A 72,089-nucleotide genomic window follows, 5' to 3' on the forward strand; every position below is an offset into this window, starting at 1 on the left:
GTACCTACAACAAAATTAGAAAACAGAGCATTTGACCTCTTTCTATTTTCGGGTCCATGAGAGTTAGTCTTAGAAACCCATATCCATTTGGATTTTGGTTTCCTTTGATAATAAATATTCTTTCTATAAAAGGATTTATCATGTCTAGAATAATCATGTCTAGGATAATCATGTCTGGAATAATAAGCATTATAGTTTCTATGATTAGATGCATTTCTATTAGAACTAGAAAGTTTAGTTCTATGAACAAAAGGTTGAGAATAATGTCTTTGATTTTTCACCACATAGTTTGGTCTATTTTGAGTATCAAAGAAGCTATATCCCAATCCGGTTTTATTAACCGAGCATCTTTGAGAACCAAGAAGTTTTTCTAGATTCTCTTGACCATTTGTGAATTTGGTCACTATAGAAAGAAGATCATTTGATTTTTCTTTAAGACTAGATATTTCTTTTTGTAAGAGATTGGTTCTAACTCCAACTTCTTTTATCTCAAATGCTTGGCAAGAGTTTTCTTTCTTGAGATCTTCTATCTCTTGAAGTAACACTTTATTTTGAGAGTCAAGAGTTAAATTTTCAGTTTTTAACTCTTTATTTTTAGAACTTAGACTCTTAAATTTAGCATATAAATCATTGAATGCTTCAAATAATTCATCATAGTCAAATTGACTTACCGAATCTTCTTGTGCTACAAAACACATGTTGGCGACTTTTTCATTTGTTTCTTCATCGGAAGAGGAGTCACTATCATCCCAACATGCTTGAAATGCCTTTTTCTTCTTGAATTGATCCTTGGGCTTGATTTTGAGAAGAGGACAATCTTTCTTGATATGTCCTGCCTTTTTGCAGTTAAAGCATTTGACTTCATTGGGATTAGAAGAATATGCTTTCTTTACCTTTCTTTGAAATCTTCCCTTTTTTTATGAATCTTCTGAATTGCCTTATGATGATGGCAATACCTTCATCTTCATCTTCTTCTGAATTTTCTGAGTCAGAAGTAGCCTTAAAAGCAAGAGACTTCTTTTTGGACTCTTCTTCTTGTCTGTCTTGAAGTTGAACTTCATATGCCATAAGGTTACCAACTAAATCCTCAAGAGTGAGAGTATTGAGATCATTTGCTTCTTCAATAGCAGTGGTTTTTCTCTCTCATTCAAGAGTTAAACACCTTAGAATCTTTCTGACTAAATCCACTTGTGAATATTCTTTTCCAAGGGATTTCAAAGTGTTAGTTATATCGGTCATTCTAGTTACCATGTCCGATATAGATTCATTTTGCTTCATTTTGAACAATTCAAATTTATTAACTAAAGAAGCAATTTTAGATTCCTTTACCTTTGACGTACCTTCGTGAGTCACGAGAAGAGTATGCCATATTTTATTTGCTGTAGAGCATTGAGAGATGCGATTGAATTCTACCTTGTCAATGGCACAGTACAATGCATTCATGGCTTTGGCATTCAGTGAAACAGTCTTCTTTTCATCATCGGTTCATTGGCTGAAATCAGTTGATGGAGTTTGGTACTTTTCTGAAACAACTTTCCAGATTTTGAGATCCATGGATTGCAAGAATATTGTCATTCTTACTTTCCAGTATCCATAGTTTGTTCCATCGAAGAGAGGAGGACGAACAAAGGAGCTTCCTTCTTTGTGCTGAGATGTTGTAGTTGCCATGCTAGATGATGGTCAAATCAAAGTAATAGCAAACCTGTGCTCTGATACCAAATGAAAGTGCACTAAGATCGCGGCAACACGCACTAGAGGGGGGGGGTGAATAGTACTTTTAAAAATTATCTGCGAAATATTGAAGATTTTTGCATATCGAAAAGCAAACACACAAAGAACACAAGATTTTATCCTGGTTCGGTCTATCCCGACCTACATCCAGTCCCCAAGCAAAACCCGCTTGAGATTTTCACTATCAACCTTGTTAACTACAAGATCACACAGACCAAAACCGGTCCCACTTTCAGTAACAACCCTACTGAAAGCAAACAACTCCTTTAAACAAAGGAGTCCTTTCTTTTTACAGAAAAGAAATAACAACTTACAATACAACCTATGAGCCTTTCTTTTGAATGCAAATGAGATGCAATTGGCTTTTGAGGTTGTTGAAATACTCTACTCACGAATTCACTATCTCTCAAAGTGATTTGAGTGAAAAACTGAAGTGAAAATATCAAGTGAGTGAGAAAACAAATACTTGAATGAATAGGAGTGAAAAGCAATAAGTAAATGATTCAAATCGATTGAATTCTTGTTGTTTTGAGTGTAAAATGCACTCATATTTATAGTTGAAAGATTCCATATGTTGAGAGTATGAAAGGGTGTCAAAACTGTCCATTTTGAACGATCAAAACATTTGAAAAACAAAAAGACACGCCTTTTTGAAGTTTCAGAAAAACGACAAAATTAGTCGACTAAAACATCAGTTAGTCAACTAATAGTTAGTTATTAGTAGACTAACAGTTATCGTCGGTCGACTGATCTGTTAATCGAGCCGTTTGAAAATCTGAACTTTTGAAACTTAGTCGACTAGAGAAAAATTAGTCGACTGATAATATCATCAGTAGACTAAAAAACTTTTCAGTCGACTGCTGCTAAAATCTTTTGAAAAACAAACATTTTGTTCGGTCGACTGATAAAAGCATTAGTCGACTGCTGCTAAATTTTCAGAAAACACATGTTCTGTTCAGTCGACTGATAAAACCATTAGTCGACTGCTGCTAATTTTCCAGAAAACAAACATTCTGTCCAGTCGACTGATAAAACCTTCGATCGACTAATTTGACAAAAATGACTTTTTAGAAAATATGGCGCGAAAGGATTAGTCGACTGGTAAGTCGATTGGTCGACTAATAAACATGAAAATTTAATAAAAGTGTTTTCTAAAAAGATTTTCAAGAGTGTTTCTTTTAGAAAAGTTTTTCTAAAGACTTTTAAGGTGAAATGCAACCTAAATATGCACTCTAAGTAAGGCTCTTACAAGAATCTAAGACTTTTAATGAATTAAACATTTGCACACTAGTCTTCAAAAATTCTTCATCGAATTCTTCAATTTCTTCATAGCCTTAGCTGAAATGCAGTTGATTCTACTTGCTCATCATCAAAACCTTGTACTTGAAGTATCATGTATGGCTTCATTGTCGTAACACAAACTGAGTCTCATTGGCATGATGCTATGCAAACTGAATTCTCAGACCTACTCAAAAATAATATGTGGACTCTTGTCCCACCTGATCCATCCCAGAATCTCATTAGATGCCAGTGGATAAATCACATTAAAAGAAAGGTTGATGGATCTTTTGAGTGATATAAAGCCCCTCTGGTTGCCAAAGGCTATCATTAGGAAGAAGGCATTGATTATTTTGAAACCTTAATCTTGTCATTAAGTCTCACTATTCATGCAATACTCTATGTGCCTCTTGATCAGTGTTGGATTGTTCACCAACTTGATATTCATAATACGTTTCTTTATGGCTCTATAAATGAGGAAATCTACATGGAACAACCTCTAGGTTTTCAAGATTTATGGTTTTTTCATCATGTATGTAAGCTAAATCAGGCTATTTATGGTGTCAAACAGGATCCACGGGCGTGGTACCAACATCTGAGTAATGTGCTTCAGAGCAATGGTTTTGTTGAATCTCAGACTGATGCATCACTCTTTATTTTATGCAAACCTCATTTAATTACTTATACTCTGGTATATGTTGATGACATCCTTGTCACATATAACTCTATGGTGTTTGTTCGATCCTTAATTACACAGTTAAGTTAGAGTTTTGCTTTAAAGGATCTTGGGCCTCTATATTATTTTTTGAGCATTGAAGTAGTACAAATTGTCAATGGAATATTTCTATCTCAGCACAAATATATTCTAGACATCCTATATCAGACATCCATGTTTGCATCATTTTTTTTCTCTTAATTTATCCTATTTTTCTCAAGACTTTGATTGTAGAGCCACTATTTTTTTGTTTGGATTTTTTAAGCCTCCTATCATGTCATACATTTTAGGATCTTCAGATCCCCCACTAGTACTAGAAACCATCAATTTGGGTATATCAGTGGTGGACCAAGAAGACCGAGAACCCGCTCGCACGTACCAAGAGCCATAGCTCAAAAATATAATGAAAGGTTCTGTAAGAAGGAACCCCAACCCATTAGAACCCATTGAAGTGACCTTATATATCTGTGGAGCAATGATAATTCTTAGGAAACTTGGTTTTAAAAAATTTGATCTATTGTTGTTTGATTTGTGTGGACTCTTATTTATATATAGATCCCAGATTAATGGTTAAGAAGAAGGATGCTAATACAAATCCTCTTAAAAACCTAAGCTTATTTGATTTGGATCAGGGTTCCGAGAACCCTAACCAAAACATGCAACCTGAGTCTATAGCCCAAGATCCACCTAGGAACCCTGAAAAGAAACCCAGAGCCACTAGAGAGTTGTGAGCCCTGTTGGCAAGAAACTCAGTCCAAGGAGCAGAGGTGACCTTTTCATCTAGAGTGAATGCTTTTGTTCAACATAACGGGGATGAGACAAATTCAAAAAATAAAGTGAAAGATGGCTATTTTGAGATGTCAGATAAAGGAAGGGGAATAGTCTAAAATTTCCTACGAGAGACTGCCTTGGAGTAATTGGAAAACTCAATGTTACCCTAAAGATAATGATGCAAGAGATCCAATAGAAATTTATTTAGCGATTTTGGTTCAAAATAGATGCTTTGTCAACAATCAATCAACTCTATGATCATAGGCAGAATCAAGATAAGGACACTCATGACTTCATAGATAGGTGAAGATCAATGTATGATCGTATGAGAGACCCAATCTGAGTCACATGCCATCACCTTCATTATAAACAACTTTAATCAATCTCTCAAAGGCCTCTTAGCTACTCAGAGGTATGAGACCTTCATGGATTTGATTGATGTTTACACTCGAATGAAAGAAAACCTTAAAACAATCATGTGTGATGAGATTCTGGTTAATACTAGATCTGAAAAAGATAGGTCTAATAAGGAAGAATCACCCAGGAGCCAAGTTAGTGTGACTACTCCTCTAAGAGCAAAGAAAAAGTCTAAATCCCACAAGCAAAATGAGGGGCAAGCACAAAATTATAAATGGACTAATGACAATGAGTTTACTGAGATCCAATAGACTCAATCTCAACTCCTGGATAATTTGTTGCAAAATGAGGATTTTAAATTGCCTAAAGTGTCAGATCCTCCTTATATGAAAGGAAAGGAACCAACAAAACTTTACAAATATCATCAGGCTTTTGGCCATGATATTAAATAGTGCATTCCCTTCAAGCACATTAATCTTAAAAAATAAAGAAGCTCAAAAGGAACCAAGTTGCATTCAGAATGAGGAACTCTATATAATTAGCAAAGTTGAACTAGTATTGAAATTTTTTGTCATAATTCTCAATGTTTGCACTGATTTTTCTGATCCGAAAGGAGCCTCATAGTTGTCTGAACCACCACAGTCTACTTTCACTCAAGTCTACCTAGCCTAGTGCTCATAACTTGTTCAATAAACTAGCCATATTTTAGGTCAGAGATCCATTGCCCCATTGGGTCCATCCTACTGGGCTCAGACTTTTTGGGAGCTCTACCATAGGATTGCAAACAGGTCGGGATCAAGAAAGCATTTTTGCAAATTTTGGTTGTTTCAAACCTGAACTGACCCGAATCCCCAATATAGGATCCGAAACCTAACCTATTTGTATATGTTCTCTGTCGGATTCACCCTACGCTCATTGAAATCATAGGAGTGCTACCTAAGCCCATGGTAAGCTTTATATCTCTATTATTTTTATTATTTTATTTTATTTATTTGAAGCATGTTTATCTCTAATTTTTGCTAGTTTTTTTAGCATTGGTGGTGCCTCACACCATAAATCTCACATTTTTTTAAGAGTTCAGTTTAAGGTATGCCATATCATATGTTAAGAACAATAAGATGAAAAGTTAAACTCCTAAATATGCAAATCACTGTTCACTGAAGGAGAAAATTCTTGTTTTCTTAAAGAACATAATGCTTGTCTCTTAGGAGTCTTTATTCAAATCCATTTCCAAATATCCATTTAAAACCCATTTTCAAAATCTTTCAAAAAATAGAGATCCACAAAATGCCAATCACGGTGGGACCCGTTCATACTGGCAGCAGCTTTTGTCAGTCGTGGATCTTAGCATACGAGATTAGTACTTTCCTTTTTATTATTTTCTTGCATTTTGGATCTTGGGTCTATTAGGGATCCAAAATCTATTTCTCCTTGGTAGCGTAGTATGGACTTAGCAAATTCGTATCTTCACAACTGTTGACCCATTCTGTACATGTTAGGTGCCATTAGAAAGCTCTTGGCATCAAGTTTTTTTCTTCTTAGGGTTTTCCAAGATTTTCAGCACAAGTGTCTAAAAATCCTGACTTCCTTTTAGAGGTAGGAGCCCAGGTGCATGCCTAACTCATGATATAGTCATCTTTCTTGGGAAATATCTTAGTGCCTATTTTTTAGATCTCAAAATCTTAGTTTCGTTGAGAAATTGGTTTCTTTGTCATTCTTTTATTGCTTTCATAGGTAAAAACCTTAGCTAGATTGTATTGCTTTGATTGCTAGATTTTTCTAGGAAAAATAATATAGAAACCCTTCTTGAAGAATATCATCTCACATAGATTCTTAGAAAAATATCAACTTCCAACAAGTTAGGAAAATCAGTTTGCATGAGACATTCTATATTGGGGAGAAAACAATTCATACAAAACAAATCTATTAGGAGGTCTGGAGACTGTCAGATCTTCTAGGTTCTCATAATTGATGTCTTTCTAAGTTAGAATAGTTTTCTAACGAAAGAGATTTTTCTCTATGGATAATAATAACCCAAACTTATTTTGTAATATCACATATCACTACAAGAAAATAGGCGAGTAGCGACAAAATTATTTCGTCGCTAGTTAGCGACGGATTAACGAGAGAAACACATCTGTCGCTATAATCAATGAAATTTATGAAAATAGCGACGGAATATATCCCTTCGCAAAATCCGTCGCTAATTAGTGATGGATTTTGAGAGGGAATATTTTGTCGTAATGGACACACCATTTAGCGACGGAATATATTCTGTCGTCATTTCGTGTTTTGATTTACGGTGGCTTAGCGACAGAATTAATCCATCGCTAAATGTTGCATAACCCCTAATCCCAACCCTCTTTTTCTTTTCTTCTTTCGCTGCTCACGCTTCCGCCCGCCGCCCTCTCCCTCCCACCGCCCTCTCTCCGACCCCCATCGTCCACTGTCGCCAGTTGTCGATCCCCGTCAGCCTTCCGCCGCCGCCCGGAGACGCGCAGGTAAAATATAAAACTCTGGCAGAGGGTCGACCCCCTACGTTTTCCGGCAGGGGGTCGACCCCCTACGTTTCTGACAGGGGGTCGACTCCCTGCTGTTCTGGCAAGGGGTCGACCCCCTGTCGGAAACCCAGGGGGTCAACCCCCAACGTTCCGGCAGGGGGTCGACCCCCTGCAGGAACGCAAGGGGTCGACCCCCTGCAGGAACGCAAGGGGTCGACCCCCTGCTGTTCTGGCAAGGGGTCGACCCCTCGCTATTCTAGCAGGGGGTCGACCCCATGCGTTCCTGCAGGGGGTCGACCCCCCGCTGTTCTGGTAGGGGGTCGACCCCCCGCTGTTCTGGCAGGGTTTGACCCCCTGTTGTTCCGGCAAGGGGTCGACCTCACTCTGTTTCGGCAGGGGGTCGACCCCCTGCGGTTTCTTGCAGGGGGTCGACGACCCCCTGCGTTTCCGGTAGGGGGTCGAATCCTTGCATTTTCCGGCAGGGGGTCAACCCCATGCGTTTCGGTAGGTCATTGGGTGCTGGGTTTCTAAAGGCCTATGCAAGATGTTTTCATTTGCCTCGTTTTTTTTTTGGCAGGTGATGACTTAATTTTAAAACAGTATTTTTTGCAGATTTCTCAACGAAACCCGCTTGTGCTCAGCCACCCGTGGTAAGTAAGTGACAAAAACAATGCAAATCGAGTAAATACCCGTGGTGAGTAAGTGATGCAAGCGCATCACATGTTATTTAATTTATTAGATGTAACACTTTATTGTTCACACACTCACTTAGTTGTTGATATCTAGGGCTGTTGGAGTTCAAAGATCATGCTGAACATGATTTTAATATATAAGAATAGAAGTGTTCTTATTTTTGGAGTACGGATTCCATGCTAGGCATGGTAGTAGTTAGTGAAATATTGAAGTGTGTTTGTTGCAGGTACATGTTTGACATTTGTTTGATATGAATGATTTCAATGTATTGCAATGTTTGTTGTAATTGTATCCTTGCTTGCATATAGTTACTTTCAATTTGATTATGGCTTCCATGTGAAATTGTATAATGAAAGCATGCTTCAAATGAATGTATCGTGTCATTAATAGTTTGCACATTAAAATATTAAGTTATCAATGCATGCATCATAATTCCTGTTATTGTATGACATCATATATTGTATGATAAATTTGAGGATTGTTTATTGGTATCAAGGAATATGTGATTTAGAAAATGATTCGACCAAAGTAATGCAATGCTACAACGGGTACATCGTAAATGGTTATCGATTCCATACAAAAGATTACGGTATAAACAAATCAATGATGAATAGTGGCATGTGTGTCAAGGGTAGCAGCTACGGTGAAAATGAACATGATTACTATGGTGTTATAGAAAAAATAATAGAGTTGGCTTACTTAGCCATAAATAATAGGGTAACTTTATTCAAGTGTCATTGGTTTGATCCAACTGCAACAAGACTCGACAAAGCCTCAGACATTGTGAAGGTGAATCATAAATCAATGTTTGGAACATATGAACCATTCATATTAGCCTCGCAAGCTCAACATGTTTATTATACTTTATATCCGAGTATAAAAAAGTCAGATAAAAATGAATGGTGGGTAGTTTGCAAGGTGAAGTCCAAACTATACCCTGAGTATGATCAGTTACAGGAAGACGAGTTAGCTGAAGACAGTGATTACTATCAATCAAATGATATCTATGACTTCTCTTATGGTCACGATGTTGCACATGATATGCATGTCATATCTCAATTGGCCGATGAAACATTTATAAAAGAATGTGATCCAAATGATATACCAAGTGGATGGGTAAACAATAAAGAAGAAGAAGAAGAAAAAGAAGAAGAAAATGAAAGTCTAATAAGTGACGAGGAAGAATTCTCAAGCTAGTGAGCAAAATCTTGTAATACAAACCTCTATTTGAATGCATTGCATTACTTGATGTGAATGATTTAAATTATTTTTATGTATTGTAGTACTTGATGCGAATGAATGAGTTGTATTACAATACTTCATGTGAATGATTTGAATTATTTGAATGTATTGTAATACTTGATACAAATGATTTGAATGCATTGCAATACTTGATGTGAATGATTTGAATTATTTTTATGTATTGTAATACTTGATGCGAATGAATGCATTGTATTGAAATACTTGATGTGAATGATTTGAATTATTTGAATATATTGTAATACTTGATGCGAATGATTTGAATGCATTGCAACACCTGATGTGAATGATTTGAATGCATTGCAATACTTGATGTGAATGACTTGAATGCATTGTAATACTTGATGTGAATGACTTGAATGTATTGTAATACTTGATGTGAATGATTTGAATTATTTGAATATATTGTAATACTCGATGCGAATGATTTAAATGCATTGCAATACTTGATGTGAATGATTTGAATGCATTGCAATACTTGATATGAATGACTTGAATGTATTGTAATACTTGATGTGAATGACTTGAATGTATTATAATACTTGATGTGAATGACTTGAATGTATTGTAATACTTGATGTGAATGATTTGAATTATTTGAATATATTGTAATACTTGATGCGAATGATTTGAATGCATTGCAATACTTGATGTGAATGATTTGAATGCATTGCAATACTTGATGTGAATGACTTGAATGCATTGTAATACTTGATATGAATGACTTGAATGCATTGTAATACTTGATGTGAATGACTTGAATGTATTGTAATACTTGATGCTAATGAATGAGTTGTATTGTACTTGATGTGAATGATTTGAATTATTTGAATGTATTGTAATACTTGTTGTGAATAATTTGAATGTATTGCAATACTTGATGCGAATGATTTGAATGTATTATAATACTTGATGCGAATCATTTGAATGTATTATATGACATTTGTTATTTGTTAGAATATGGTTCATGGAGGTTACAATGATCGTTCATCTAGTAGTAGCCAGGCCCAATCTTCATCTTCACGGGCTCCTGTGATAGGTATATCATTTAACTAATTAGATGTTTGATTAGTTAAAATGCGCATTCTGAGAATTTCTAACGTATTTTTTTACAGATGATGTTTCGCCTGTACACGACCCACCTACACCAGTTGATCACACAAGTCAGGAGCCAACACAGGATGCATGATCTTCTCAGTCTGGCACAAGAAGACTCATTGGAATAGTGTATATCGATAATCGACCGTAAGTATTTTATTTTCAATTATTGCATATTTTATAAATATTTTATATTGATATTTACTGTGTACCAATTCATATACAGCACGAGGTTTGAGCCACAAAGAAGTAGTACGCGAGATTAGGAATTCACTTCTTCAACATCTATCAAGACCAGTCGCTCAATGGAAAGAGTATCTAAAAGATGCGATAGATAGATTGTGGTCCTCATTCACGGTATACAATTGTTTCTCATAGTTAATGTGTTTCATATTTAAATTTTTTTTAGTCATGTCTACTAACTTTCTGAAAATATTTGTAGGCTTCGAATAGCTTCACAACTACGGTGGAGAAAAATGATGCAAGGAAGGTGTGGCAGAAGGTTGCCAATCGATTTGCAGACATGCTGCATAATATGAAGACTGCAACAAAAAAAGCATCTGGCGGAATAGATGATCCACTACAGTAGAAGGGCCATATCCCTATTACTATCAGGAGAGATTATTGGGATGAAATGTGCGACAAGTGAGCAGGGGATGCATTTCAAAATCGCTCTACGAAGGCTGCACAAAATCGAGTGAAAATGCCCGAAGCCCATCTACACACAGGTGGATTTAAGACATTTGGGAGCCACCTGAAGAAAATTGTAACTCATCAATATATAATATTAATTTTATAAGTATTGTTGCAAACTTGTTAACTAAATATTTTATCATTTAACTTCGCAGGAAGCAGAAAAAGGAGACATTGTACCATATAAGGATGCGTTTGTTGAAACACATAAACGGAAGACCACAGGAGACTTCGTATCAGAGAAGGTGAGAATGACAACAGTATGTATTTATTCTATTAATAATCATTGCAATATGCAAGTTATCATAATGTTATCATTAATTATTAATGCATACTTTAAACATTATTTTGTAGGAGGCATATGAGCAACAGATGGTAGAGCGATATGGCGATGACGCTACTCAACATCCATCATTTGATCCTGCAGCATAGGTGACTGCAGCAGGTGAACCCAAAAAGGGTCGTGTGTTCGGGTTTGGGAGTAATATGAACACTTCACCTCTTATTGCTTCTTCCAGTTATGGCTCACAAACTTCTTCCGTCGACATAAGCTCCAAGCAACAGCCTATTCTTTTCGGTGATAATGTACGCCAGATCGTTAAGGATACAATGCGTGACTACTTCCATGAAACCGTCGTCGACGTTCTCCGAGCTAAGTTCAACAGTTTTTTGCTGAACAAAGAAACTTCGATTGCAGGTCCCTCTTAGGTATGAAAGTTTCATGCAATATATTGCATGTCGTTAGATTTCATGTAACTTTGATTGCCTTAACATATTCAGTTTTTTTTACTGCCTTAGAACACATATGAGCATGCTATAATCACATATTCAGTTTTTTGACTGCCGTAGAACACATATGAGTATGCTAGAATCACATATACAACTTTTTGTCTACCTTAGAGCACATATGAGCATGGTAGAATCACATATAGAGTTTTTCTGACTGCCTTAGAACATATATGAGCATGCTATAATCACATATTCAGTTTTTTGACTGCCTTAGAACACATATGAGCATGATTGAATCACATATATAGCTTTTTGCCTGCCTTAGAGCACATATGAGCATAGTAGAATCACATGTGGAGTTTTTTGCCTGCCTTAGAGCACATATGAGCATGCTATAATCACATATAAAGTTTTTTTGACTGCCTTAGAACACATATGAGCTTGCTATAATCACATATTCAGTGTTTTGACTGCCTTAAAACACATACGAGCATGCTAGAATCACATATAGAGTTTTTTTTACTACCTTAGAACACATATCATTCATGATAGAATCACATATAAAGTTTTTTGCTTTGCCTTAGAGTACACATGAGTATGATAGAATCACATATAGAGTTTTTCTGACTGCCTTAGAATACATATGAGCATGCTATAATCACATATTCAGTTTTTTGATTGCCTTAGAACACATATGAGCATGATCGAATCACATATATAGCTTTTTTGCCTGCCTTAGAGCATATATGAGTATGGTAGAATCACATATAAAGTTTTTCTGGCTGCCTTAGAACACATATGAACATGATATAATCACATATAGAGTTTTTTTACTACCTTAGAACACATATCATTCATGATAGAATCACATATAGAGTTTTTTGCCTGCCTTAGAGCACATATGAGCATGATAGAATCACATATAAAGTTTTTTTACTGCCTTAGAACACATATGAGCACATGATAGAATCACATATAGTGTATAATTTATTTCAATATATTTTGTTTATCAATACTGACTACTCTTTTCTTGTGTAGGTTGCTAGCGATAATCAGTGTAGCAGAGCTGAAGGGACAGATCAAGGCAATGAACAAGAAGACACAAAATCTTGGCGATGATTAGATTAATGTGTTGAATTTGTTCTATTTTTTTTTTCGAAAATATAATTGTTGAATTATAAATAATTAAACTTGTTAATTTTAAAGTGGAATGATTAATTGTTTTAGTTTCCTTTTATATGCAATTTTATGTGTACTTTGTTTTTTATTTACAGAAAATATAAATTATACAAGAAATATAAATTGTAGCGTTCTCGATATTTAATTTTCAAATAAATTTTTTTATTTTTTTTCTTGTTTGCGACGAATTAGCAACAGATATATCCGTCGCTATACATATAATTTAGCAACGGTTGTAAATCCGTTGCTAAGCCGAGGTCGCCGTTTAGTACCGACGGATTTGTGACGGAATCCGTCGTTCGTTATTCCGTCACAATTAGCGACGGAACTGACGACGAATTTATTCTGTCGCCAGTTAGCGTAAAAAAAATTGCGACGTAAGCTATCCGTCGCTACTTCGTCGCTAATCTGTCGCTAAGCTGGTTAGCGACGGATTAGCGATGGAATGAGGTCGTCGTTAATCCACTGCTTTGTTGTAGTGTATTTTCATACTTAGTCATTTTCTGCTTTTCGAAAATTTGGCCAAGTATAGAGGAAAAATCATTTGAACCTTGATTTTTAACCGATACTTTTGAGTCTGGGCTTGGCTCAAGTCTCATCATCTTGGTCTAAATGAGCCATTTAAAATGTAAGAAAGGGTTTTATTTTTTACCTTTAAATTCAACCAAAATTCAAGCAAAATTTTGGTTATTTTTAAGCAAAATTTAGAATTTATATTCATGTAATATACTATTGGATGCATCTCAGAATGTTGAGCGCAACAATATGTTACCTTTTCAAATTCGAGTTTCGGTTGGCCCAAAAATCATATTTTTTTGAGAAAGAAGTAGTTTGTCAGTTTGGATCCGGAGTTGGATCGGACTGAATCCAAATTAATATGGATCTGGATTCTATCCAAGACCCACATTAATCTGAATTTGGTCCAGTCCAAAATCTATTTGGATTTTTGGAAATGGATTTGGGTCTTGAATCCGGATCCAGATCCAAATCCATGCACACTGATTTTATAGCTTTAAGTTCATTTAGGAGCTTTAAATTTGTGTTAATTAAGGTTAAAAAGCCTCTCTAGTTAATTGGGTTATTTTTGGAAACTTTTAAAAAAGTATTAATTATTTAATACTAAATAATTAATTAAATAATTATTTAATTTTATTTAATTCTGAATTTTATTTTTAGGGTTATTTAGGACTTTTTAAAGGAGTCCTTGTACATGCTTAAAGAGACTTATGTAAGTTTTGGAAAAAGACTTGTGAAAAATTTGGAAACTTTGAAAAAGTCAAAATATGAGTTGGAATTTTTTTTAGAAAGAGAGAGAGAGAGAGAATCCTCCAAGGAGGAAACTCTCCTTCTCTAGCCCATCTATAAAGAGATGGAGAAGGGGGAGGGAATCACCTCCCTCTTGGCCTATTTAAACATCAAAAAAAAAAGGGAAAGGAAAAAAGAGAGGAGAAAATCATTTTTTTCTCCATCCATCCACGCTTTTTATCTTTCACCACTGTTTTTGGGTTATCTACATCTAAGGCACGATTTTTTTCTCTTAAATCAAGTGAGAAATCAAATACAGATTAGATTTCCATGCAATATTTTGATGAAAATCCATGAAAAAGTGTTTATATGGATGTTTTCTCAAAAACACATGGAGAATGATCCATGGATCTTCCTCCATGGTTGTATTCTTGATTCTTTTCACCTTTTCATTGAAATACAATTATGTACATGCTAAAACAAAATTTTTATTGGTGGTAAGAGTGTTTATTTAGAGGTTGCTTTTGATGGGTATCGATTTGATAGATGTATTCTTGATTCTCTTTATCTTTTCAAAGTAAAATTCTATACATCTATTTTTATGCTAAAACAAAATTTATTTCATGATAAAATGTAGTTATGTTAAGAGTTTCCATTATTCTATTGTCATTTTTCATGGATGAACCATGATATGTATTGTTAGAAGCATGTAAAGGAGCGATAAAATATTGAGTATACATGTAATCTTCGTTGAAAGCTTGCATAATGAGGTATGAATCAGAACATCTTCTTTTAATGAAGTAGCATGCTCATGCTTGCATGTTGGTTCTGGTACATGCGTAATATATATGCTTGAAGGCATGTACGCAAATAAATGCATACATAGATCCTGAAATCTAGATGTGTTTGTAAGAAGAAAAAGAAAAAAAAATATTTTAAAAGTTTTGTGGAGGCTTTCTGTTATGTCTGGCGAGATCTGGCCGAATTGTTTTGTTTTGTCAAGCCTATTTTTGATAGGCATGATTTGCTACTGCAGGGCCCAACTGAGTGGCTCGGCCTGGGCAACAAATTTTTACAAAAAAGAGAGGGGTTGTATGGTGGGTCTGGTCAGTACACTAGCCGAGTGGCTCAGCTGGCTAAGCGTGACCAGACCTGGCCACGCATTGTCAAGGCAGTCAGCCCAGCTGAACCAAAACAGCTTGCCCGGTCTGCCAGGTTTTCGGAGCCCAACCGAAGGGTCTCAGCTGGGCAGGACTTTGTTTTTTTTTTTTAAATGTATATGCTGTGTTTAGTGGGTTGAAACTGCAACCTCAATGTTGAAGTTACATGTGTAACAAAATATTCAGATTTTCATAAATGGTTATATGCTCAGTTCATGCATAAGGGCCAACTTAAATACTTGATCTTTCAGTGATGCTCCTGATTATGAAAATCTGAAAACAAGTTCAGTTGTGTATGAAAGTTTCTAGATTTCTCTAAGTGTGGTTGTTTAAAACCCTTACTGTAATGCCCTGGATTTCCAAAACAAAGCTAAGTTAAAATTTTCATGAATTTCTTTTTTTTTTCTTTGCAGCGAAACTTAGAAAAGCTTTTAGCAGCGGAATAAGACGATAATGAGTCGTCGGTTTTAGAAAACTCCGAGCACGTTGCAGGTATGTGGCCAAGCAACTCATTGACCACCAAAGTGTTCTATTTTATCGAAAGCACATGTTTATTACAACACTACTGCTTAGAAAAGCAGTGAAGGTTCAATAAAAAAGAAGCAGTACAACTCTGTCTAGAGAAACCCTGGAACTCGATGCCGCCTTGCTCCGCATATCGCCACGCAGGTTCAACACCTGAAATCCCCATTAAACGGGGTCAGAACCACTGATGGTCTGGTAAGTAGGCAAACACCTATCTATTCAACTCAAGTAAATGCATAGACCACTCAGGGTCGCAGTTCGTAATACGACGCTCAAGCCTCCATGACTTAGCGTATATCGCAAAAGCCTCATCAGGGCTATGAGTTGAACATCCACGCAAGTCGTCATGACTTCGCATAAGCCTCTTCAGGGCTGTGAGTTAGAATAACCTCTTAAGTCTCTACGACTTAGCCTTGACTTCCTCAGAGTCACGAATGGATGTCTAGCTCAAGCCTTTATGCTTGGCACATCCGTATCCTACGAATCTAAGGACAGCTCTCCGAGCTTCACTTAGTCGTACGGATATCAATGGGGTTCTTTCCCAATCGGTCCAGTAGTATACCGACCATGACACCTTCACAAAGGTTATGCAGGACTAACTCAACAACGTCATCCACTCATACATTCAAAGTAGCGCTGTACCTAAGCTAATGCTTTGTTTCGATAATTGCACCTCCCTCTGGGCTTATGGGACTCATATCTGGGCGACAACGCGACGATCTGGGGGTTGATTATTCTATGTATTTTAGATACCCCAGAGGCCTGTTGACCCCATCCCCCTAGTAGGACGGTACAGCATACCGGAAGAGATCCTTACTAGGTATCCGAATGTATTCTGCTACTGCAGTAGTTGGGTTCAATCCTTAGATATTTAAGGATAACCACGACCTCCATACCTCTGAGTGACGAAGGCCATCAATGAACTCTATCAGGTTCGGGTGAAATATATGTCACTCAAGGCTGCGCCATCACCGTCTTCCTCGGTGAGAAATTCTGAAAGGGGTCTGCCGGTCTTACAATTACTTGACGAACATTGCATGCCTATAGGGCAGCCTTTGAGAAGTATGTACCCAACCCCAATCAACCACACAGTTTTCACCATGGAACAAAGGTTTTATTCATATGCATGCTTAACTCTGCTCTCGGCACTTCGGCCTTGACGAGCACTTCACCTCTTTCGGTGGAAACAACACACTCCGGCTCAGCGGCCCTTACGAGTCTGGTTGTCTGATAATTCTCAATGAGCATGCACATGACTCGATCTCTACGGATCGGCTACTCGGCGTATTTTTACGCAACGAGCTCAGGACCTCATCAAGGTGCCACCACTACTTTGGCGCAATGGCTCTTACAAGTATGGTGCCCTTGCAGGTGCTAGGGAGACGAGTCATTCTGACATCGTTCCAACAAAGGACATCATTGTGCCACTTAACTGGTTCTGGCAGCTCTTCTGCCAACCATTCTGTCAACACCTTCTCTGCTCTACCGGCAGTGGTGCGATGAACCTTTCTACATCGTAGAAGGCGTTCCATAACTGGGTAGCACTTCTGCTACGTTCTTTCTGAGCCATTCTTAGCTCCTTCAGGAATTTCAGCAGCACTTCCTCTCTTTTACGGAGAAAGCGTGCGTTTCTTTTATCCATTTCAGCGGCGTCTCCCCTCTTTGGTGGGAAATCGCTACGCTTAACTCGGGAAATGGATGCGCACCATTATGCGTACTTTGCATCCATCAAGGTTGCAGGAACCTTGGGCCATAGCCAGGTCATACGTAATTGATTTAGTCTTTACGTAAAGAGCATTTTGCCAAAAGGCGAAGCCTTTCCAATAGGGGCTTCATTTGTCAAGCAGAATCTTGCACGAGGAGCGGTAAGGGAATCACATGGGCGATTTTGGAGTTGATCTCCATTTGAACGCTCACTTACGCGCCATATATGTAATATAAGCAGAAGCCTGTGCTTTATACAGCGGCGGCGTAAAGGAAATGCATATACTATTGTTCAGGGTATGTAACTGAATGAAATATTCTACATATATAACAAAGCAGAAGCCTTGGCATCGTTCGACGCGACGATGTAAGTAAATACATTGCAGAAAGCAGGAGCCTTTGCATCGTTCGACGCGACGGCGTAAGTAAATGCATAATCGGAAGTGCTTTAATCGGAAGTACAGAAAGCAGGGAGCCTTGGCATCATACGACGCGATGGCAAAGGTAAATTACATAGCCTGTGCGATATAAGACGCGTCGGCAGAATCAGCAGATATACACCTAGATCTGTATCCAACGATAGTTACGAGGCGAGCGAGTGAACACCGAAGTGTCCTAGAGGGCTCAACCAAGAACTAGGGTGAGATACTATTTTGAAGAACGCATATACTGCGTATTCGAACATATATATCCGACGATAGTTACAAGGCGAGCGCGTGAACACCGAAGTGTCCTAGAGGGCTCAACCAAGAACTAAAGCAAGATACTACTTCAGAAAGTATATGCTATATACAAACAATCAAATACTTGAGAGAGATGGTTTAATGAAGCGAACTTACTTCAATTTGAGGAAGAAACGACTCCGATTGCTTCAAACGCTTCGAACGAGGCTCGACTTCAAAAAAGGATCAACTTCGAACTTCGGACGAAAAAGGACTTGGACTTTAACTTTGAACCAAACCAGGTTCAAGTCAAGTCAACTGGGTTCAGACTTAGGTCAAGTAGGTTCAGACCTAGGTCAGGTGGGTTAGGACCAGGTCAGGCAGGCTCAGACCAGGTCAGGTGGGCTCAGGTGGGCTAGGCTAGGTAGGGGAGGTTTGGAAAAAGGAGGAGACAAAGAGGGGTTGGCGATTTTCTAAAGGAGGGGGGGTCCTCTATTTATAGGTTCTGAAACTTGGGCCCCAAGTTTCAGAATCCCCTCTTTACCCCTTGGCTTTTCAGAAATCCCTTCCATGGAAGGTGCTGGAAGGAGCTGGAAGGCTCTGGAAGGTGCTGGAATATTCTAGAATCTTCTAGAATATTTTCTGATAAATATTTCTGTGGATCCCACCCATATTTCTGTGGGTCCCGCAAGAATTTCGGGTTTTCGGCGATTTTTTCCCGAAAAATTCTGAGTACGCCATTATCTTCGTATTGATGCCACTAAGAAAGTTGGCTCGCAGGAATCCTTTGATTTTGTTCAGATAGGAAGTTATGGCTTCCAGAGTGTTTGAGCATATATTCGCAATTCGACGAATATCCTAAGTGTAACTGGCTCGCAGGAATTGATTCGTTTCGCATTCTGAGAAAAATGTCATTTTTAGCAGTAATTGCCTCATGAATTTTATTCAGATATTTTCTGAAAAATTGCGGGTCTTACACTTATACATGTTTAATGACATATTCGACGGCAAGGGGTTGTGTAATGGGGATATGTAGACGTTGATTGTAAAAATCACATGTGCATGCATATTTGTAAGTTTATTTGTTCACTGTGTGCTCACCAAAATGGAAACCTGCATATGCATTATTGAGAATGGGTATTCATAGGCATAAATAAGCATGAGGTATGAAACTGTATGATTATTGGCCATAAAAAATTTGTTATGCATGCATATCTGAGAATAGCACAAGATTTATCCTTGCATAGTTATGTTTGGCTCATGTTTTTGCATAGTTGCTGGGCTGACTTGCAGCCCAGCCAAGTCTCGCCCAACTGGCCTGTCAAGCCTTGGCACCTCTACCTGGCCCAATCATATGTTGGCTGGGCATGGTATTCAAAAGCTAACAATGTATATATATATATATATATATATATATATATATATATATATATATATATATATATATATATATATATATATATATATATACCAAAATTATTTTTTTTGAAATTCTGGTTCGCTAAGAGCCCCACCCAACTCAATGTTGGCTGGGCAGCTGGCCTTAATAGGGCCCAGTCAATTGAGTTGGTTGGGCTGGGTACTTTAAAAAAAAAGAGGTGTTAGGTTGCAGCCGGGCAGGCTGGCACCTGTCAGGCCCAGTCTAGCCATTCGGCTAGACTAGCGCAGGCCTGACAGCCCCCCTGCCAGGCCAGACTGCATGTTGTTTTTTTTTAAATAAATAAATGAATAAATTATATATATATATATATATATATATATATATATATATATATATATATATATATATATATATATATATATAGTGTTGGGCGGTTCGGCTGGCCTGCCAAGCCCTAGTAGCTAGCACATAGGCTCAAACTGGCCTTGTGTAGGGGCTACCAGATCCCCCGACTGGAGCTAGGCCATGTACCTACAAATGTTTTCTTCTAAGAAAAAAAGGGACAAAAACAGAAACCTAATGCCTGCGGATGAAATGATTAGATAGTATTGTTGGCATTAGACTTCTATCACATGTGCAGGTTATGCCAAATAATGTTGTGATCTGATATATGGTCAAAATTTTCAGTTCTTGTATACCATTTATGCTTGTATGAAGTTGGACATAAATTCAATATGATATACAAAGTTTTTAGATTTGTAGTTGAATTTAAATCTGGCTGATACATGTAAAAGAATGAGGCTCTACGCGCTTGCACTGGGTCATGTCATGCTTAATCAAAGTAATATTGCATAGTTGTCTCATGTACAAGTGCCTACTTGAATTAATATGGGATTGCATGTATGTAGCTGCATAGATGTTCACATGTATGATTAATAAGTGAAAGCATGCATTAACGTGAATATGTGTACTCAATGAAAGTATGCAATTGACTTGATTATATGTAATAAATGGAAGCATACACTTAACATGCATGTGTGAACTCATGAACATGCGTATGACGATTATTGTTGTTTCACGCACATTTTTATGTTGGCATTCATGAATGGGTATTGAAAAGCATATAACATCATTTCATATATTGCATGCTGATATGATTTTTGCATATGATGCATTGATGATAAAAAAGAATCACCACGGGCCTGGTGAGCCCTGAGCTTGGATTGCTTGTTTACTTGTTTTTATGCATCACAGAAATCATATTTTGACAATTTTCTCTATATTGCATTGTTCTGCATTTTCCATGGGTTGGGGTCTCGTGATGAGCCTTGCATTTAGAAATGCAAATTTATGATATTAATTTGGCATGCTGAATTGTAAATTAATAAAACAACTATTAATAATAATTTAAAGAAAAAGAACAGTATAATGTACATTCTGAGATGTCTTGTCAGGAGTATGAGACTCTTAGAGTTGTGGTTTTGGGAAAACTAAAAGGATACAAAAACTTCGTGTGTATTGTTGTTGCCTCTGAACCCGATATTGAGGTTTTTTCTTTTGGCTACAGTTTTAGGAAGTTTTCACCACTTTGCCTGGGGGTGGTGTGTAGACACAGCTGTTGTTTTGGTATACCAAGAAAAGTGACACTTATGGATGATGGTCCCTGGTGTTCTGACATCTAATATTCTGAAGGTTGTTTCAGTTGAGGGTTAAATTTGGAACCCAGTAATAAAATACAACATGTGTACTAAGTTACCCTGAGAACCCTACTTGACCTCGAGAATTCTTACCCGTTTTGAGTATCCGCGGACAATAACAATAATAACAAGTAGAACTTAAATGTGTGTGCGCATCCTAATAGGAACTAGTGTGACAAATATCACGAGAATTTGCCTGAAAGTTTAAAATGGCAATTTCTTGCAAGATTTTAAAAATCTCGCGAGATTTTTAAAAAAACATAAATATCGCAAATTAAACGTGATATTTACGTTTTAAATGACTATTTATCACAAAAAAACACATATTTTTATTTTTAAATAATTTTTATCAATATTTTCTTATAAAAAATAAATTATATATTTTTAATTTATTTTTTTAATGTCGAGATTTTTCCAAAAAAAATGCGAGATTTATGAAAAATTTTAATTTTTTGTGAGTTTTTTAAAAATGAGAATTTTCCGTTTAAAACATTTGTCACTATGATAGGGACATGCATATGAAAGAGAACTTCATTAAAAATAATAAATTATTCATGCATGTGCATTGAGATTATGCATTTTTCTATTATACATTAGATCATGCATATTTACTTGTCCTGCAAGATTAATTATATGACATTACATCTTGTTGCGTGATGAATATTCTTACTGCTTATTTGATATTGTGCAATGATTGCAGTAGTATTCCTTCAAATTATTGCATGAATCCTATCTGTATTATTTATGCTTATTTGTTTCATTAGTGAGATTCGTACGCAGAATTCTTTGGATTTTGACACCCTACTTTTGATGTTTTTTGCAGCCTCAGATGCCCAGTGAGGCAACTTGCTCACGAGAGGAGCTACGAGGAGACTACACGACTACTTGAGAGACTTCTATGAACAGCGTGACTCTTTCTTTTTATTTCTTTTTATGCACTCTGATGTTCTTATTTAATTGTCTCATGACTTTATCACTTCTTAATTAATAAAGTTGATTCAGTTTGAATTTGGTTTGAAATATAGGGTGTAAGATCCCTTGTGGTTTTGTGGATGTGAAATGAAACTATAAAGGCCTCAGGTTTCTAGGAAACTTTCCGCAATTGATTTAAAAAAAAAATCTGCACTTTTTCTTGGGTATGAGTTGGGGTCGTTACATATTTAAAATCGGGTTTAAAGCCACTCATAAATTGGAATAATTTTTCTTCAAGTATTTGCATCTTTCTTTGAAGAACATCATTTGAGGTTTCTCGGTTCTAACTTAGCCATTTGATTCCAAAGCCACTTATCACCTTACTTATATTATGGTTCCCGTCCCTTATATCTCATTTGTGTGAGATATCTTTTTGGGTATAAGTTTATCTAACAAACTCTCAAGCTTCATCCATATAACGTCTCTCAAAAGTCTAACTTTTATAAAACTTTTTCAAAACCAAAAATTTTGAGAAAATTTAAAATTTTTAATTGCTACAAAGTTTTACATAAATCCTAAGGGCAATATGTCAACGAGTTCATCTATAGCTACATTCTAACCATTTCAAGTATTGGACGACCAGTTTGAGTGCAAATATGAACGTAATCAACCTTAGACACAACTTGATTTAGGTTATTACTCTAGGGATCATCACATATAAAAATGCGAAAGACAAAATTTATTTAAGGGTTAAGACAATTGAGGAGCTATGTAAAAGTTTGAGATTTGCAATCTTAAGCGCAATTATTGCATAAGAGAAAATACAATACTCATAAGAAAATCTCATTCCAAAATATTTACAAGTTCTTAAAGCGCAAAGATCTAGAATAACAAAGTTTAATTATTTGCAAGTTTATCAAAATCAAATGTCTGAATACCACAGGGATTGTACTTTGGTAAGAGTGGTCCCTCCAAGTGCACAACTACCTGTCTTTCGCTCAGTCCTCCAAGATAATATCTATAATGTTGTAGAGCATTAACCACATACCCGTATGAAACCCAAAACCAAACTTGAAAAATAGAAATCAAGTTTGTAATAGTATAACCAAAGTGTGATTCTCATCATTTATAAAAATGAGGTTTATGGGAATCCACAACATTAATCATTCATATAGAATTTATTCACATCCATAGCATTCATTCATTCACATCCTTGACATTCATTTATTTATTCACATACATGACATTCATTCATCCATTCACATCCTTGGCATTCATTCATTCATTCATTAACATCCATAGCATTCATTCATCCATGACATTCATTCACAAAAATGAATAATGATTCAATAATTCACTTAATATTTGCACAATATATTTAGGTCAAATCTCATTTGACTATGTCCAATGTGAAACAAACGCACATGCTTATCAAATAAGTCAGGACCTCAAATTCTCTCCCAAACATAATATATGCCTTTATAAAGTTGCATATGACAAATAGGTTGAAGTCTCATTCGACCTATCCAACATACTTGATACATGCATGCTTTTCAAGTAAATAAGCCATACCGGTCTATGAAAATGCAAGCATTTATATTCTTTTCTCAAAAGAGCATACATATGTCCATCTCACAACTATGATATGCATTATTACATTTATTAAATCATTAGGTCCGTTCTTAGGACATTTAATGCACTCTTGCATTTAATCAAATAGGGAATAAACCCTTTCTTGACCTTTTTCGTGTGTCTTACACACACAAGCACCTCACATGCAACAATTAAGTCTGTAACTTGCATCAACAGGTCAATCACATTACCCTTAACATGTATTTTTCATTCACATGTAAAATTCATATGCAATGATATATATAAACATTAACAAACTCTACATGTCTATATCTATATGTTTATGCACATGATAATAATGATTCTATGAATTTAATATATTATTTCTCTTGATTATTAAGACCCATCTGATACAAAAGAGGGTAACCACCCAAAAATAATCAATAGAGTGTTTATTATTTTATATATTTTAATTTTTTTGAGGGTTTAACTGGTTCCACCAAGCGATTCAACCCTACAATACAACGATTGGGAGAAGGACCCATGATCCAGGTCATGGACTACACCATACCAAATCATCGGGCATTCAAAACAGGTATGCATCTCTAATTTTGCAGAGTTGTGGTACTACCGCCTATGACTCATTAGTAGACCTATCCCCTAACCTTCGTAGGACAGGAGCAAGAGGCGCCTTCAGCCCTAAAAAACAACAATGTCCCACGAGGCTTGTACCACCTTCTCTCTCTAAGGAAGACAAGAGATCAGGACAGACTCAACCATCTCGCAAGATCGCGATGAACCCAGCCAACCATCTTTGAGAGCCTGATTTCACTAGCTTCTCAAATAGACTCACGATCCTAGGGTTATCTTTATTATTAAGTCACAGGTCAAACACGAGTGCCATTATATCACAGGATAACCCTCTCATGCTCTCGTGTATGACTAAATAGTCCATGCCCATATGCATGACTTAAATATAATATGACATGCTTTATGTATAATTCATTTACACATATCACCCATACATGATTCAATTTTAACTTGTTCTATGCAAGATTCATTCACATATCCATATATGCATGAATTCAGTGACACATGTTTTAATGCATGACATATATCACATATAACTCAAAATATCATGCATGATATATGTCACATTATAAATATGCTCGTAAATAGGGTATATGTCACAATCAAGGCATGCTTCCATGCATGATTTTGGCATGTTGCACAAAACATCATTTTGAAGAAGCATATGATTCAACAATTTCATCACATCCATCATGCAACGTTCATTTAACAAAAATGCGTGCCCAAATATGTACCTGCAGCAAACACACTCCATATTTCACTATCTAAAATCATGACAAATATAATCTCTTGAACCACAACAAGAAAAACACTTTTATTCTCATACATTCAAATCAAGCTCAACCTTATCTCCAAACTTCAATCATAACAGTTCTAATATCCACAACTAAGGGGTGTGTGTGCGCATACTGTGTTTTATACAATCATATATTCTTTTGTGTTATGTATTTGCATCTCATACACCAACCATGAATATTTACCCGATTTGCATATTAATTTATATTTTATGCGTGTGGCCTTTATAGCCGCAAGTGATATTTAGCATTTAAGTATCATTTTATTTTGTACCAGCATTACAATTCGCATATTGCAATACATATATTTTTAAACATTTATGCTATTAGAATTAAATGAATAAGTACTTCTAAGTGCTTTCTATTTGAGAACACAAACAATACATGTGCATGTGCGAAAACTGCAGTTGTGATATGTGTGATAACATGGTTAACTACGCACATTCGCATGTGTTCAAATGCATTTTTATGATGCCACTCGATATAATAAAAAGCATGATTGCAAAATGTATATAAACTACTTTAAAACAGAGTTTTAAACATGCATATTCAACTTTTGAATACCTTTGGGAAGTCTTGTTTTATACCACATCTAAATCTGAATTTCGTCTCACTTAGGCATTTTACTGAACACTTAGCATGCAATGCAATTCCCGAGGCATAACTAAATTTTCAGATTTAAAAACATGCTTAACAGAATTAAATAAGCTATTATAATCATGCTAATTATACAGTCATTACATTAGATAATTGATTTCATGTATAATCATCGAATTGGGCATTTCTAAAACCTAACTCACTAAACGTGATACTACGCTACATGCTTAGGCAAACTTAACATTAAAAAATACTAGATTAACATCAAAACAACATAATTATGTATTCTACAAATTTAGTTTAGGAATTCTACCTTTGTAGATCAAAGAAAAATATAGCAAAACCCTAACCTCCAAGGGGTTTCACAAACTACAATGATTTGCTACTTTTGCAATTCATCAAACACTTGGTGTGCGACATGCAACACCAAGCAAAAACAAGAACTAGGGTTCAACTGAGGCGCTTTTCCATTAATGGAGAGTGTTACAGTGCTGCACAAAAAAATGAGAAAGTGTCAGAAGGTCTTTTCGCATAAAAATAACAAAAAATAAAAAATTGAGTAAGCCGATTTTGCGAGAATCGAAACAACAATACCCAAAGCAAACAAGGTTGGACAAAGCTGCAGTGTTGGACGTCTCCTCTGTTCAGCACACAGACCAAAATATCTTTGATATGGCAGCACAATTCTTGAGGCACCCGATTTCAAAGGAAACTCGATTCTCTCTTGAAAAATTGATCCAAAAATGAAGAAATAAAAAAAGAAGAGGATGACACGAGTGATTTCCACACTATTGTTGCTGATCGAAACAATGACAAGCTGTAGGGCATCATTCACTAGGCTAGGAATCAGGCACACAAAACAAGGAAACATGATTAGGGTAAATCGACAAGATAAAATCCCCAAAACAAGAGGGAAACAATGAAGATGAAGAATATGAGGAGGAGAACGTACCTCTACACGTCAATGAGGATATGAGAGAGAGCACAAACCAGCTGGGACATGATTCCTAATGCTGGTTTTGGCACGAAAACAAGAAAAATCCTAATTAAGGGAAAACAGTTAAGAGATATGCTCATAATCGAATGGATTTCGATGAAGAGTAAGATGGGTAGCAAAAAGGCTTACCTATAGTCATCTATGGTGGCAGTAGGACAACTTAGATCTCCAAAAACCATAGCACAAAACCCAAGGTGGTGCTACGTTCCATACCCAAGAAAATGAGAAAGGAGGGAGAGATCGATTTCTCTCAAAATAGATAGGGAGAAGGAGGTTGAAAAGGATGAAAGAAAAGATAAAGGATAAGTAGAAGGATCACCTCTCGATGTTGGGGGGCATCAAACTACCAGAAAACATGCACGAATCTCCAAGAAAAGCTCGGCTGGGCACAACTCCTCAAAAAGAAAGGGAGAAGAAGAAGAAATGAGGGAGAGAAGACACGATTTCGGTTGGGTTAGAAAAGAAAAAGGAGAATAAGGAGGGTCGAGTGCCCTAGTGGGCCCCACCTGACCTCTCCTTACAACTCTAGTGTGCCTAATCCAAATGGGTTCTTATCTGGATCCGTTAACTTCTAAAATTTTAAAAACAAAACTTTATTTAATTAAAATTTGTTATTTTATTACAATTACTTTCTAAAGTTCATCTTAGGCTTAATTATAGTTTTATTTTATGATTCAAAATCCATAAAATTCTAGGTTTGGATTGATCCATTTGAGTCTAAATCATATGGACTTCGTCTATTCCAAAATCCCTATTTTTTTTTCAAAATAAATTCTTGCATATACTAATACAAAATAGCTATACTAATTCTAAATAGTTAATGGTTTGGTACTTTAAAAAATAATAATTTATTCAATTAAAATATTTTTGATAAATTATTTATGACCCAAATACCCTTTCTTAGAATTTCTTTTGCAACTTCCAAAATACATCAAGTTAAGTTCAAAATACTTAGAAAACTCATGGATGAGTCATGACTTACTAAAATAAATAGTTTTAATTATAATTTAAATATTTTAAATAGTAATTTAACTGAAATAATTCTAGAAATGTCAATTTTGCTGTTATTGGCCAAAAAAGAGTGAATGAAGACAAAAATTACTCAGAAATGAAATTTAAAAATTAGAAACACATTTCTAATCTTGAAGATAAAGATGATTTCTTTATTTATTTACAAGTTTTACAGTCCATCCTCACAAACTCAAGAATATTGAAGTATGGCTTCTCATTCATACATTCGATAAAAAAAAATCTTGGCATGCCCTCTTTCCATTCTTGATAGATTTTCTTCTGTTCCAACAAAGCCATTTCTCTCTAAATTCTCTTTAGAGTTTCTTCTTTAGATTGCACTTCTCTTATAGTTGTTTTTGTGAGAATTTGGTTGAGGTTTCATAGCGAAAACATCAACAAGTTACCCCAACTCCTTGCCCATAAGTATTTTTTTCATTGCAATGACCTACATATTATAATTTCTCCCATCAAATTTGATGGAAACAAAGATTGCAACCTTTTTATCGGTGTGTGTTTGTGTGTTTGTGTGTGTGTGTGTGAGAGAGAGAGAGAGAGAGAGAGAGAGAGAGAGAGAGAGAGAGAGAGAGAGAGAGAGAGAGAGAGATGAAAAATCAAGTTGATGAAGATCCACTAAGAGACGCGCACACGAGTTCTCGAGCCTTTAACAAGTCTCTAAGACTGCAAGATTCTAATACCATGCAATGAAACAAAAAATAATACAAAGGTTGCTTTTAAGGGCTACAAGAATGCACAAACACAAAGCAGCTAGGTCAAATACAACATCTTAAAAAAAGTATACAAACACAATACAAAGGTGGAGACACACTCACAAACACTTTGGAGAACAATGTAAAAAAATATAGATTTGTATTAGCTACAACATGCTTAGAGAAAACATACCTATTACAATGGGGAAGATCCTCTTATAAAAAACAAAAAAACAGGACACAAGAAGAAGACAAAAGAATAAGACAAAAAAAAGAAGAATAAGAAAATGACAAAGGGGTTAGTCCAACCAGCAATTGGACTAACCCCAACAGCTAGACATCTAACCGTTGGGGTTGGGCTGCCCCCAATAAAAATATAATTATAAGCCTGTTCCTATTAGGCAGTCCCTATGAATATTTCATGTATATATATATATATATAACAACAAAGTAAGTTAACAATTAACAGACAAGACGTTGCATGAAAAAATATTTATAAAAAACATGTTTAAGAATGAAGCAAACCAACAACGGTGGGGGTTGCCCGAGTGGCAGCAGGCACGGGGAAAAGGTACTGATCCCCTTCATCCGTGGTTCAACTTCCACCAGGTGTAAGGGTGCCTTTAACTGGTGGGCTCTCCAAGGGCTTGGGTTTTTGGTAACCCAAAAAAAAATAAACCACAAAATAAAAAGAAGAGAGAAGATACACTCCAATTGAATTCCTGATCTGAACCAGAACACAAGATTCCAAGGAAGATGCGTAGTTCAATTGAAGATTGACCTACCAAACTTTATTGACTTGCTTGTTCGATCGTATAGAAATAAAAAATAAGGGGAAAGAAAAGGATTTCTTCTACATGTTAATAGAAAAATCTGCTTAATTCAGACAATTAAGACAGTTCCAAGGTCAATATGTGGTAACTTTTTTTTTTTTTGAATGAAACTTTTTAGTTATTACCAATCGTTGAGGGTGGGTGACAATCTTTCATTCTAAGTGAAACCCAGTACGACTGTCTACGTACGGTACTAGAAATTGAGAGCAGAACAGTCATGATCTTGACGTTTCTTGCAAAAAGAAATATTATATCACATGAATCAATTCACATAAAAGTTCATAATTCCATTGAATATTGACCTGATAAAAATTGACTAATATTGAATGGCAGTATTCCACGAAACTCGATAAGAAAAATCTTCATAAAATCCGCCCATACGTGGGAACCACCTAGAGTTTTGTGAAGATGACAAAAAAAAAGAATCAATTTTCAATGGTCACATTGACTGGTTATTGATTAACAACATGCCTAAAATATTCAGAACGTGTCAAAGGGTTGAGTAGTCTGAATTCATCAATTATTTGTACTTCATTGGACAATCCAGATGCCTTTGGAAAATTAGGAGAAAAAAAAGGTGGAGTTAAGAGATTGGAATATGGAAAATGAAACCTTTATGGCTCAAGAAAAGCAGATGCAGCCCACGTCCTTGCTCTTTTTTTTGATGATCTAAGATAAACTGAACCACAACCTCCCGGTTGGTAAAACCCTTGAGGGTCCTTCTTGCTCTTTGAGGATTATTACACCCAGCTTCAACCTTGCAGGAAGGGACACCATCCGTGGGTTTCGAGTTTGTGGGATTCAAATTTGTGACATCCCGTCAACTTGGATACATTCAACCTGCAAGATTGGCTGCTAATATAACACAGTATTTAAACAGTTCAACTTGAACCGGTCTGGTTAACTTGTGACTTGGGTCCAAAAAGGCAGGAGTTGAGCCAAATTAGGTAGGTTTGATAAGCCTTGGCCACACTGGGGTGGAGCTAGGGTAGGCCTTAGGCTTGCAAGATTGGCTGGAGCCTAGCCCATTTATAAGCAACCTGCAAAAGTGATGCAGGAGCAGGAGCTGGAGCAGGATATCATCGGGATATAGAATCCATATTTACTATTTATGCTTTTATGTAGTTATTTGGTTTGCATTTTAATTTAGTATCACATTTTTTTATCTTAGTTGATATGGGATCTATCTCAGATCCATAATAAGATTAGTTTTTTATTTTTGTTTATTATAAATAATCATTGTAAAGAAGGGAAAGGGAGCTTGATGAATGAATTATTGATGATTTTAGTTATTTTTAATGCAATTTCTTGTTATCTTTTTTTATAGTTTCTTAGCTTTGTAGTTGTGCTAGGGTATTAATTTTGCGAGGTCCAGGAGTGATCTTCATGTTCATTGCATCAAATTGGTTTCAGAGTTTCGATTGCTTTTCTTAATTGTTGGTCTATTACTAAGTTTGAGAAGGATCTTGGTAAGGTAAAGAGATGTTTTGTCTCGATTTATTTGATTGAATTTTTTGAAGGAGCAATCCTACCATGTTGATATTAGAGTGTGTTCTTTTCTATAGCAAAGAAAGAGTTGGAGGATTGATCCTACAAGAAAAAAGTTCAATCACAACTTTGATAGACTTGAGAGCAATTTTGATAAGCTGGAAAACAAGGTGCATGAATGATTCAAAAATTTAAAAGAGCAACTCAAGCAACTCAAAAGCATCTACCATGACCGTGTGAAGAGCGAGCAACATGCCCAAGTTCAGTTGATTGGGATATTAAAATCAAATAATTTTTAGCCTAGTGTGGAATTTGCAAGTCCATATCTTTGCAACTGTTGGCGTGTTCTCTACATGTTAGGTGCCATTAGAAAGCTCTTGGCATCTAGTTTTTTCAGCACAATTGTTTGAAAATCCTGACTTCCTTTGAGAGGTAGGAGCCCAAGTGCATGCCTAACACATGATATAGTCATCTTTCTTGAGAAATATCTTAGTGCTTATTTTTTAGATCTCAAAATTTTAGTTTCGTACACTCAACTGTAAAAAATATATATTTGTATTAGCTACAACATGCTTAGAGAAAACATACCTATTACAGTGGGGAAGATCCTCTTAAAGAAGACTAAAGAAGAAGAGGGGGTGAGTAACCCAACAGCTTGACATCTAATCGTTGGGAGTTGGGCTGCCCCAAAAGCTACTTAATATAAAAAATCTAAATATAAAAATCTAAATATAAAAATATAATTATAAGCTTGATCCTATTAGGCAGTCTATTACAAAATATAGAAAATGACAAATACTTTTGATGAATATTTCAGATTATATATATACACAACAAAGTAAGTTGACAATTAACAGGCATGAAAAAATGTTATAAAAACCATGTTCAAGAATGAAGCAAACCAACAATGGGCCGGGTTGCCGAGTGGCGGCAGGTCTGAGGAAAAGGTACTGACCCCTTCATCCGAGGTTCAACTCTCATCAGGTGCACAGATGCCTTTAACTGGTGGGCGCTCTAAGGGCTTAAGTTTGGATGACCCCATCTAGGGTTTACCTCGCAGGGAGCGAGCCCATTAAGTGACCCAGTTCCTGGCAAGGGTTTTCAGAGAGCTGGTTAGTCAACAAAAGGAAAAAAAGGTAAACCACACCTCCATCCCTGGGGGATGGATTTTAACCTCCACCTCCACCCCCACCTCTATCCCCATTTCAAGTCCTCCATCCCTGGTCCAAACGGGGCGAGGTGGGGCAGGGGCCCGTTTCCCCTCGATCTATAGTCATCCCTTGAAGGATTGAAGACGGGGCAAGGCGGGGATTGGGATTTAGACCAGGCACGGTGAGGAAAAGCGTAAGTCCATCCCGGCACGGGAATAAATTTTAACCTTCATCCCTGCCTCCATCCCCATTTCATGCCCTTCATCCTCGGTCCAAACTGGGTGAGGCGGGGCGGGGCCATTGTCCACCGGTCCACTGCCATAGCTACTGACAATCTTCCAAAACCCAGTACGACTCTCTAAGTACGGTACTAGAAATAAAGAACAGAAGAGTCTTGACGTTGCTTGCAAAAAGAAATATTATATCACATGAATCAATTCACATAAAAGTTCATAATTCCATTGAATATTGACCTGATAAAAATTAATTATATTGAATGGTCCACGTCCCAGTTAGGGCGACGAGTGTTTTTTTTTTTTTTTTGGATAATCCAAGATAAACTGAACCACAACCCCCGGTTGGTAAAACCCTTGAGGGTCCTTCTTGCTCATTGAGGATTACAGATTCAACCTTGCAGCAAGGGACACCATCCGTGGGTTTTGAACCAGTGGGTTTCCAACTTGTGACATCCCATCAACTTGAAGACATTCATAAGTGGCACCTACCAGATGAGCGCAGCCCTCGTGGGTGGACCAAGACTGTTAATATAACAGAGTATTTAACAGTTGAACTTGAACCAGTCTGGTTTGTGACTTGGGTCCAAGAAGGCAGGAGTTGAGCCAAATTAAGTAGGTTTGATAAGCCTTGGCCACACTGGGTGGAGCTAGGGTAAATGTTAGGCTTGCAAGATTGGCTGGAGCCTAGCCCATTTATAAGCAACCTGCAAAAGTGATGCAGGAACAGGAGCAGGAGCAGGATATCATCGGAATATAGGATCCGTATTTACTATTTAAGCTTTTTTGGTTTGCATCTTAATTTAGGATCACATTTTGGATCTTAGTTGATATGGGATCTATCTCAGATCCATAATAAGATTAGTTTTTTATTTTTGTTTATTATAAATAATCATTGTAAAGAAGGGAAAGGGAGCTTGATGAATGAAGTATTGATGATTTTAGTTATTTTTAATGCAATTTCTTGTTATCTTTTTATAGTTTCTTAGGTTTGTAGTTGTGCTAGGGTATTAATTTTGTGAGGTTCAGGAGTGATCCTCATGTTCACTGCATCAAATTGTTTCGGTTGCTTTTCTTAATCGTCGGTCTGTTACAAAGTTCGAGAGAGGATCGTAGTAGAGTAAAGAGACATTTTGTCTCGATTTATTGGAATGAATGATTTGAGGGAACAATCCTATCAGATTGATATTAGAGTGTGTTCTTCTTTTCTATAGCAAAGAGTTTGAAAATTGATGCTACAAGAAAAAAACTCAATCACAACTTTGATCGACTTGAGAACAGTTTTGATCAGCTTGAAAACACAGTGCATGAATTATTAAAAAATTTAGAAGAGCAACTCGAGCAACTCAAAATCGTTCTTATCAAAAGGTTCCTGCATCTACCATGACCATGTGAAGAGTGAGCAACATGTCCAACTTCAGTTGATTGGGATATTAAAATCAATTGTTTTTTTTGTTTTTTGTTAATTTCTCATTATTTTCTTAAATTTTAATTATTTTTTGTTTCTTTTTTTTCTTGTTTTTTGCTTTTTCTTAGATAATCTCTTAATTGGTAGAATTTTCATGTAAATGTATCGGATTTACATAATAAAAAAAAGTGTTGAGAGAGAGAGAGAGAGAGAGAGAGAGAGAGAGAGAGAGACCTAACTCTGTTAGATAAGAAAAACCAACACATCAATTTGAATGTCCTGTAATGGGAAAGTCAAAAGAACCCAAAGAAATTGATACTCGTGAAACAAATCCCGAGAATTCTTCAAACTATCCAAATGCATCCTTAGGTTCTAGAAATCCTTTTTCTTTTTTTGTTTGAGGGAAAGGTTCTAGAAATCCAATTATAATGTCTAACCAGATTAATAGTCAAAATACGTACACACTGTGAAATTGTTGAATAAGAATACGGTTTGAGTGCCAAATGCGACTTGATTTCTTGAAATTGTTTATTGGAAAGGAGGGTTGCCTTAATCCCCCAACTTCATCATCCAAAAGGAAAAAGAAAAGATGAGTGAAGCACCCTGTAAATGAAGAATTCCACTTAAAAAAGCTCTACTTCATATAACCAGTGATATGCTACAAGTGCTTCTTAGATAGGTCCATCACTACTGGGCAAACAGATTGGATTCTATCAGACCACTGATCTGGATCTAACAATTTTTTTGGGATATAAATAATATCATGGAATTTTTCAGAAAACACACTTAAAGTTTTGGTTATAATCAAAATTACACCTAAGATTCTGATATATATATATATATATATATATATATATATATATATATATATATATATATATATATATATATATATATATATATATATATATATATATAATCACTAGAATATGAGAATTGAAAATATGAGAACTAATTGTGATCTCCATGCTTGAATTTATAAGAACCCACTCTTGCATCATCCGAGTTTGATGAATAAACATGATTTTTTAGCATTTTAAAATCAATGACTCATAATCTTCATAAAAATTCAAGCATTCAAAAATCACATTTTTTCATGGAAAATACATGATCCAATGGTTGATTCATAGAAAATTCACCATGCCAAGCACATCTACATTGTTGGATTTGCAAAAAAAGTGTTGAAAATGCTCATATTTCTAGTTCTCATATTCTAGTTTCTCTCTCTCTCTCTCTCTCTCTATATATATATATATATATATATATATATATATATAGATAGATAGATAGATTGTCGACATTTTGAAACCGGCAAAGCCGGTCTTAGGGTTGAAATAAGATGGTATGACCAGGAGTCGATCTATCTTTTCCTTGCTTTGTAGGAAGCACGTCCACAAAACCATGAACAAATAAAATTCGAGGAAGTGCAGGATTGTTGAATGGTATTAGCTCCTCATCATTCATGGCTGGATTAGAACAAGTCCAAACTTAGGTGGACCTACCTTGGATAACCGATCACGGCATTGATGTCCATCATAATCACTATATGTTGAAAAAAAAAGGTTAGGTTCGTTAATTTGGAGGCTTACTGGATTCGAACATGCAACGTCCCAACACAAGGTGAGGTGTATACTACATGCTCCTGCCAGACAAGCGGTGCCCCTGTTGGTCCCACCAGCGAAAGTCACCCGCAGAAACTGGCGAGAGTCATCCCCTGTTGGTCCCTATGGGTTTAAAAGTCCATGTGGGTCTCTCGTAGCCAAAGAAACAACCAAGGCTCTGACTCATTAGTACGGGAGTGTGTCCCACCGCGTTTGTCCACCATATCAAACGACATCTCAAGGTTTGCTGCATGACTGTAACAAAGGATTTGGTTCAACTTCCAATCTTTAGAGGGCTTGTACTTCATGCATGTGTAACAAAGGATTTGGTTCAACTTCCAATCTTTAGAGGGCTTGTACTTCATGCATGCGTGCTTGGATGAGATGGAAGCTCTGTAACAAATATTGCGAGATTTATAAAAAAAAATCTCACGATAATATCGCAAGAAATTGCCTGAAAGTTTAAAACGGCAATTTCTCGCGAGATTTTCAAACCGTAACAAATATCGTGATATTTACCGTTTTAGCATATATTTTATCGTGAGACTTTCATTTTTAAATGTGTTTTATTTATAATTTCTTATAAAAATCATTTTTTTTATATTTTTTATTGCTGAGATTTTGCCAAAAAAAATGCAAGATTTATGAAAAATTTCAAAATCTCCCAAGTTTTTGACTCTGTTTTTTTTTTTAACTTTTGTCACTATGGATGGAAGGCCTCTCACCTCTACTTGGTAATGCCTGAGTAACAGCATCAAGGCCTGACCAAATAAAAATTGAGCAAGGGTGGCCACTTCGCGATATTGTGCCAATTTTAGTTTTAAACCTTGTGACTACTCAATTGACTATCCTTGTGATCGTTCCCTGGGATCGAATATTCCCACCTAGTACTCAATTGACTTACTGGTACTAGTACAGTAGGATTGACTACTGCTGCTGATCATCTTATTGATCATTTTCGTCCATTGAATTGACAGGGTTATTAGCTTGTGAAATTGAGGGTTGGTATCATCTCTTAAGACAAAACTTGAATAGAAAACTCATATGAAGAAACTCTCTCTCTCTCTCTCTCTCTCTTGAATGATCAAGTGGGAAAACAACCCAAACTCAATTTGAACCCAAAACGACTTTGGCCAGGATGACATGATTTTCACACTACTCCAACAATCACACATAGGATTCATCATTTGAAAAACATGGTTTTTGTTTTTTTTTCTTCACCTTATTGTCCTTTGAAATAGAAAAATACTCATTCATTGCCATAAAAAACAGAAATGGGCAAAGATCTCCAACATTTGATAAGCTTATTATTGTAACGACAATATTTAACCTGAGTTAGTATAGAATAGTGAAGGTTAGCCTTCTCTCAAATAAAAAAAAGTATATAATAGTGAAGTTAGTATCTCTGTCAAATATATATATATATATACACACACACACACACACACACATATATATATATATTTATTTATTTATTTATCCCATAAAGTCAATATAAGACCAACCTGTGGGGGGGCACTGCGGTCCGGTAAATGAATTTAACAGCTCGTGACCGTGCTGTTCGAATCAAGTAGCTCGCAAGCCAAGCAGGTTTAAATGAGTTGAGCCCGGACATAAGGTGTTTGGCTCGACATGGCTAGGGAGAAATCATCTCTCTCTCTCTCTCTATATATATATATTGGCTACTAATGAAGATAAGGAACTAATGAGTAGAAATCACTTTTTTCTTCAAAAATTTTCAGTTTTTGTAGATCAAATGTTACAAATGTGATCTAAATGTGATCTACATGGATTGTTTAGAATGAAACTTGTTTTGAATCATGTGATATTGACAAATAATTAAGTTTTTAAAGGGATCCAAAGACCAATGACCCATAGTATGCCAAAATTTCATAACTCATAAGATCACATTTTTACATAAAAAAAGTATGATCCAAGGCTTGATCCTTAGCAAAGGAATCATGTTGAACACATCTATGTGTGATTAGATTGAGTCGATATAACTTGCACCAATGATTTCTAGGACATTAGTAGCAAATATATTTTCTCTTTCTAGCTATATATATAACATAATATTTTTACACCAGCTAACATGTGTTTGGCTCTAATTATCATTCAGGGGGGTCAAGCTCGAGCTCATCTCGCTAAACATGAGCATGAACTGAGTGACGAGCTCAATCCACTGGTAAATTTCAACCGCTCAGTTCTAAATGGCTTATGCCACCATATTCATCTAGAAGGTGAGTGACATCAAAAAAAACATGTGGAGCCCATCTAGCTGGGGACCTTAGGTTTTGAGTGCTCTTCATCCAAGGTCCTCATTCCCACGTTCTTGCAATTTAATCAATGTGATCTACAAAGCCTTGAATATATATCTTGTTGGGGGCAACGATGTTCAACTCATATCAACTACCAACCTCTAGAATCTGAAAACTAGGAGAGAGAGAGAGAGAGAGAGAGAGAGAGAGAGAGAGAGAGAGAGAGAGAGAGAGAGAGAGAGATGCTGCGACAAGTGAACACTGAGGTCCTCGGGCCTTGCCAACCTGATTTGACTTGGAAAGCTACCAGAATTTTCCATCCTACTATTCAATTTATGATACATGGCTTATATATATATATATATATATATACAGTCGACCTCTCTATCCCCCTTGCCCTTCAAAGGAAAGACCAACAATAATGGCCAGGAAGCACGACGACGAGCCTCTATCTCCCTTCTTGGCACGGTTCCATGCAGACTTCTTCCGCGTCTCCATGGCCCTCGCCAGCCAGGCTGTCCTCTGGAGGACGCTCAGCTCTGGGTCATTCTCTGATCCATGGCCACCCATCTTCAATTCTGTCATAGAGAAGACCTTTTGGCTTTTGGCAACCCTGGTCCTGTCTTCCTCCTGCCTTGCCTACCTCTTCAAATCCATCTTTTACTTCAACATTGTCAAGGCCGAGTTTTTGGACCGATGGAGGGTCAACTACCTCTTTGCACCATGGATTGCTGCCATTTTGCTCCTACAATGCGTCCTGCCCTCCAGATATGACCGTTGGAAGGGTCACACTTGGGAGGGGATAAGGTTCTTCAACTGGGGACATTTCAATTCCACCATTTCCAGGGTCTTTTGGTGCCTGTTCACTGTGCCGATATTGTTGCTACAACTTAAGATCTACGGCCAGTGGTTCACTAAGGGCAAGCGTTTCTTGTCCACTGTCGCCAACCCTTCGACTCATCTGTCCTTAATCGGCAACTTCATCGCAGCCCAGACCGCGGCTCAGCTAGCTTGGCTGGAACTCAGCTTGTTCATGTTTTCCATAGGCATCATACACTACGTTGTGGTGTTTATTACACTGTATCAGCGCCTTCCTTGCAATGCCTCGTTCCCAGTACAGCTAAGGCCGGTGATCTTCCTGTCGATCGCCGCCCCTAGCATGGCATGCGTTGCGTGGGAGTCGGTCTCGGGCTGCTTCGACTCTGGCTGCAAGATGTTGCACTTTCTCTCCCTCTTCCTCTTCACCTTGCTAGTAAGTTCACTTACTGAAGTACTTTTACAAGCTCTTTTATTTTTAATTAATTATAATTTTTCATGCTAATCACCACATAATTATTTTTGGCATGCTAGGTTGTTAGGCCTACTCTTTTCATGAAAGCAATGAAGAGGTTCAGTGCCACATGGTGGGCGTATGTGTTCCCGGTAACAATGCTTGCACTGTCATCAGCTGAGTATGCAGCGGAAGTGCACACTGGCTTAGCTCATTTGCTTAGAAGGACCATATCTATGATTTCACTAGCTATGACTGTGGGCTTGATCCTACTCACAGTTGTTCATAGAAAAACCATCTTTGTTAACGATACCCTTCTCATTCCTCGGTCAAAAATTTTGCCAATGGCTTCACCTTCGAGGACCATGGAGGAGCACGTTTCCCACCCAACCCTCCCTCTCTAAATGGAAAGGACAAAGGATATCTAAGTGTACAATGAAAAGGGTCTCCTCTCAATTTACAATCACAATATTTTATTTTTGAGTACATGTCACAATATTGGTGCGGGATACTTACATCCCTTCCAGATATTTGATACATATTATCCATTTCTTAAAGCATATGTTATACCATGTGCTCCTTGTACATTATACAACTGCATTTTGCAGAGTTTTAATTCATGTAATATGATCACAATTACTATTGGCTGCCAAAGTGCATCTTTTGCTCTTTCATTTATTATCAGTTATAAATATTAATAGTTCCACAAGGTCTCCGAATACCTGGCTAGGTCAGTCGGTTTAAAGTGTTCGAGTTGAAACATGTTGCAAGTTCGATACTCAGGGGTGCATCATTTGTCACAAGGTCGAAGCCAATAGGAAACCAACTCCGGTTGGCAAGGGACAATGCTCATGGGTTTTACACTGTGGGACATTAAAGCAGGGCTACATACATTCAACGGGGAACCTGTCAACCCATATGGGACATTTGAACCACAATGGCAAATTATAAAAAAACAACAAATTTTTTGAGGATGCATGCATTATGTACATAATTAGGCATTGGTTCTCAATTTCTTCATTTGTTCCATTCGCTTGTCATCGATCTCACATCGATGCATTATGTACTCTGATTCTTTGACTGAGGTGTAATGAATGTTTTCCTTCTCCCTCCCCCCCCCCCCCCAAAAAAAAAAAAAAAAAAACCCGGTTTCTAATTTTTACATTGCTCCATTTCTACCTGGTAGATGGTTGAAAAATGGTTAGCCATTTTGTTTTTGGGTTTTTTCTAATTAAAAAACTTGGGGAACCAAATTAAAATTTTTTTAGGGAACCAAGTTTTTTCAACCTTTAAAAGATAATACTAGGATTAATTAAAAAATTTCTTTAACTAGTACTATTTTCTAAAATATTAAATTATGCCAAAAACTACACTTTTAGGTGTAATTTTTTTTTTGTAGTTTTGACACCTTTATGTAATTTCATAAAATTTTGTCTTTGTTCTGCAATTAATATTTTAAAAGAACTGCTTTTCAGAAATTTCAACAAAGTTTCAGGTACCAGACAGAAATATTCTGTCACAGAACTATTAGGTTAAAAAAACGCAGTAAAACTAAGTAATGAACAATAAATAAAAAGCAAACCTGGTACCGTACATGAAACAGCATAAATTCATGTACTGAACAATAAATAGCAAGAATTTAAGTGGTGAACAGGAAATATAATTTCACATAGCCGGTTTTCTGAAAAAAAATAAACAAGGCCGTTTCTGTAAAAACAAAAATTGAAAATTCTTTTTGGAATTTCTAGAAACTTATAGTACTGCTTCAATATTTTTTTTAAGTATATATACCACGTATAAAGGAGGGGGATTAGGGGGGGCATGGGGCCGGGGGTGGATTAGGGTTTCCCCCTTTACCGTTTTCTTGAAAATGAGAGGAAGTCAGAGCGCAGCCGGAGCTGCGAGCGAGAGCAGCGATCGGCTCCCTTCGGTGGCCGATGAACGTGTCTCTGGGTCACAGTTGCATCGACCGGACCAGCGCAACGGAGGGTCCAGCAGAAGAAGGAAACCAGAGCAATCACCGAAGATCTTCTTGCCGGCGGTGGAAAACTCTGTTTGTGACCCAACGGAGAAAGATCAGAGGGCCAAGGCTCTTTGCACCTCTTCCTCCGACAACGCTCGACCGGAGAAAGAGCAGAGGGTCGAGGCCCTCTGTTGTGTATTCTTCGCCTGAGACTGGCCGGGGAGAGAGAGCAGAGGGTCGAACCCTCTTCAGAGGTCGGGATAGAGTTACGACCGACGGACTGTCCATCGACCTAAAAGGTCGGTTTCCTCACTCTGTCTGTCTCTCCTCAGTCTCTGCCAACAGTGGTCTATCTTATCACCCTTGTCTGTCTCTCTTATCTCTCTGTCGACAAAGGGCAATCTCTCGTCCTCTGTCTCTCTTCTCTGTCCGCCTCTCCCTGCGAATAGAAGACAATCAGTCACCCTCTCAAGAGGGCCAACCATCGGTCGGACTCCCTTCGTGGATGATCAAATCTCCGACCGACGAATCTAAATTTATGCCGACAAATTCGACCACCCGAAGGGTTGATCCGTGTCTACACCGATCGGATCTACTCTTTGAACGATAGATCCGTGCCGTAGCCGACTGAAGCCCTAGTAGGCCGGATTTGGGCTTCAACTTTCCCAGCTTTTTTTATTAAAAAAAAATTGACGGTGGCTTTCTTACGACGGCCCTCACAAACCGTCCTGCTTTTCAGCCACCCATCTTGGCATTCTCGAGATAGGTGTGGTGTTCATCTCAAGAAATGCTGAAATGGATTGTCATCAGCAGCGGAGCTGCATGCTAAGTGCCGCTGCATAAAAAAATGACCAAAATAGTAAGGTTTTGAGTGCCAAATGCACTTGATTTATTGACATTAGGTTTCACCTTGCCATAGCCCCCATTTATGATTCATGGGGAAGACATGAAAACCATGATTTACACATTTGATACATTTTCTTGTTGTCTGAAGAAGAAACGCGTAGCAATTTATGAGATTGAGACAGGTGAAGCAGCATGTAAACCAAGAATTCCAGTTGAAGGAAGCTCTATTTCATAGGGCCAGTGATAAGCTACAAGTGCTTCTTGGACATGCCCATCACTAGCGGTCAAACATATTGTATCCTATTGGACCAGTGATCTGGATCTAACAAATTTTTTTTTGGATATAAATCATAGTACAGATTTTTTTCCAAAATACACATAAGTTTTTGCTATAATCAAAATCCCACCTAAGATTTTGATATTGTTGAGAACACACCAAAATTTATGCCCCGTTATTCATGTATACGTTCCCTTCAATTTAACTTGTTATCATTATTAATCCAAGTTGAGATAATAGGATAAGGTTACTGACCCACCTCAAAATGATCATTATGTTTTCGAAAAATTTGTAAAGAGACACCTAACGATATGGTTTTTTTTCCTTTTTTGACAGAGAAAGCTGGGGTTATGATCCTGTTAACGTTAAACACAGAACAAAGCTGCACACAGTTACAATTTTAACAGGTTTAACGCCAACATAAATTCAGAATTACAGGATCATTTTGGAGGTCAATAGCTTTTTTAACGCAAGAGCAGATTTGTGGCAGTTTCAATAAAGATGAAAACACTAATACACGTCTTGCACAACAACAACAAAATCTATTGATTTTAACCTATTTAATTCAGATTCAAACTTTATCAAGTAGGCACACAGAAAAATCACTCCCAAAAAGTTTTAAATTTGACGTCAACACTGATTCAACCCAAGAATAAATTCTGTTCTAATTCAGCCTCCAAATAATCAGTTCTACCACATATATGCCAGGTTCACCGTTATCAATCTAGGTACAAGAAAGACTCCCAAGATCATATTCAGTAGAATTTTTATTTCAGGTTGCACAATCAATACAACAGAGAATTTACAAAGGAATTCAGTCCAAGCCTCACACAACTCAACACACATTCCTGTGATAAAAAATGCTAGAAGTATGCATTTATCAATACACTCATAAGACTAGTTACAAAATAGCAGTTGGCATCAAGTTTGGCCCAACGTCTGTTCATTTTGATGCCTATTCATCCCAAAAACGAATTCAACAAAATCAAAGGCTGAGTCCCTTCTAAGCAAAAACAGAGATAGCACCCAGCTCTAATGCATTCCTGTATTAGATTAATTTCTGTAAATTCAAGGGATCCAATAGAGCAGCAAAACAAGATTCCAAACATTAAGTAGGGCAGTCGGTCGGCACAAACATGTGAACTATGCATAAACCACCATTCACAGTGATTATCAGGAAATAAGGGAGAGGTGTCCCTGATTCCGGCGTCCGTCTTCCCGTCCATGAGGACGTCTTGACCTCTACAGCACGCGGGAGCACCACACAAGGTCGACTTCCGGCCATCTTCCTGTATGGCAGCTCTCACGTTGTAGGCGGAAAGCACAAGAGGCAACCAAAGGAAAGAGAGAGAGAGGGGCGCCTCTTCTTCACTCTCGATTTCTCAAGGAGGATTCAAATGGCAGCAACAAGGACGATGAGCCCCTCTCACGTTTTAGGCTTGTTATAATTACCAAAGGGAAAAAAAGGGATTAGGGCTGCTGCCCTTTGGACCCAATAGATGGGTCCAAGGCTCAACAGCTCTATTTGGTACCAATGGGATCCCTTGGTTCCCAACAACCATATTTGAGATCTCAAAGAGATACAAAATTTCAAATTCAATAAAAAATATTCAGACCCAAAATAAAACTACTCAAGAATTTTATACACCATCCAATAGTCCTAAAAGGATCCTAATGAGCTAATTATTTAATCGGATTCCAAAAATCTTAAATAAAAATAATCCTTAAATTCTTATAAATCATGTTTTCGGATAAAAAATGAGCACAAAAAATTCCTGAAAGCTCAAAATACCAAAATTATCCATCGCATGTATGAGGATCAATTTTGTATGTTTGGTCCGATGAAATGTTGGATCATTTTTCTTATCAAATTTGTTATTATTTTTAAAAGACTTTTTTTTTTTAAATATGGGTGCCTATAAGGACTATGGCTACTCCTAAGAGCATCTTTAGTGAAATGTAAGCCGCTCTTCTTGTCTTGCTGCATATATTGTTGTTCAATTTTTAGCTGAGCAGGTAGCTCTTTCACTGTTAGGTTTTTAGAGTTTAACCTAAAGGCATTTTGGATAATCTTTCATAAAAATCGAAGGCTATGCAGAATAGTGGATATCTACATACGATTAGGGATTATATTCTCAACGATAGCCAAGTCCTTTGCCATTACCAACATTTTATTCACATGATCAACGACATTGTCATTTTCTTGCATCTTATATGAATTGTATTGCTCCAAGAGCAATTGAATGTGGGTTTCTTAGGTAATATTATATTTCCTTGAGATGACTTCAAACATTGATTTTTCATTAGGGTAATCCTCGAATAACCTAATTACATAATCATCCATGTATGTGAGCATGATTATTCTAACTAACATGTTATCTTGATGTAAATATTTTTGTCTACTTCTGAAGCTTTACCATTAGAGCCTCTTATTTCATTGTTCAGAGCATTCTTGATGCCTTCTAAGGTCAAAACAAGAAGAATCCTCTACTTCCATATAATACTCCTTAGCAAAGGAGAGAGGCTTGTTGTAAAAAAAAAAGAAAAAAACTAGTTTCTTTTTTTTACCCAAACAAGCCGATTACTATTTACTGATGTGAAAGACTGGTTGTTTTTTTTTACAATAGTTACCCTAAAATTCGGTCACACTGGAATACTATAGCTTGTGTGTTTTATGATTTTTAATATCGTACCCTCACCTTCCTCTGGTTGGATTTCTGGTAACCTTTGCTCAAAAAACAAAAGGTATGATACTGACCTTTTTTTTATAGCTTTTCTTGTTTTTCTTTTTATTTTTGGCAGGTTTGAGCGATCGGCACTCTGCTACTACGAGCGTCTTGACAACTTGAATCAGCGAGTTGGGGGCAAGATACTGCGCACAACAAGAACCCAGCTCCGATACCACCGAAGGGATCGACTAACCCTGTAGATCAGGGTTTTTTCACTATAAGATTCTGCGCACAATTTTCAATTCTCTCTCTCTCTCTCTATATATATATATATATATATACACTCAATGAAAAACCCTCCCAAACCTTTCCAATGAACTTTTTATTGGATTTTTGGTATTTTTTCAAAATTTTAACGATACAGATGTGACCTATATGCTTGTTTTTATAGGAACCCAGTTCTTGGAGCATTTGATTCCGATGTATTGATAGGTTTTTAAAAGTTTCAAAATCAATGGCGTACAATTTCGATAAAATTTTGAGGCTCCAAATACCATTTTTTATAAAAAAATCAAGATCCAAGTGTCGATTTATAGTAAATAAATCATGCTGAACACATCTATACCATTATTTACTTTGTTATTTATAGTAAATAATTGTAGTTTTTATCCAAATACCATTATTTACTTTGTTAGAAGGTTGTATCATGTTTAATAATCATAAGATCATATTTTTGAGACAATAAAAATCAATGGCTCACCATTGATGAAACACATGAAAATAGTAAATAGAACATGAAAAACATGATCCAAAGGTCAGATTTTGCAATTGGATAAATCAAGTGTGTACAACCATACGAGCATATATATATATATATATATATATATATATATATATATATATATATATATATATATATATATATATATATATATATATATATATATAAGAACTGAACATATTAGGCCCTCTTTTCTCCCATTAGGCCGCATAATTTGAAGTGTTTTATGATAGATCTGAATCATTAGATGTGTTTAGCATACTTGATTTAGTGGGATTCGACTCTTGGATCATGTTTTTTCAACAAAAAAATGTATTTTTATGAGCCAAAAAATGTGATGCCTTCGTAACCATTGATTTTGGATCACCTGGAAAACCTATAAGATCCAAAAGCAGGTTCCCACTACACCAAACCTATAGATCACATCTATGGTGTTAGATGTGCGAAAAAATACTAAAAACTGCAATTTTTTAAGGGGCTTAGTGGGGGCAGAATAAGAACATGACAGAACGAGCCCATTACTCTAGAGTCACTAGAATATGAGAAGTAGAAATATGAGCATTGTCAACACTTTTTTTGCAAATCCAACCATGTGGATGTGCTTGGCATGGTGAATTTGATAGGAATCAACCATTGGATAATGTATTTTTTATGAAAAATGTGATTTTTGAATGCTTGAATATTTATGAAGATTATGAGCCATTGATTTCAAAGCCTTAAAAAAATCTCATTTATGCATCAAAATTGGACGATTCAAGAGCAGGTTTTCAAGCATGCACAATATGGTTAGATTCAAGAGAAAAGAACAAAAAATCATGAAAATCACGGTTCACACATTAGTTCTTATATTTTCAATATATATATATATATATATATATATATATATATATATATATATATATATATAATCACTAGAATATGAGAATTGAAAATATGAGAACTAATTGTGATCTACATGCTTGAATTTATAAGAACCCACTCTTGAATCATCCGATTTTGATGAATAAACATGATTTTTTAGCATTTTAAAATCAATGACTCATAATCTTCATAAAAATTCAAGCATTCAAAAATCACATTTTTTCATCGAAAATACATGATCCAATGGTTGATTCATAGAAAATTCACCATGCCAAGCACATCTACATTGTTGGATTTGCAAAAAAAGTGTTGAAAATGCTCATATTTCTAGTTCTCATATTCTAGTTTCTCTCTCTCTCTCTCTCTATATATATATATAGATAGATAGATAGATAGATAGATTGTCGACATTTTGAAACTGGCAAAGCCGGTCTTAGGGTTGAAATAAGATGGTATGACCAGGAGTCGATCTATCTTTTCCTTGCTTTGTAGGAAGCACGTCGACAAAACCATGAACGAATAAAATTCGAGGAAGTGCAGGAGTGTTGAATGGTATTAGCTCCTCATCATTCATGGCTGGATTAGAACAAGTCCAAACTTAGGTCGACCTACCTTGGATAACCGATCACGGCATTGATGTCCATCATAATCACTATATGTTGAAAAAAAGGGTTAGGTTCGTTAATTTGGAGGCTTACTACTGCCTGCTCGTCGAGGGGCATTTTTTTTTTCCTTTTTTTTTGTTTTGTTTACGACAGATAAAGCTGAGGTTAGGCGGATCCCTATCAGTTATACAACCACAGCATTGGGATTCGAACATGCAACGTCCCAACACAAGGAGAGGTGTAAACTACATGCTCCTGCCAGACAAGCGGAGCCCCTGTTGGTCCCACCAGCGAAAGTCACCCCCAGAAACTGGTGAGAGTCATCCCCTGTTGGTCCCTATGGGTTTAAAAGTCCATGTGGGTCTCTCGTAGCCAAAGAAACAACCAAGGCTATGACTCATTAGTACGGGAGTGTGTCCCACCGCGTTTGTCCACCATATCAAACGACATCTCAAGGTTTGCTGCATGACTGTAACAAACGACATCAAGGCCTGACCAAATAAAAATTGAGCAAGGGTGGCCACTTCGCGATATTGTGCCAATTTTAGTTTTAAACTACCGCGGACTTGTTTCATAGCTCTCAACTGAGCGGCAGACCCGATGCCACTGGGTTGGTTTGGCTATTCATCTCTATCGACTAAGTTAGCTTGCGCGCTTATCCTAGGCTTCAATTGTAACCCTCCTCTAGGCTCCGCTGGACAGTCATCGACTTTCCTCTCTTTGACCATCCTTGTGATCGTTCCCTGGGATCGAATATTCCCACCTAGTACTCAATTGACTTACTGGTACCAGTACAGTAGGATTGACTGCTGCTGCTGATCATCTTATTGAAGTGCAATAGAAAACTCATATGAAGAAACTCTCTCTCTCTCTCTCTCTTGAATGATCAAGTGGGAAAACAACCCAAACTCAATTTGAACCGAAACGACTTTGGCCAGGATGATATGATTTTCACCCTACTCCAACAATCACACATAGGATTCATCATTTGAAAAACATGGTTTTTGTTTTTTTTTCTTCACCTTATTGTCCTTTGAAATAAAAAAATACTCACTCATTGCCATAAAAAACAGAAATGGGCAAAGATCCCCAACATTTGATCGTCATGAAGCTTATTATTGTAACGACATTATTTAACCTTAGTATAGAATAGTGAAGGTTAGCCTTCTCTCAAATAAAAAAAGTATATAATAGTGAAGTTAGTATCTCTGTCAAATATATATATATATATATATATATATATATATATATATATATATATATATATATATATATATATATATATATATATATATATATATATATATATATATCCCATAAAGTCAATATAAGACCAACCTGTGGGGGGCACTGCGGTCCGGTAAATGAATTTAACAGCTCGTGACCGTGCTGTTCGAATCAAGTAGCTGGCAAGCCAAGCAGGTTTAAATGAGTTGAGCCCAGACATAAGGTGTTTGGATCGACCTCGCTTGGGAGAAATCATCTCTCTCTCTCTCGATATATATATATATATATATATATATATATATTGGATACTAATGAAGATAAAGGAACTAATGAGTAGAAATCACCTTTTTCTTCAAAAAATTTCAGTTTTTTAGATCAAATGTTACAAATGTGATCTACATGGATTGTTTAGAATGAAACTTGTTTTGAATCATGTGATAATGACAAATAATTATGTTTTTAAAGGGATCCAAAAATCAATGACCTATAGTATGCCAAAATTTCATAACTCATAAGATCACATTTTTACATAAAAAAAAGCACGATCCAAGGCTTGATCCTTAGCAAACAAACCATGTTGAACACATCTATGTGTGGTTAGATCGACTTGATACAACTTGCACGTATGATTTCTAGCAAATTAGTAGCAAATATATTTTCTCTCTCTCTCTCTCTCTCTCTCTCTCTATATATATATATATATATATATATATATATATATATATATATATATATATATATATAACACAATATGTTTACACGAGCTAACATGTGTTTGACTCTTATCATTCAGGGGGAGTCAAGCCCAAGCTCATCCACTGGTAAACGAGTGGGCCTGAACTGTTTGGTTGGTTCAGCTCATTTTGTCACAGGCTTTTTCATTTTGGAGAATCTCAAGTAAGAGAGAGGCACAGTGAGGACGTCTGCTTCTCGTTTAGACCAAATTTCAACCGCTCAGTTCTAAATGGCTTATGCCACCATTCTTCTAGAAGGTGAGTGACATCCAAAAAAATTTGTGAGGCCCATCTAGCTGGGGACCACCTTTTCTTGTTAGGTTTCGAGTGATCATCATCCCCACTTTCTTGCAATTTAATGTGATCTACAAAGCCTTGAATATCTTGTTGGGGGCAATTATGTTGAACTCATATCAACTACCAAGCTATGGAATCTGAAAACCAGCTGTGTGTGTGTGTGTGTGTGAGAGAGAGAGAGAGAGAGAGAGAGAGAGAGAGAGAGAGAGAGTTGGTATGCTCCGGCAAGTGAACACTGAGGTCCTCGGTCCTTAGCCAACCTGATTTGACTTGAAAAGCTAATAGAATTTTTCATCCTATTATTTAATTTATAGTACATGGCTAATATATATATATATATATAGTCGACCTTTCTATCTTCCTTGAGAGGGTGGTGTATGTTCGCCCCCGATGATTCACTGAATCCCACGTCTGTGTTCGGGGCTTTGAATGAGCACCACGTATACAAGCACATGGGGCTCGTATTCCCATGTATGTTGACATAACTTTGCATCGGACTCTGGTGTTGTTGCAAAGACTTAAGTACCCTTTCTTGCTATTCTTCTCATAAAGTGATAGTTTGAGAAAATGACAAAAATGCCCTTCATTCAAAAAAGAAAAAACAAACAGTTCAAAAAAAGGACAAACATGTCCTCCATCCAGAAAGTCGAGGATGATGTTGACTCTTCAAAGTCTTCTTCTTTTTCTGTTCAAAAAAAGGACAAACATGTCTTCTTCTTCTTTCTCCGTAAAACACTGTAAAACCCCCTCTCTATCTAGAGAAGAAATCAAGGAAAACAAAGAGTTCTTCCTGGAGAAGGCCATGAACATCAACCCTCTCACTCTCTCTCTCTACTTCTGTGCACATCCAACAAACGATCCTACATTGCTCCATCGTCATCTTCTTCTTCTTCCTTCTTCGTAAAACACTGTAAAACCCTCACTCTCTATAGAGAAGAAATCAAGGGAGGTAAAGGGTTCCTCCTGGAGAAGGCCATGAACACCAACCCTCTCACTCTCTCTCTACTTATGTGCCTGATTTAGAGTTTTTGCCCTTACAGGAGGGGGGTCTGGGGGTTCATCCCAGCGTGGGTAGCATCATTCAACTAAATGAGTTGTAGATCCTGATTCAGAGTTTTTACCCTTATAGGAGAGGAGTCTGGGGGCTCCTCCCAACGTGGGTAGCATCATTCAACTTGAAGAGTTGTGGAGTCTGATTCAAAGTTTTTACCCTTACAGAAAAGGGGGGTCTGAGGGCTCCTCCCAGCGTGGGTAGCATCATTCAACTTGATGAGTTGTGGAGTCTGATTCAAAGTTTTTACGCATTCATATTTTAAGGCATTAGATCTCATGTTTGAACATCCACGCTTGTGCAGTTTGCTTTCATCATGTTCAGTTGCTTTCTAGATTATACTTTGAATTCTTGTGCATTTTAGATCTATCGATTTGTATATAACCAGAGCTCATTTTAATCTGAATTTTTTACTGAAACGTTATGCATATGTCTTCATGCTCTCCACCAAAAATCAGATCATTCTAAGTTTGTTTGACTCACTTTAAAAATCGAGATTCAAAACCTGTTATTTTGCACCGTCAGGATTTTAGCAGAATCAGGACCAACTTGCGAGAGTGATTTCTCCCTAACCAAAGATGATCTTTCCAATCCGTAAAAAATGTTGTTTTTTAAATTGAATCTAGTTTGTTCATACCAAATTTCAGCGATTTCTATGGTGTTTTCATACCAGTTTCGGGTCAAAAACCATAACCCTATCACCCTGTGTCATTTTAACGGCTCAGATTTTAATCTATTTTGTTTGAATTTTATTTTCCTAATGGGAGATCATTTTTCAATTCTGTAAAACGGGTTCTCTTTGTTTATGTGTCTAGTTTATCTTTGTAAATTTTCAGAATTTTTCATGGTCAATTACTATTTTATTTTGATTAAATACCAGAACCTTGTATCCAGATTTTATAAATGTTCTGATTTTGGCCCCCATATCATGACTGTTGTAGCACTTCTTCAACAAATCGTTATTTGATTGGCAATATTCTTCAGCAAATTGTTGTTATGATTTTTTTGAATCTCTAATGAGTCCCTACTATGATTTATAGTATTTTTGGGTCTCCAACGAGCCTCACAATGATTTATAGTGTTGTCCGGTCTTTTAACTATGATTTATAGTGCTTTGGGGTCTCCAACGAGCCCCACAACGATTTGTAGTGTTTTTCGGTCTTTTAACTATGATTTATAGTGTTTTCGGGTCTCTAACGAGTCCTACAGCGATTTATAGTGTTGCTGGACCTCGCTATAGCGATTTATAGTGTTTCTCGCTAAACACTACAGCGATTTGTGATACAAATCGCTATCCGAATCAGGACCAACTTGTCAGGGCCATATCTCTCTAACTAGAGATCGAATTTCAAATCCGTAAAAAGTGGTGTCTTTGTTATGAAGTCTAGTTTATTCCTGTAAATTTTCAGCAATTTATATGGTCATTTGATACCCCATTTGGATAAAAAACCAGACCCCTATCAGTTTACCTTATTTGAGTGACATAGGTTTTTATTTCATTTTGTAAGAGTCATATCTCCCCAACGGAAGATCATTTTTCAAATCCGTAAAAAGGGTTTTCTTCCTCTATGTGTCTAGTTTATATCTGGAAAGTTTTATAACTTTTTATGCTCATTTGATATTTCAAACCTGTTAAAAACCGAGACATGTTATAAAATGTTATAAAACTTAAAAAGTTTGAAACTTCCTCTATATGTCTCGATTTTTAACAGGCTTGAAATATCAAATGAGCATAAAAAGTTATAAAACTTCCCAAATATAAACTAGACACATAGATGAAGAAAACCCTTTTTACCGATTTGGAAAATGATCTTTCGTTGGGGAGATATGACTCTTACAAAATGAAATAAAAACCTATGTCACTCAAATAAGGCAGACTGATAGGGGTCTGGTTTTAGATCCAAATGGGGTATCAAATGACCATATAAATCACTGAAAATTTATAAAAATAAACTAGATTTCATAACAAAGACACCATTTTTTACGGATTTGAAATCCGATTTCTGGTTAGGGAGATATGGCCCTGACAAGTTGGTCCTGATTCGGATAACGATTTGTATCACAAATCGCTGTAGTGTTTAGCGAGAAACACTACAAATCACTATAGCGAGGTCCAGAAACACTATAAATCGCTGTGGGTCTCGTTAGAGACCCGAAAACACTATAAATCATAGTTAAAAAACTGAAAAAACACTAGAAATCGTTGTGGGGCTTGTTGAAGACCCCAAAGCACTATAAATCATAGTTAAAAGACCGGACAATACTATAAATCATTGTGAGGCTCGTTGGAGACCCAAAAATACTAAAAATCATAGTAGAGACTCATTAGAGACTCAAAAAAATCATAACAACAATTTGCTGAAGAATATTGCCAATCAAATAACGATTTGTTGAAGAAGTGCTACAACAGTCATGATATGGGGGCCAAAATCAGAACATTTATAAAATCTGGATACAAGGTTCTGGTATTTAATCAAAATAAAATAGTAATTTACCATGAAAAATTCTGAAAATTTACAGGGATGAATTAGACACATAAAAAAAGAGAACCCGTTTTACAGAATTGAAAAATGATCTCCCATTAGGAAAATAAAATTCAAACAAAATGGATCAAAATCTGAGCCGTTAAAATGACACAGAGTGACAGGGTTATGGTTTTTGACCCGCAACTGGTATGAAAACAACATAGAAATCGCTGAAATTTGGTATGAACAAACTAGATTTAATTTAGAAAACAACCCTTTTTACGGATCGGAAAGATCATCTCTGGTTAGGGAGAAATCACTTCCGCAAGTTGGTCCTGATTCTGCTAAAATCCTGATGATGCAAAATAACAGGTTTTGAATCTTGATTTTTAAAGTAGGTCAAAAAAACTCAGAATGATCTGATTTTTGGTGGAGAGCATGAAGACATATTCATAAAGTTGCAGTAAAAAATTCAGATTAAAATGAGATTTTGTTACATACAAATCGATAGATCTAAAATGCACCAGAATTCAAAGTGTAATCTAGAAAGCAACTGAACATGATGAAAGCAAACTGCACATGCGTGGATGTTCAAAAATGAGATCTAATGCCTTAAAATATGAATGGATAAAAACTTTGAATCAGACTCCACAACTCTTCAAGTTGAATGATGCTACCCACGCTGGGAGGAGCCCCCAAACCCCCCTCCTGTAAGGGCAAAAACTCTAAATCAGGCTCCACAACTCATCAAGTTGAATGATGCTACAGTTAGTGTGCATGTCAGTCCGTGTTTGATGGAGAAATGTTGGATCATTTGTTGGATGTGCACAGAAGTAGATATTGAAGGGAGAGAGAGTGAGATGAGGTTTTACCCCTCTCTTGTAAGGGTAAAAACTCTGAATCAGGATCTACAACTCATTTAGTTGAATGATGATACCTACGCTGGGAGGAACCCCCAAACCCTTCTCCTGTAAGGGTAAAAACTCTGAATCAGGCTCCACAAGAGTCAATGTACAGGTCAGTCGGTGCTTGATGGAGCAATGTATGATCTTCTAATGGATGTGCACAGAAGCAGAAATAGAAGGGAGAAAGAGAGTGAGAGGGTTGATGTTCATGGCCTCCTCCAGGGGAGATTTCTTTCTCGGATAATCCTGCAGTGCAGAGTTTGGGTCTTAAATAATCATCTTCGGGGCACTTAAGTCTTTACAACCACTCCTTTTCAAGAACCGTCATTTTTTTTTGCACCAATGGAGGAGAGGGTACTTAAGTCTTTGCAATCGCATCAAACTCCAACGCTAATTAATGCTGACAAACATGGGGATACGAGACGCACATGCTTACATACGTGGTGCTCTTTGGGACCCCCGATCATGAGATGTAGCTAACTGCCCTGTTCGGGGAACATATAACCTGCTTTGATCTTCCTTGCCCTTAAAAGCGAACACCAACAACAATGGCCAGAAAGCATGATGACGAGCCTCTATCTCCCTTCTTGGCACGGTTCCATGCAGACTTCTTCCGCATCTCCATGGCCCTCGCCAGTCAGGCTGTCCTCTGGAGGACGCTCAGCTCTGGGTCATTCTCTGATCCATGGCCACCCATCTTCAATTCTATCATAGAGAAGACCTTTTGGCTTTTGGCAGCCCTGGTCTTGTCTTCCTCCTGCCTTGCCTACCTCTTCAAATCCATCTTTTACTTCAACATTGTCAAGGCCGAGTTTTTGGACCGATGGAGGGTCAACTACCTCTTTGCACATTGGATTGCTGCCATTTTGCTCCTACAATGCGTCCTGCTCTCCAGATATGACCGTTGGAAGGGTCATACTTGGGAGGGGCTAAGGTTCTTCAATTGGGGACATTTCAATTCCACCATTTCCAGGGTCTTTTGGTGCCTGTTCACTGTGCCGATATTGTTGCTAGAACTCAAGATTTACGACCAGTGGCTCACTAAGGGCAAGCGTTTCTTGTCCACTGTCGCCAACCCTTCGACTCATCTGTCCTTAATCGGCAACTTCATCGCAGCCCAGACCGCGGCTCAGCTAGCTTGGCTGGAACTCAGCTTGTTCATGTTTTCCATAGGCATCATACACTACGTTGTCCTGTTTATTACACTGTATCAGCGCCTTCCTTGCAATGCCTCGTTCCCAGCACAGCTAAGGCCGGTGATCTTCCTGTCGATCGCCACCCCTAGCATGGCATGCATCGCGTGCGAGTCGGTCTCGGGCCGCTTCGACTCTGGCTGCAAGATGTTGCACTTCCTCTCCCTCTTCCTCTTCACCTTGCTAGTAAGTTCACTTACTGATCAAGTACTTTTACAAGCTCTTTTATTCTTAATTAATTATAAATTTTCATTTTCATGCTAATCACCACATAATTATTTTTGGCATGCTAGGTTGTTAGGCCTACTCTTTTCATGAAAGCAATGAAGAGGTTCAGTGCCACATGTTGGGCGTATGTGTTTCCGGTAACAATGCTTGCACTGTCATCAGCTGAGTATGCAGCGGAAGTGCACACTGGCTTAGCTCATTTGCTTAGAAGGACCATATCTATGATTTCACTAGCTATGACTATGGGCTTGATCCTACTCATAGTTGTTCATAGAAAAGCCATCTTTGTTAACGATACCCTTCTCATTCCTCGGTCAAAAATTTTGCCTATGCCTTTACCTTCTTAAAGCATATATACATTATACAACTGAATTTTGCAGAGTTTTAATTCGTAGTTTAGTTTTACTTTTTCGTTTTGACATTTTCCCTTTCTTGATAAGAAATTGCAGCAGCATGAAGCTTTAGAGTATAGGTCATATTCATGTAATATGATCACAATTACTATTGGCTGCCAAATCATCTTTTGCTCTTTCATTTATTATCAGTTTTAAATATTAATAGTCCCACAAGGTCTCCGAATACCTGGCTAGGTGAGTCGGTTTAAGGCGTTGGAGTTGAAGCATGTTGCAAGTTCGATACTCAGGGCTGCATCATTTGTCACAAGGTCGAAGCCAATAGGAAACTAACTCCGGTTGGCACGGGACAATACTCATGGGTTTTACACTGTGAGACATTAAAGCAGGGCTACATACATTCAACGGGGAACCTGTCAACCCATAGTGGGACATTTGAACCACAATGGCAAATTATAAAAAAAAACAAGAACAATTTTTTTGAGAATGCATTATGTACAAAATTAGGCATAATTGGTTCTCACTTTCTTCATTTGTTCGATTCGCTTGTCATCGATCTCACATCAATGCATTATGTTCTCTGATTCTTTGACTGAGGTTTAATGAATGTTTTCTTCAGCCAACTCCATTATTTCTTCTATAACACCGTAGTAGTCATGTTCATTTTTACCATAGCTACTACCCTTGACACACACGCCACTATTCATTATTGACTTGTTTACACCGTAGTTTTTTGTATGGAATCGATAACCATTTACGATATACCACTTGTAACATTGCATAACTTTGGTCAGACCATTTTTTAAATCACATATTCCTTGATCTTTAACATCACCATGGTGGACCTACAAACATAAACAATGACTGTGATCACGACCAATTAAGTAACTTATTGTTATTACACAGAGACAATGTATGTGATCGTCCTTACCAACTCTTTCAATCATGACACAAACTTATTTTCACGTTCTTTTTGTATTTCTGCATCAGTGAAATGTGAAAGTTCTCTTCGCAACTCCAGATTAAATCGTTTGCACTTAACAAATACTTATATTACCGAACCATGTATGCACATATAGAACATAAAATGATATAGATTTGTGTTGCGTCTACATATACTTACTCGATGTATGGGTCGATCACTGAGCAATTAAAAAGGATATAGATTTATACTGCATCTTGCTCTCGATCTTTCAAGAGTTTTGACCGACAACTGTCAAAAGCATGCCCAAGTGGTTGAAATATCGACAGTTTATCAGTTACAGTAAATTGTTCTCCATCATCGTTACGAGGTGGGCATGCGTAACATGTTGGAATCTGAGGTTCAAAGTACATAGATGAGAAATTTGAAATCTCTTCTAAAGTGTACGCCTCACAAATAGAGCCCTCTAGTCTTGCTTTATTCTGAACCTTTTTTTTTGAGGTCAAATATACATCTATCAAAAATATACATCTCGGATTATAATAAATTTCTCAATAGCATTGAAGAGAAAAATACAAGAAAACATATACCTTTCAAATGGATACATCCACCGATATTGCACAGGACCACCAACCCTTAGTTCATATGGCAAATGTATGATTAAATGTTCCATAACATCGAAAAATGTTGGCAGAAATATCTTCTCTAGTTGACAAATAGTAGTGACGACAAAATCCTTGAGATTCTTTACCTTAGATACTATGACTTTCGATGCGCACAATGTTCTAAAAAATCTACTCAACTCAGATAATACCCCCCATATAGACGTATCCATATGAAAATCTCAACTGTCTCAACCATTGACATGCCTGCTTTATTTGATCTGGTTCTAGCACATACTTTGCCTTTGGTTTCAATACTTTACCATTGTACTCTTTGAGTTCTAATTTTAGTCTTTTATATATTACTTTTAAATTCATACGGGCCTTTGGATTATCCTTCATTTTCCCTTTTACATTCATTACTGTATTGAATACATTATCAAAACATTTTTTTTCACATGCATCACATCCAATTTATGCCGTATCAATAAGGTCGACCAATATGGTAGTTCCCAAAATATAGATTTCTTTGTCCAATTGTGATCCTTCCCAAATCCAAGGAAGGGCGTCGGGCTACGGGCATCTGTCAGTCCATATGAAAAGTATTGCAATCTTCTTAAAATCTCTATGCCAGACAATCTTGTAGGTGAACCTTCTATTTCAGTTGTGCCTGCTCAAAACACATTTCTTTGTCGTCAGAACAGATGGTCGCTGGGTAGAAATCAATAGTGACACTCAAACCAGCATGGCTTTCTTCCATGCGTCAATCTAAAAGATTTTTTATCCTCCATGCAGTACGGACATGCCAAGCTCCCATGTATGCTCCAACCAGATAACATACCATATGTAGGAAAGTCACTGATTGTCTATAGAACAACAACCTTCATATTGAAAATTTATTTTTTGTGGGCATTGTACGTGAGAACTCTGTCATCCCACAATACTTTCAGTTCATCAATCAATGATCTTAAATATACATCAAGATTTTGGCCCAGAGAGATCGGACCAGGGATCAATAGAGACAAAAAAAGATTTTGATGCTTCATACATAAGCTTGAAGGAAGGTTGCATGGAGTTATAAATACTGGCCAACACGAGTATGAAGTTGATCTACCACCAAATAAATTAAATCCATCTGTACATAAACCTAGCCTAACATTTCTCACTTCCATTGTGAAGGTCTTATGAATACTATCAAAGTGCTTTCAAGCTTTCACATCAACAGGATGCGTGATCTTGTCTTCATTATGTCAAACTTTATTTGTATGCCATCTCATGTGTTTAGTTATCCTCGAAGACATATACAATCGTTGCAATCTAGGGGTGAGAGGGAAGTAGCGGAATGACTTGTATGACACTTTTTTTGACCTCATGATACCATTGCTTCTTGTCTTTGGCTTGAACCGAGGATGCCCATATGACGAACATGATCTGCTATTTTCTTGATCTTTGAAATACAACATACAATGATTTGAACAAGCATCTATCTTTTGATACCCCATACCTAAAGCGTTGACCATAACCTTCACAGAGTAGAAATTTTGTGGTAATTTCTCATCTTTGGGCAACATACTCTTCACAATAGAGCACATACGATCAAAACATAATTGACTCAAATTATACTCAGGCTTCAAATTCATTAGTTGAAGAACTACAGATAAGATAATGTGACTCTTGCAACCATTCCAAAGTGGCTCATCAACATCTCTAAGTAAATCATAAAATCTACTAGCTACATCGTTTGGTGCTTCTTCCTCTACCCCAGTTGTTACATCACTAGGACCTATAGTAGAACCCAGTTCTGGTCCTACGACATCAAATATCAAATCCATATATGGATTATCGTGCACCACATCCACCCATGCGTCAAAATTATTCATGAATTCTTCACCATGAAACATCCAATTCTGATAATTACTTACAAAACCCTTCCTGTATAGGTGATGTCTAATGCCATGAGGTTTTACAAATCGATTATTCTTACAAATCTGGTAGGGACACCTAATCCAACCTGTAGAATCCACTGTACTGACACTTGCCGTTTCAAGTTCAAGAAAACTTTCAACACTATCCATATATTCAAGCGATACTTCATTGCCAACTATCTTACGGTATATTCATTCACAGTTTGCAGTCATTTTGTCGTATGATGTTACAAATATTATCCTAACCAGTTAAAAGAGAATCATCAAAATACTATGATGAAGTAAATATCAAATTCATCATGCATTTGTGGTAGATGTAATGATTTTATATATATCACACACACACACACACACATATATATATATATATATATAATGTCATACAATCACAAGAACTATGATGCATGCATTGATAACTTAATATTTTTATGTGCAAACTATTCATAACACGATACATTCATTTGAAGCATGTTTTCATGATACAATTTCACATGAAAATCATAATCAAATTGAAAGTAACTTTATGCAAGCATGGATACAATCACATCAAACATTGCAATACATTCAAATCATTCATATCAAAACAATGTCAAACATATACCTGCAGCAAACACACTCTAATATCCCGCTAACTACTATCATGACTAGCATAGAATTTGAATTCCAAAAATAAGAACACTTCTATTTTCATACATTAAAATCATGCTCAGCACGATCTCCGAACTCCATCAAAGCAGTCCTAGATATCCACAACTAAGTGAGTGTGTGAACAGAAAAGTGTTGCATCCAAGAAATTAAATAACCTGTGATGCACATGCATCACTTACTCACCACAGGTATTTATCCGATTTGCATTGCTTTTGTCACTTACTTACCACGGATGGCGGGGCATAAGCGGGATCCGTTGCAAAATCTATAAGAGACACTATGTTAAAATGAAATTTATTACCCAATAACAAGGAGGGTGACACCCCCTATCGAAAATGAGCCCGGACAGGGAGACACAACCCTCTGGTGAAAACGAGACAGACAGGGGCATTACCCCTACCGGTAGTAAGGTCAAGGCAAGGAGGTCTCACTCCCTGCTGAGGCAAAACTTCCCGACAGAGGGATTCACCCCCTGCCAGGCAAAAAAGACAAGAAGCAGGGGGGCTTCACCCTCTGTCAAAATTATAGAGGAAAGGGGGGAGAAGCCACCCCCTGCCAGAGAAAACAAAAGGGTAGGGAGCTTCTCCCCCTACCGATCATTCTCTGACACCGGACAGGGGGGGCCCTGTCGACAAAGTCAAGAGGATAGGGCCCCCCCTGTCGGCAAAGTCAAGAGGACAGAGGGGGCCCTGTTGACATTCAAAAGGACAGAGGCAAAGCCCACTGTCATGCCGGAGAAAAAGAGGATAGAGGCGGAGCCTCCTGTCCTGCCGAAGAGATCAAGGGCAAGGGGAGGGCCTGGTAGAGGCGATCGGGGTCTCTGCTAGTCCTCGCCGACTACACAGGGGTGAGGAGGGCCCGACAGAGGCTGTTGGGCCTCTGCTGGCCCTCCAGCAACAGTAGGGGGAAGGGGGAGGCTACATCATAGGGGAAAGGGGAATGGTTACCTGCAAACAAGGCTCATCGGACAGGGCTCGCCGAAAAATCCAAAGGGGGAGCAACGAGAGAGAGAACAAGACGAGGAAAAAGAGGTCGACGGGCGTCGGTCAGGCAGGCCAACAGAGGTTGACGGGCACTAGTCGGGTGGGCGACGAGAGGTCGCTGGTCGGGCAGGCGACGGGAGGTTGCCTGGCGGTGGGCGAGAGACGGCAAGACGACAGGCGGTGGGCAGATGACGAGAGGTAGATGGGCGAGCGGGCCAACAGAGGTCGACGAGCACCGATCGGGCAGGCGACAAGAGGTTGCCGGTGAGGCGGGCGGTGAGAAGTCGCCTGGCGGCGGGCGGGCGACGACAAGACGATGGGCGGGGGACGACAAGACGACGGGCAGGCGACGGGAGGTAAACAGGCGACAATCGGGCGACAATCGGGCGATTGACAAAATAGAAAGGGAAAAGGGGCTCGCATTAAGGATTTACGGGAAATTTAGTGATGGATTAGAGACAAAAATGTTTCAGCGCAAACACCATCGCAAATGTATGATGGAGTAGCGACAGGAAATTTCTGATGCTGAGCCATCGCGAAGTTGCGATGGAATTTGAGACAGAATTTTGTCATCCCTAATTCACGACGGATTCTCAACGGAATTTTTTCTTTCGCTAAGTCTACAAATAATTCAAATGTTAGTGACAGATAGTTTTCTCTAGCTAATCCATCGCAAATTGGCGATGAAAAAAATCTGTCACAAATTTTCATTGCTAATTAGAGTTTTTCTTGTAGTGTAATATCCTACAAATCGATATACAACAATTGAGCATAAATATTATAAATCGATATGGCAATTCAACATGATAGCTTACAAATCGATATTAACAAACAAAACCATATCTCACAAATCGACACTAGAAAACACATATTATCTTACAAATCGATATATAACAATTCAACATAATATATTATAAATCAATATTAAGCAATTCAGCATAATATCTTATAAATTAATATATGGTAATTCAACATAATATATTACAAATCAATATTAACAACCAAAGCAATATCTCACAAATAGATACTAGAAAACACATATTATCTTACAAATCGATATACGACAATTCAACATAATATATTACAAATCGATATAGATCAATTCAGCATAATATCCTACAAATCGATGTACGACAATTCAACACAATATATTACAAATTGATATTAACAACCAAAATAATATCTCGCAAATCAATAGTAGAAAACACATAATATCTTACAAATCGATATATGTTCAGCATAATATATTACAAATCGACATTAACAACCAAAACAATATCTCACAAATCGACACTAGAAAACACATAATATCTTACAAATTGATTTACGGCAATTCAGCATAATACATTACAAATCGATATTAACAAACAAAACAATATCTCCCAAATCAATACTAGAAAACACATAATATCTTACAAATCGATATACAACAATTCAACATAATATATTACAAATCGCTATTAACAAACAAAACAATACTCACAAATCGACACTAGAAAATACATAATATCTTATAAATCAATATACGACAATTCAACATAATATATTACAAATCGATATTAACAAACAAAACAATACTCACAAATCAACACTAGAAAACAATATTATCTTACAAATCGCTATACGACAATTCAACATAATATATTACAAATCGATATTAACAAACAAAACAATATCTCATAAATCGGCATTAGAAAATACATAATATCTTATAAATTGATATACGACAATTTAGCATAATACATTACAAATCGATACTAACAAACAAAACAATATCTCACAAACATGCGTGTTTCAAGAACACGCACCCTTTGTCATTTCATAAGTTTCGGTTTGTAATATATTATGTAATATTATATCGATTTGTAAGATGTGTTGATTTGCAAGATATTTGTATTATGATTTTGAAACATGTGCTTACAGAATTTACATTATTGCGATTTGGGCGCTTGAGGTGGTGATTTGCCTATTCAACACATGTGTGACAGGTTCGTAATTTTGGTTTATAAATCAATGTAAATTTTGTACACAATCTTACAAAATTTGTATACACAGTCTATAAAATCTGTTACAAATGTCTGTACACAAAAAATTTGGAAATTGAAAGTTGAACAAAAAATTGCCCTCTCTCTCTCTCTCAGCAGTAGAACGTAACCCTCTTCACGTTATTCTTGAGAACAGGTAGATGTTGAAAAGAACTTTCTTTTACTCTTGGAGGCCTCACATCCTTCATAACTTTCTAGATAATCTTGCAATCTGGGTTTTTGTATCTTCTGCAACTAGAAAATCTATCAATTTTTTGCATAGTTCTATGCAGAATCCAAGTATATCATCCTAAAAAAAAAAAACTCGAAAGTCAGACCAATATAGAAATATAGTCACTAGTAATATAGGATAATAAAATATGTTTAAGTATACAACATACAATGGTGAATTCTGGTGCTCGTCTATAGTATATTGCTTCAATATACTTCATTACAAAGATGCTACAATCGATGCCATTATTTTGTAAAGGAGCATCATCTGCGACGTGAAGCCTCCACGAGCCAATGTCGACACTCAACATGTCTCTAAAAAATCTAACCTGTGGTTTATACAAAAGCAAGTAAATTATGGGGCATGATATAAGATACAATAATCTTATAGATAGAAACTTATCAAATGCACAATGTCACGGTCTACACCAATGTTATAGTTGAAGGAGTTATATAACCATAATTTTAGTTCTCGTACATCCAACATGTATAAGACCCAATGCTTTTCTGATTGCCATAATATAAGAATTAATATCTGCAAATCGATTATAAAATATCTTAAAAAATGGATATGAAAATGCGTATTGATACCATAAAAATTGATGTTAAGAATTAGTATATAAATCGATATTAAGAATAAAAAAAATATCTTAAATCGATATTAGGAATCAACATAGAAATCGATATTAAAAATCAGAACATCTTAAATCAATATGAAAATTCCTATTGATAGATTAAAAATAGATATTAAGAATCAACATAGAAATCGATATTAAGAATCAAAATAATATTTTAAATCGATATTAAGAATCAACATAGAAATCAATATTAAGAATCAGAACAATATCTTAAATCGATATGAAAATTCCTATTGATAGCTTAAAAATAGGTATTAAGAATCAGTATAGAAATCAATATTAAGAATCAAAACAATATCTTAAATCGATTTGAAAATTCCTATTGATATCGTAAAAATCGATATTTAGAATCAGCATAGAAATCGTTATTAAAAATCAAAATAATATCTTAAATCGACATGCAAATTCCTATTGATAGCTTAGAAATCAATATTAAGAATCAAAACAAGATCTTAAATAGATTTAACATCTTACAAATTGATATGGTCACAAACCTTTTCACTTGAACAAAAGTCTTCCATTTGGTCATCGTTACCCCGATATTGTAGTCTATCTAGAAATCCAGCAGCGTATGACATTTGACAAACAATACTCTGTTGAATGAAACAATAATAATAGTAAGTTTAAAATATGAGGGTACATTAGTAAATTAAAAAAAGAAAATAAATATATAAGATAACTGATATACCATAAAATAAGGGGTGACGACATGGACCGACATGGTTGTTCCCTTGCTTTGAATATACATGACAAAATCGTGTATAGTTTGTTTACAACAAATATGCACTTGTTAATATACATACCCATGGCATACATAAATATATAACTGATAGTGGTTTTATACGTACAAAATTACTGATAGTGTGTCCTTCTGCAAATTCATCTTGCATCCGGTCGATGTTCTCTTCGAGCACCTTGCTAAGTTTTTTGGCACCTTGTTTTGTGGATGTTGCACTGAAATTAGTTGAATATTCAGTAAACGAACTGTAGCATTATATTCAGTAAATGAACTGTAAACAACATAAAAAAGATGAAGCATGTTAAAGGAATCGAAGGTACCCTTTTTTTATGGACGTTTGACTGAATCACAGTGTCCTTCTTCGACATCAATACAACTTTTGTGATGAAGGAGGTTAAAGCAAACGTTAGTTTTTCTGTTATTTGCTCACGAAGCAGGTTATAGGAAAGACTTCTTTTCTTCTTTAAATGAAACATCATATGTTTCATGCTCTTAAAGGAAACGTCTTGTGTTCCTTGCGGAACACACTACTGAAGTTATGCGACGCTTCATTCATTTATTCTTTATGTCATTTCACGTCCCGCGAGTTTTCAAAAATCACTCCCATGAATATTAACAAATAAATAAATTACATTGCGCATTAATTAAAAAATGTTGTTTCATTTGCTAGTATCATCGAAACGACGTTAGTATGTATAAATGAATGACATGTCGCATTACATCAGTAGCGTGTTAGATGACATTTTCCTAAACTCTAGACCCTAAACCCTAAACTAATGTTATGCGATGTTCCTTGCACCTAAAGGAAATGCTATAAATAATAAACCCTAAACCAGTAATCTCTTAACGATTGAACAAACCTACGTACAAATCGTGGTAATTTCATAATCGCTATACCTAGTAATCGCTATTACAAGAATCACTATACAAAATAAACTCAAAACTAGTAATCACTATAGGATTTAGCAAACATAAGTACAAATCGTGGTAACTTCATAATCACTATACCTATTAATCGCTATACTAAGTAATCACTATCACAGGAAACACTATAAGTAATAAACCCTAAATCGGTAATCAATATACTATTTAGCAAAAGTAAGTACAAATCATGGTAACTTCATAGTCGCTATACTGAGTAATCGTTATTACAGGAATCACTATATATAATAAACTCAAAACTAGTAATCGCTATAAGATTTAGCAAATGTAAGTACAAATCATGGTAACTTCATAATCACTATACATATTAATCGCTAAACTAAGTAATCACTATCAAAAGAAACACTATAAGTAATAAACCCTAAACCAGTAATCACTATACAATTTAGCAAACGTAAGTACAAATCATGGTATCTTCATAATCGCTATACTGAGTAATCGACAAATTAAGTAATCGCTATCACAAAAAATGCTATAAGTAATAAACTCTAAACCAGTAATCGCTATACGATTTAGCAAACGTAAGTACAAATCATGGTATCTTCATAATCGCTATACTAAGTAATCAACATATTAAGTAATCGCTATCACAAGAAACGCTATAAGTAATAAACTCTAGACTAGTAATCACTATACGATTTAGCAAACGTAAGTAAAAATCGTGGTAACTTCATAATCACTATACTGAGTAATCGACATATTAAGTAATCGCTGTCACAGAAAACACTATAAGTAATAAACCCTAAACTAGTAATCGCTATACGATTTAACAAATGTAAGTATAAATCGTGGTAACTTCATAATCACTATACATAGTAATTTCTATACATAGTAATCGCTATCATAGGAATCATGATACATAATAAACCCTAAGCTGGTAATTGCTATACGATTTAGCAAGCGTAAGTACAAATCATGAAAGAATTATATAATTACAAACCTAAGTTTATGTAGTCTTATAGATTTTTCAGTGGCACTTCTGTGTTACACTTATTAAGGAAAGAATTATATAATTACAACAAAAAATGATAGAATTACAACATGGAATTATTAGGATACACAAATCACCTAATATGTTTATTCACTGACACTTGACGACTCAGATGGATATAGAAATTGTCTCTTTCTTGGACTTGGTGGAGTCTCTTTATTTGGTGGCCTCTTCGTTCCCTTGGTCTTATTAAACCCACTGGTAATCATCTCAACCAGTGATCCAATTTGTCTACTCAAATTCTGCACATCCTTCTGTAACTCCTTATTCTCACTCTTCATCATCGCTAACCTTTGGTCAGATGATACCTTCTCCTTTGAGAGCTGTGTTTGCTCCTTATTGTGTACTGCAACAAAGAGAATCATAGTATCTGCCAAAGGGACACGATGGACGTTATGTCTATGCTGGAAGACGACATGCTCAGTGACAAGAGTGACCTCACTTTTAGGTTGCTTCTTCTCAATCTGTCTATTTCCACGCATGGGTTGGCAATGTTGCTTGAAATAGTTGGGGTCATATTGTCGTTATTTATAATCATATGGTATGGCATGAACACCTCCTTTGTTCCAGCTATCCAATTGTTTCCTGAAGCGTTCGTTCCAATTCACGTTCCTGGCCCCACCACTATTCATCTTCCTTTTCACTAGCACAAACAATTTTGGTATCGACTATCCCAAGCCAGCTTGAAGGAGTACTCGACTACCATGTTGCAACTCGGCTTCACATTTGTTAAAGAGTCAAATATTGTAGACAAATAGTCTCGCAGCATCAACAACAACCTCATCATCCTCGTACTCCCCATCCCCATCCCCATCTCCATACAGTCTTCACACAACCTGTATAATCGAGCTTGTGGTTTAGATATAGACATAATTATTCATGCAAAATACTGAATGCGATAACGATTTATACTAAGGAAGACAAAATGCTGAATGTGATGATTACTTAAGAATACTAAACATTATAATGATTTACGCTAATGAAAGTTAGATGCAAATGCGATAACGATTTATACTAAGGAATATAAAATCCTAAAACAATGATTACTTAAGAATGCTAAACATTACAACGATTTACGCTAATGAAAGTTAGATGCTAAGGAGATTGCGATTTATACTAAGGAGGACAAAATCCTAAAGCGATGATTACTTAAAAATGCTAAACATTATAACGATTTACGCTAATGAAAGTTAGATGCTAAGGAGATAACGATTTGTACTAAGGAAGACAAAATCTTAAAGCGATGATTACTTAAGAATGCTAAACATTATAACTATTTACGCTAATGAAAGTTAGATGCTAAGAAGACAACAATTTATACTAAGGAAAACAAAATCCTAAAGCGATGATTACTTAAGAATGCTAAACATTATAACGATTTATGCTAATGAAAGTTAGATGCTAAGGAGATAATGATTTATACTAAGGAAGACAAAATCCTAAAGCAATGATTACATAAGAATACTAAACATTACAACAATTTACACTAATGAAAGTTAGATGCTAAGGAGATAACAATTTGTACTAAGGAAGTCAAAATCGTAAAGCGATGATTACTTAAGAATGCTAAACATTACAACGATTTTAAACCATTTACCTCATTTAATTGCAGTCTATCTAAAATGAACTGAGCATTTTCCTCCTTGACATTTATTGAATCCTACTAACCGATCTTGGAAAAACCATAAACCGCAGGGCTACACTGAGGATGCAAGGCGACAATATGCTCCAACATCCAGGCCTACAAAATATAATATATTAGTAAGACTACAACCTTCAACGAGTTTAGTCTACAAGCACTAAATATGTGATAAACAAATACTTGAATAAATGGCCAAAACCCCCCGACAGTTTTCGTACCCTTACTCGCACGGTAAAGTTGACTGTACAAGTGTGCGAGCATAGCAGCACCCCATGTCCAGTTGTCGACTTCATCTAAGTCTTCCAGGAACTGCAGCCACAAGTAACTTATTCTCGAACCAGAACAATCGAAAAATAAAGTAAGTCCAAAAAAAAAAAGAAGGAAGCCACACAACTCTTGGTCAGCTGCTTCAGATGCACATGCAATGGACCAGCCTTCCCATTTATTACAAAAAAAATAATCTTTCATCGATGAGGAATTGCTTCCACTAGAAATACACTCACGCCATTCCTCCATCGACATTCCTAGAAGGGTCATGCAATTGTCCCTTGGGTTATAGTTTAAATCACGTGTTAGGACAACACTTCCATGGCACTTAAGACCCGTAATTCGTGCCACATTTTCTAGGCTCATGGTGATCTCAAAACCCCCAAACTGGAACGTGTTCGTCCTATGGTTCCAGTTATTGACCAGGTGGGTCATGGTGTTCCAGCAATTTTCAAAATAATGTTGGTCCAGAAGGCCGCCGAAGTGCATCTTTTGTAATCGATCCTTTTGATATTCACTCAGCTTTGTGAACCACGACAGAACTACAGGTCACTAACACCATCATTTCAGCTTTTCACCTGTTGCTCTACTTCTCTTCTGACCTTCCTATAACACAAAATATCAAATCATAATTAATTGCTATACATAGTAATCGTTATCATAGTAATTGCTATACATAGTAATCATTATCGCATTAATCACTATCACAATAATCGCTATACATAGTAATCGCTATTACAGTAATCACTATATAGAGTAATCACTATAAATAATAATCACTATATAGAGTAATTGTTATTCATAGTAATCACTATACATAGTAATCACTATATATAATAATACCTACAATAGTACATCGTGACATACAATAGCGATTAACGTATCATGGTCACACGTTTCTCCTTTTCATCCCCTCCCTTCCTCTGCTTTTATACTTCTTCCTTCCTTCCTTCCGTCCTTCGCGTCCATCGTCTCTTTTTTCCTTTCCCTTTCCTTCTTCCTTTCTTTTTTCTTCTCTTTTTCATCCTGCTTCTTTCTTTCTCTTTCCTTCTTTTCCTCATCCTCCTTCTCCTTTCTTTGTGTTTCCTTTTCTTCCTTGTCCTCCTTCTTCTTCATTTTGCCTTTCCTTCTCTTTCTCGTCCACCTTCTCCTTCCTTTGTCTTTCCTTCTCTTCCTCGTCCTCTTTCTCCTTCTCCTTTCTTTGCCTTTCCTTCTCTTCCTTATCTTGAATCTGCTTCATTTACCTTTTCTCTTCTTTCTTCTTCAATTGTCTTTGCTTCTCTTCCTCCTTTTTCAACTGTCTTTGCTTCTCTTCCTCCTCCTCCTCTTTCTTCAATTGCTTTCGCTTCACTTCCTCCTCCTCCTTATTCCTCATTTGCTTTTCCCTCTCTTCCTCCTCCTCCTTCTTTTTCCTTTGCTTCTCTTCCTCCTCCTTATTATTCCTTTGCTTTTCCCTCTCCTCCTCCTCTTCCTCCTTTTGCCTTCGCTTCTCTTCCTCCTCTTTATTTTTCCTTTGCTTTTCTCTCTCCTCCTCCTCCTTTGCCTTTGCTTCTCTTCCTCCTTTTTATTCTTCCTTTGCTTTTCCCTCACCTCCTCCTCCTCCTATTGCCTTCACTTTTCTTCCTCCTTCTCCTTATTATTCCTTTGTTTTCCCCTATCCTCCACCTCCTCCTCCTCCTTTTGCCTTGATTTCTTTTGCTTTTTTTCACTATCCTCCTCCTTCCTTTTATTTTGCTTCTCTTTGTCATCCTTCTTCTTCTTTTCCATCTGTACTTCTTCCTCATTATTCTTCGTTGGATTATCATCTTCAATATCTGACAGATTAGGCTCCGCTCTATACTTTACCAACAATTTCTCATTTTCTTTATCATTCTCAATCTTCATTATTGTGTAGTATGCTTCTAATTGTTCATACAAAGTATATTGTTTAATGATTTCATCAAGATATTTCCCCGCTGACGATGAAACATTTCTTCTCTTACGAATATAAGCCATTGGTAACCTGCACAATACAAAAATTCAGTGAGATGGCAAAGGGTGCTTCGACGAAAGAAGATGAAGCGTTAGATTTTTTGTGGAATGTTTTGGGGGGGGGGGGGAATTGCGAAGAGCTCCTTTTATAGCCGAGGAGTTTAATGCTTATGGGACTCGCCAAAGATTTTTTATCGGTTCACATTTTATAATAAAGTCTTTGTCGGCCATGAATATTTGTCTTTGTTACAAAAATATTGTCATAGTATAACACAATTCGATGATCAAATATCATACAAATTGATATGAAAATTACTATTGATAGCTTATAAATCGATATACAGAATCAGAATAGAAATCGATATTTAGAATCAAAACAATATCTTAAATCGATATTAAGAATCAAAACAACATCTTAAATCGATATAGAAATTCCTATTGATATCTTAAAAATTGATATTTAGAATCAAAACAATGTCTTAAATCGATATTAAGAATCAAAACAATATCTTAAATCGATATTAAGAATCAGCATAAAAATCAATATTAAGATTCAGAATAATATCTTAAATCGATTTGAAAATTCGTATTGATATCTTAAAAATCGATATTTAGAATCAAAACAATATCTTAAATTGATATTAAGAATCAAAACAACATCTTAAACCGATATGAAAATTTATATTGATATCTTAAAAATAGATATTTAGAATCAAAACAATGTCTTAAATCAATATTAAGAATCAAAACAATATCTTAAATCGATATTAAGAATCAACACAGAAATCAATATTAAGATTTAGAACAATATCTCAATTCGATTTGAAAATTCGTATTGATATCTTAAAAATTGATATTTAGAATCAAAACAAAATCTTAAATTGATATTAAGAATAAAAAAACATTTTAAATTGATATGGAAATTCCTAATGATATCTTAAAAATCAATATTTAGAATCAAAACAATATCTTAAATCGATATTAAGAATCAAAACAATATCTTATATCGATATTAAGAATCAGCATAGAATTTGATATTAAGATTCAGAACAATATCTCAAATCGATTTGGAAATTCGTATTGATATCTTTAAAATTGATATTTAGAATCAAAACAACATCTTAAATCGATATGAAAATTTCTATTGATATCTTAAAAATCAATATATAGAATCAAAATAATATCTTAAATCGATATTAAGAATCAAAACAATATCTTAAATTGATATTAAGAATCAACATAGAAATCAATATTAAGATTAAGAACAATATCTTAAATCGATTTGGAATTTCGTATTGATATCTTTAAAATCGATATTTAGAATCAGAACAACATCTTAAATCGATATTAAGAATTAAAACATCTTAAATCGATAAAGAAATTCTTATTGATATCTTAAAAACCGATATTTAGAATCAAAACAATATCTTAAATCGATATTAAGAATCAAAACAATATCTTAAATCGATATTAAGAATCAACATAAAAATCGATATTAAGATTGAGAACAATATATTAAATCGATTTGAAAATTCGTATTGATATCTTAAAAATCGATATTTAGAATCAAAACAATATCTTAAATCGATATTAATAATCAAAACAATATCTTAAGGGTTTAGGGTTTAGGGTTTAGGGTTTTGGTTTAGGGTTAGGGTTTAGGTTTTTAGGGTTTAGGGTTTTAGGGTTTAGGGTTTAGGGTTTAGTTTAGTTTAGGGTTTAGGTTTATGTTTATGGTTTAGGGTTTAGATTTTAGGGTTTAGGGTTTACGGTTAAAGGGTTTAGGGTTTAGGTTTTGGTTTAGGGTTTAGGGTTTAGTGTTTAGTAATATATTATGGGTTTAGGGTTAGTGTTTAGTAAGATATTAAGGGTTTAGGGTGTAGAGTATAGGTTTAGTTATAGTAATATATTATGGGATATATATACCGATTTATAAAATATTAAGTGTTTTCTAGTGTCAATTTGTTAGATATTTTAGTATGTAATTGAAAGTTGTGCATGAGTAATTTACATTGTAGCGACATGAGGTGACCATTTACGTGTTTAAATCGTTGTTCATTTAGCGATTTCTATGGAAATTGCTTCAAAGCTTCGTACCTGTAATTAAATGGCTGTCACATGAATCACTATCGTCAACAAGTATATATCGCTATTTTATCAAACATATAAATCATTCCTGCTTTAAACGTACAAATCGTTGCTTCAAATATACAAATTGATGTAAAAATCGAACCCTTCATAAGTACAAATCGTTGTAACATTTGGGATTCAACAGTAAACTTCATTCCACATTCCGCTCGTTGTCAA

At 36.3% G+C, this 72,089-nt stretch overlaps 1 long non-coding RNA gene and 1 pseudogene across 1 annotated transcript; both read left to right on the forward strand.

Moving 5' to 3' along the window:
- The first annotated feature begins 38,451 nt into the window (after nt 1-38,451).
- LOC149851327 (uncharacterized) lies at nt 38,452-39,456 on the forward strand. Its single transcript, XR_016433367.1, has 2 exons — nt 38,452-38,784; nt 38,883-39,456. It is a non-coding gene; the product is annotated as an uncharacterized LOC149851327 (long non-coding RNA).
- A 14,575-nt stretch (nt 39,457-54,031) lies between these two features.
- On the forward strand, nt 54,032-55,251 carry LOC149851328 (S-type anion channel SLAH1 pseudogene; annotated as a pseudogene).
- The last annotated feature ends 16,838 nt before the right edge of the window (nt 55,252-72,089 follow it).

Source organism: Nuphar pumila, chromosome 1 (genome assembly GCF_984573655.1).
Source record: "Nuphar pumila chromosome 1, dmNupPumi1.hap1.1, whole genome shotgun sequence".
Taxonomy (NCBI): domain Eukaryota; kingdom Viridiplantae; phylum Streptophyta; class Magnoliopsida; order Nymphaeales; family Nymphaeaceae; genus Nuphar; species Nuphar pumila.